This window comes from Schistocerca americana, chromosome 7 (genome assembly GCF_021461395.2).
Source record: "Schistocerca americana isolate TAMUIC-IGC-003095 chromosome 7, iqSchAmer2.1, whole genome shotgun sequence".
NCBI lineage: Eukaryota > Metazoa > Arthropoda > Insecta > Orthoptera > Acrididae > Schistocerca > Schistocerca americana.
The window spans coordinates 120,121,874-120,193,962 of NC_060125.1; the positions used below are offsets into that span (position 1 = coordinate 120,121,874).

Consider the following 72,089-nt stretch of genomic DNA (forward strand, 5'->3'; position numbering starts at 1 on the left):
CAAAGATGTTAAGTCCCATAGTGCTCAGAGCCATTTGAACCATTTTTGTTAACGAAACAGTGTAACGTATCATATTGCTAACTGCAAACGCAAGTGATACGATCTCTTCCTCAAGCTGCAAGAAAGTAGGCAGGGGCACTACGTTAAAGAGACAGTATCGTGAGCTCGTATGTATTGTACGACGCTATTTTGAGGAAGATAGGCGTGAGGGGAGGGGGGGAGGGGGGGGGGGGAGCTACTTACGTCGTTGTAGAAAGTCATCGAACGAATTGCAGCAGTCACAAATTTGGAACATTCTCTGTGGAAAAGATACAGAGAGAGATGAGTGCTGAAGAACTGCAGGAGCCAACTGCTATCGTTTCGATTGCGAGAGAAACCAAAGTGCGTGCTGCCAAAACAAAGGTACTCGATAATTTTCAAAAGGATGCTATTCAGCTTCATATTTGACTATTACCAGCAGAAATTGTCTTCTACACGGGAAAACCTGCTTCTGTTACTGCGGGACAGTGAGTTGCTTTTCGGAGGAGAAACCAGCCTTTCAGTGGTACAAAATGCGATACAGCTTTTTTTGGAAAACGTTTTCTGGGAGACGTGTTCTGCTTGAACTGGGGATATCGTAGCCGGGAGAGATCATTCTTTGAGGGAAGTATCAAAGTGTAAACCTCACGAAATCGTTTGGTTGGACAAAACTTGGGTAAATGTTGGTCATACTAGACCGGCTGCTTGGACAGATGGCGCTACTTCGGTAGGAAAAGGCAATCGGCTCATTCTTTTACGCCCTGGAGCAATCGGCGTGTTTGTTCCAGATGCTTTCAGATGCTCTTTCGTTTTTTCCCGTCAAATAAATCTGAGGAAATGGTGGTAACGAAATTAAAAGCATATTTCGTACTCTCTTTGCTTCCAAACGTAGGAAAGAAGTCCACTATAAATTTCGATGCTGCTCCGTATTACTCCATTCAGTTGAACAAAGCCCCGACAAGTAGCAACGAGAAGGATGACATCGCGGACTGGCTAGAGAAGAACGGCGGAGATTCCTTTTAGAGAGAAGTGCAAGGAAAGAGGCAGAGCTGCTCGAAACCGTGAAAGAGCGTGTCACATAGTATTGTTCACGACACTGAGCAAAATGAAAAAGAAAATGTTTATAGAATGTAGCGCCTTCTAATACACCATTGCCATTCCAATGTAATAGAATTATTGCTACACACACAAATAAAAGTTTGAAACTGAAATGCATTGAATTCCTAGCGTGTGAGTCGTAAGGCTGTATTACTCCCACTAAATGGAAAACTTTTGTCAAACAGGTGTGGAACATCTTGGATGAGGCATGGCAACGAAAACGTCCGCTGGAACAATGGTTGGAAGACTTGACAAGGTGATTAGGGGGTAGCAGCAGCAGCAGCAATGAAGATAGTGTCAGTGACATAGGAGATGAGGCTGCGGAACCAACCCTCTTCCATGGGCGTCTGAAACATTTTTTCCAGGGGGAGGGGCAACGCTCTAAATGTGTTCTTTTTCATATAAACAAGTTGGTAAATTTCGAGACATGTCATGCCGCAAGAGGCATATTTTATAGGTGAGACAAAAAAACTTTTTATATGGCAGAGGATTAATGGTAATCCACTCAGTATATGAATATAATTCCTGCACTGAAGATTGGAATGGTCGGCGTCAGATGCGCTCTCTCGTACCGCTGTTCCCTCTTACCTAAGATACAGATAAGAGACGGATGTACGCATTAAAACATACACTGAAATACTGAAACGCGGTGGCACTGGCAACAAATGTACCCGTAGCTGCGGCAGGCCCGGCTACAAAAGGTGTCAGGAAACTTGTGGCCAGATGGTGTAAGTTCAAAAAAAAAAAAAAAAAAATGGCTCTGAGCACTATGGGACTTAACATCTATGGTCATCAGTCCCCTAGAACTTACAACTACTTAAACCTAAGGACATCACACAAAACCCAGTCATCACGAGGCAGAGAAAATCCCTGACCCCGCCGGGAATCGAAACCGGGAACCCGGGCGTGGGAAGCGAGAACGCTACCGCACGACCACGAGCTGCGGACTGGTGTAAGTTCAAATGGTTCAAATGGCTCTGAGCACTATGGTACTTCTGAGGTAATCAGTCCCCTAGAACTTAGAACTACCTAAACCTAACTAACCTAAGGATATCACACATATCCATGCCCGAGGCAGGATTCGAACCTGCGACCGTAGCGGTCACGCGGTTTCAGACTGTAACGCCTAGAACCGATCGGCCACTCCGGCCGGCGATGGTGTAAGTATATTAATTTAGTAAGCATTCCATTTTGTAGAAGTGTGCTATGCTTTTATATTTAAAATGAAATATTCCTAGTGAAGCAGAATCACTACCTGTAAAACTATTTTTGTGATTCAAAGGAAAGAAGGACACGTTACGATCAATATTGCTGTATGAAATTAGAATACATTGTGATCCTTAACTTCACTGATATTCATTTAATGTAATAATGTTGGTTTTGTGACCATTGTTATGTTTAATTAGCACAAAGTCAAACCAGTAAAAAAAAGTAGAAAAATGCATGCAGTGAGATACACAAAAAACGTTTTAGAAGATATTGTATCAGCAGAAGACTTGCTTACGGCCAATGTTGTATTGCTTTCTTCCATTGATGGGGCATTGGGTTTAGATGAATGATTGTACTGGCAAACGATTTTTAATTTTGCGACGACTTCTTTTTCGCCGTCCACAACGATTAGTTTAATGTTGTCAACAAATGGACATCCGTTGATCTCCAGGTCCGGGTTGTTTCGAATCCGCAGCTCACTCAGATTCGGTAGTTTGCCGCACGAGTATTCCCACAGGTCAGTGAGGCTGCACCTAGAGATGTCAAGAGTGTCCAGCGAACTGGAGACGAGGAACGGCTCCCTGGAAGACAGCGTCAGCGGGTTTCCAGACAGGTTCAGAGAGAGAAGCTTTGGCAGCTCACTGAAGTCGGTTGAAAGAGCACTCAACATATTGTTGGACAGGTCGAGATGTTGAAGCTCCTTCATCCGCCGGAAACTGTCAGGCAGTATCTACGAAAGGAATGAAAAATAAAATTAATTGAATTGAACAAGCAAAATAAAAGTGCAAGGCACTAAAAGAATATTAAGGGAAAAAATTTAGGTGTAATGTTTATAGGGGGGTTTGAAACTGACTGTCAGGGTTTTAAGATCCTTAGCATCTTTCATACAAGTGTTGAATGTGAGCACCATTCGTCGCACAGCATTACGTCGAGTCGACAGGAGAGTTTTTCCGAAATCTTGGTCATCCTGTCTAGAGCACTGTTGCAACAACTGCTTCATTATTGTTTCTTAAGTTCGTCAAATGAGCTGGTAGCGGACGCACACGAACATGATCATTTATGAACCCCCAAAGGTAAAATGCACATGTCGTCAGATCGGTCGAACGTGGAGGTGACGTCTTGCTGCCAAACAAAGTTCTATGGTCAGTTTCTTCCAGCTGAGGAAGATCAGAAACACCAGTTACAGTTGCTCCACCGAAAAAGAACGGCCCATAAACTTTCCGCCGGGATGTTGCACAAAAAACTTTCAATTTAGGGGAATCTTGTTGCACACGTACTATCTCGTGTTTTTCTAAAATGTTTATTACTTTTTCCACACAATATGTTTGTTTCATAATCTGCTTGTTGAACAGAACTTACAACGCGTACAGCCGCTCGGGTACCCTCGCGGTCTGTGGCGCCTTGCCACGGTTCGCGCGGCTCCCTCCGTCGAAGGTTCCAGTCCTCCCTGGGGTGTGCATGTGTGTTGTCCGTAGCGCAAGTTAGTTTAAGTTAGATTAAGTAGTGTGTAAGCCTAGGGACCAATGACCTCAGCAGTTTGGTCCCATAGGAATTTACCACAAATTTCCAAAATTTTAACAACGCGCACATTATGTAGCCTTTGTTGATTCTGATTCTGACACACTTAAATTACATTCAAGCTTTTGGACTAATCTCAGATATTTTTCTGTTTTTGGGAAATGCATCATTGACACCATGTGTTCCACTGTCAGTGTCTCATCCTGTCCCGCAAAACACATTCTCCTTCTAGTCAATATTCATACATTCTAATTAGGGTCACTCGAAGTCCTCAAATCGTATACGTTAAAAGCAGAAAGCTCGAGAATATTATGGAAAAGTAACAAGGGCTACCTAATGGTTTTTTTTTCCTGCTAGATGACCAAATGTGTCTACAGCCCCTTTCGTTGATTTATAACCCAGGATCATTTTTGGCTTATTATCAGGCCGGTCAGTGATTTAACCATCACGGTTGAGGGTGACCACTGGTACAACATTCTTATTTCTCGTAGGAATATAACTGACCGCTGTACTGTCACTTGTGAACTAAAACGAAGAGCTGTATATCTCCTTGTTTGTCAAATTTTGTGGAAGCTTAGACATATTTCTGCTTGTAGTTTCCAGCATCGTTAATACTCTTAAGAAGCAGCTGCCCCAATTTTATGACGTAAAAAAGTTATCACATGTTATATTTTGACCTAGCAAACTCAGAAGTGAGATTAGCAATCTCCCTCATTCTCATATCTTTTAGTGGTGTTACTCCTGACTTGTTTCCTTATAAGTTTGGGCTTTCAGTATATAGAAAGATTTACTGTATTTAGTTAGTTAGTTAGTATTTTGATCCCATACTTGGTCGGTTTACTTAGGACATCAACCTCTAAATTCTCCTAACTCTCCGTCGACGGGAACGTTTTATCGAGGATTACAGAATTTAGGTAGGACTTCTAGCGACTTCTCCCAAATCCTACGAATTATAACAAATTTATAAGTATGTATTCCTGCTTCTCTGGTGGATATCTTAGCAAATTGCAGGACAAACGATAGCCAACAGAAATTTCATACAACGCGGTTGCTCTAAATGTGTTCCGATCAGTATCCTTATGCCAGAAACGTATTTTAGATCGATATACACCCACGAGGAATAAGAGGCCTAAGTACAAATGAAATATAGGATCATCACGTTTGTCCATTCTTGAGAATAAACTCGTCGCCCCTCAAAATTTGGCGTTTCTGTGACTTCATTTTGAAGTGATGTACACAATACTAGTCCAAATGTAGATCTTACGTCGCTTATTCTGCTGGAAGCGTTCTTTCATCTATTGAGGAATTTATTAATCCCTTAGACACATATTCAGTCAGTGAATTTCCATGGTGTCACAACTGAAATTGAGTAGACACAATAAATATGCGAGAAACAATAAAGGTGCGAATAATTGAAAAATCTGAATCAATTTCATGGAAGAATCAAGAAAAGAGCCCATAGATGTAAACACAGAGGCTTTGTTGATTGTTCAAAGTTCGTTGGAACAACAAAAATGGCTATTACCATAAAGTAAAAGAAAAAACTAAAAAATATTTGACATTGGAGTAATAATATTGATATTGGGTCATTATGACCAGAATGTGAAATATATCACTATTACGGTTTATGGCCAAGCCACTTAAATAATTTTAAACGCTTTTAAACACCTACTTCTCATGCAAACATTCATTTTCAAGTTATCTTGTTATTTAAATCCGGAGAAAAGAAATTTAAAGCCTTTTCTGGTCTTACGTTCATAGATCCGAACACAACAGCGGGGTTAAGAAGACTTAAACATTTTCTTTTTTTTTTCATAAACCTATACCTGCAGGTAGTCTATTTTAGTTACTTCTAAGGCGCTGCTTGCGGATTTCTATTACACGTACAAACTGAAAAATTCCAGATAAAAAATATTACAGTGTGCTCCATAGACGTAGAAAGACTAACATACCGTATAACTTCCTCAAATATTTATGATGTTAACCCTTTCCCTATCGTCGTGTCACAGAGGCCCGTCTGCGATGTTTAATATCTTTTGTATTAGTAACTATAGATTTTATATTAATGAAATTTTGTGATTTTTTCCCTAATTTGTCAAGTTAGTCATAATTTTGAAAAAACAATTATAAAAATTTACCTATGGATTTATATTAAATTGTTGGTGCGGGTCAGTGCGATTAGAAGAAATTTTTGAACGAGACATTTGGCCGCGCAGCGTCTGCTACGGCATGTGCCATTGTCGACTCGCGCTGTTATTCTTTCACTGTTCTACTGTCCTCCTTATGATAAGAACTTGTTTATTTTTGTGTATTATTTCATAACAGTTGTCTGTAATACAAACTGAAAATATTACGCAGAAGAATAATTTAGTGCAAATTCTGTTGAGTGTGACTTATTGCTTTGTCGTAATGGAAATAAAATATGGGCTACAGCTCCTCAAGTTGGAATTTGTAGTAGGCGGAGCCAAAAGGATGCATAGAAAGAAGGCCAGGGACCTCCAAGTTATTTGATTAGTAGCCGTGATAATGACGAATCTGGTTTTATGTTGTTCTCTCGTGTACTCCTGATGGACAAAATGTGTATGTGAACCAATAAAGAAGGTCGAACAGTTTATGAGGACTGGGTTGACATAGATACGCATAAAATGAAAAAGTATCTTGCTGCTCTGATCCTGACTGGAGGTTACAAATCCAAAAACGAAGAGATCAGTCAGCTCTGGGGTGTTGAGAATGGCTGACCACTGTTCAATGAAATTATTTCTCGCAAGCGCTTCCATGCTATGCTGAGGGTGATATGCTTTGGTGATGCAGCAGCCCGACGTGAATATAGGTCAGGTGACAAATTGGAACCAATCAGAGAAGTTTTTGAGATGTGGGAAATTACGCTTAAGGATACCTACATTCCAAGATGGTGCATGACCACGGATGAACAGTTGGTCACATGTCGAGGACGCTGTCCATTTCGACAATACATACCTCAAAATCTGGTGGATACGGATTAGAGTTCTGGGCAATTTGCGACCGTGTAACGAGCTATTGCTGGAAGATGAAAGTGTATTTGGGGAAGGAGGAAGGAACCAGAGCCGTGCGATGTGCAGAAAATTTTGTGAAAACCCTGGTTATTGAACTTTAAGGACCTGGACGTAATATCCCTGTGATAATTTTTTTACATCTCACGATTTAGCTCTATTTGCTGTCACAGGGTCTGACAGTAGTTGGTACTATACGAAAAAACAAAAGTTAAATGCCTGCCGATATTATTACACCTAAAAGATATAAAGTTTACTGTTATACCATTTGGTTTTCAACCAGCTATGATGATAGATTCTGTTGTTCCTAAGAAAAACAAAGTTGTTACCGATCATAGCACTCTTCATGTCCATCCAACGGTACCGTCACCACAAGAAAAGAAGCTCGAAGTTATAATGACATACAATGCCACAAAGGACGGCGTTGACAACATGGACCAGAAGACGCGATGTTACAGTGGAAAGAGAAAAACAAGGCGCTGGCCATTGGTGGATTTCTCCAAAGTGATCGATGTAAGTGTAATGAATTCATACATAATTTGGATGATGCTGGGTTGTAATAAAAAGTGTGACGTCAGACTTTCATCAGTTTGGGAAAGCAACTAGCGGGGTAAAGAAGTCAATGAATTCATTAGTAGCAACGGATCCAGGAAGGGCAGTGAAACCACAATCTAAGAAAAGGAGAAAAAGTGCTTGTTGTGTAGAGAAGAAATATAGAAAAAGTCAAACAGCATATTAAAAGTGCACAAAATTTGTATGCTTGGAACATTCTGCTATCGTCTGTAGACAATAAAAATAAAAGCCACCAGCAAAATATAAAACTGTGTTTTTAATGCAAATTTTAAATAAATAAAACTATTTCAGAATTATATATAATTCGAAAGTCTTTCACATCAAAAACAGTCAAAATAGTTTCAATTTATGTCAATTTAAACAACACGGGACTGAGAGGCCCGTGTTGCAGACAACGTGATACGGATTTTCTGGTAAGCACAGGGTTAATAAAAGTGGTGTGTACAGGTGATCTGACACTTCGACTTACCCCTATAATAGTATTTATAATGTCACATGTGTCAATAAAAAGAAAGTGGGTTTAATGAAAGATGCATTATCAGGGGAGATTATTACAGAGGAATGAGAGCAAAACTCTTCGAATCTGAGACACAATGTGTAAACAGAAAGTATAATGTACAGTTTGGAAGGTGTGAAATCATCATCAGCAAAAGAACTAAGCACTGATGGTTACTGAGAGTTTTAAATGATAATGATGAAACGACTGTGCAGCATATAACTCACTCCGAGCTGCATATTCTTTCAACTATGAAGCAATGTAAGCTAGCGCTTTTGGCAAATGATTGTAAGTCTTTCAGACTAGCTGATAAACTGGGCACTGTTGCATGTAGTTATTGTTGTGCAAGTAACAACTGATTTACCAGTTACCGCCTGTAATCGTGATCTATACATTATAGACATAGAAAATATATAAACTGAGAATGTAAGCAATGTGTGTGTGTGTGTGTGTGTGTGTGTGTGTGTGTGTGTGTGTGTGTATAATATGTAAACTGAGAATGTACGCTAAATGATGCTGTCGATATAGAGAAGATGTAAACGAACTGTAACCTAATGTTGTAGATGTCGGTATAGAGTATGTTGTAAATGTATTTGCAAACTGTATGTCGTATGGGTTTTATCTCAATGTAATTTTCCATAATATATTATGAACTACATATCTTTACTTACATATCTTTACTTATAATCTATACCTGTCATGCCTATGTGACACAGATCTTTTGTTGGCTTAGAAGCATGCTTACTGATCCATGTCCAAAAAAGAGACATTGCTTAATATTTGAAAAATCACAAGAAGTGGCTTGTATAAAACTGTATGACAGTTCTGTGGTAGTTACTCATCGGCCGCTTAATTTTAATGCCTGGAAAATACTGGACTGTGTTTGGGAGACCGAAATAGTATTGTGTCTTGGGTAGGAGGCCCACTGACCTATTTCCAAGAACGTACCGTGGCTTAAGAGAGGCAGTGGCATGATGACGTCATCCTGCCGCTGCTAGATCTGCATCCATGGCCTCGCCTCCAAATGCGACTGTCCGAGGAACGGTCAGTGTGGCACTGCTCCAAATCTCTTCATCTCCGAGTATCACTTGCAACCTACGCCCTCAACTATTTGCTGGACGTATTCTACTCGCTGTCTTCCTCTACAGTTTTTGGTTTCTACAGCTCCATCTAGTGCCATGAAAGTCATTCCATCATGTCTTAACATATGTCCTATCATCCTGCCCCTTGTCAATGTTTTCCACATATTCCTTGCCTCTCCAATACTGTGCAGAACCTCCTCATTCCTAACCTTATCAGTGCACCTAATACTCAGCATTCGTCTGTAGCACCACATCTCAAATGCTTCGATTCTCTCCTGTTCGGGGTTTTCCATAGTCCATGTTTCACTACCATACAACGCTGTGCTCCAGACGTAATTCTTCCTCAAAGTAAGGCCTATTTTTGATACTAGTAGACTTCTCCTGTCCCAGAATCCCATTTTTGCCAGTGCTAGTCTACTTTTGATGTCCTCCTTGTTCCATTCGTCATTGGTTACTTTGCTGCCTAGGTAGGAGAATTCCAGAGATTCATCAGCTTCGTAGACGTAAGTCCTGATGATGGGTTCCTCACTGTTCTCATTTCTGATACTCATCGTTACTTTCGCCTTTCTTCTGTTTCCTCTCTTTCTCTATTCTGTACTCATTACACTGTTCATTCCATTCAGCAGATCACGTAATTCTTCTGTACTCTCACTCAGGATAGTAATGTCATCAGCGAGTCATATCATTGATTTCCTTCCACCTTCAATTTTACACCCATTTCTCAAAGTTTCTTTTATTTGATTCTTTGATGTACAGATTGAGCACTAGGGGCGAAGGATTAAATCCCTGTCTTACACCCTTCTTAATCCCAGCACTTCGTTCTTGGTTGTCCACTCTTATTATTCCCTCTTGGCTCTTGTACATATTGCATATTACCCGTCCCTCCCTATAGTTTACTCTTATTTTTTTACAATTTCGAATATCTTGCACCATGTTACATTGTCGAACACATTGTCCAGATCACAAACCCTATAAACGTGTTTTGATTGTCTCTAGTCTTGCTTCCATTACCAACCGCAACGACAGAACCGCCTCTCCGGTGCCTTTACCTTCATAAAGCCAAACTGATCGTCATCTGACAGATCCTCAGTTTTCTTTTCCATTGTTCTGTATATTATTCTCTTCAGCAACATAGAAGCATGAGTTGTTAAGCTGATTGTGCGATAATTCTCGGACTTGTCAGCTCTTGTAGTCTTCGTAATTGTGTGGATGATATTTTTCCGGAAGTCAGATAGTATGTCGCCAGACTCATAAATTCTACACACCAACGTGAATAGTCGTTTTGTTGCCACTAACCCCAATGATTTTAGAAATTCTCTCTCTTTTGCTTTATTTGATCTTAAGTCCTGCAAAGCTCTCTTAAATTATGATTCTAATACTGGCTTCCCTATCTCTTCTAAATCGACCCCTGTTTCTTCTTCTAACACATCAGACAAATCTTCCCCCTGATAGAGGCCTTCAGTGTACTCTTTCCCCTATCCTCTCTCTCCTCTTCACAATGGAATTCCCGTTGCACTCTTCATGTTACCACCCTTGCTTTCAATTTCACAGAAGGTTGTTTTAACTTTCCTGTATGCTGAGTCAGTCCTTCCGGGAAGGATTTCTTTTTCGATTTCCTCACATTTTTCATGCTACCATTTCGTCTTAGCTTCCCTGCTCTTCCTATTGATTTCATTCGTCATCGACTTGTATTTCTGAATTCCTGTATTTCCCGAACATTTTTTTACTTCCTTCTTTCATCAATCAACTCAAGTGTTTCCTGTGTTACCCCTTGTTTCTTCGCATTTACCTTTTTTGAACCTTTATTTGTCTTTCCAGCTTCTGTGATTCAGCATCCTCATATACTTTCGCTTTGTTTTCATCTACAGCTTGCGACGTCGGCATGTGTACCTGAACTATCGTTGTCGGTTCTGGTTTACTGTCGATTGTGATAAGAACAATCCTATCACTGAACTCTTCACAGTAACGTACTCTCTGCCCTACCTTTCTATTCATACCGAATCCTACTCCTGTTATACCATTTTTTGCTGCTGTTCATGTTACCCTACACTCATCTGACCACAAATCCTTGTCTTCTTTCCGTTTCACTAAAATGACCACTACTGTGGGTAGACTGAGCCTTTGCATTTCCATTTTCAAATTTTATAGCTTCCCTATCACGTTCAAGCTTCTGACATTACATGCCCCGACTCGTAGAACGTTATCCTTTCGTTGGTTATTCAGTCTTTCTCTCATTGTCGCCTTCTCCTTGGCAGTCCCCTCCTGGCCATCCGAATGGCGGACTATTCCGGAATCTTTTGCCAATTTTTTCAATTACATGGCTTGTGGGTACACGTTATGTGCCTTTACTGCAGTGGTTTTCATTGCCTTCTGCATCCTCATGCTGTCGATCATTGCTGATCGTTCCGCCTTTAGGGGCAGTTTCCCACCCCAAGACCTCTGTCCGGCCGGTCGGGGTGGCCGAGCGGTTCTAGGCGCTTCAGTCTGGAACCGCGCGACCACTACGGTCGTGGGTTCGAATCCTGCCTCAGGCAGGGATGTGTATGATGTCCTTAGGTTAGTTAGGTTTAAATTGTTCCAACCTCTGTTGTTGAACCTCTGTCCGCTCCTCTGCCCACTTTGAGAAGGCCGTTGGTAGAACGAGGGTGACTCATCCCTATTTACATCAACTAATTGTCTGAACATCCAAATTTTGTTATTCATAAGCAGAAGATCATCTATCGAGGGTATTACAAGCTAAGGAGCAACAGAATTTTATGTAATCTAGAAATGGTGTAAGTTTGGTGATCAACTTCCATGAATATACAGCCCATAACATTGAAAGAGATTCCAGTAACAAAGGGTACTTCTGACGACTACTAGTAGAATTACGACAAGAGAGAGATGCAAAACGAAGAATGGAGATTTTTAATGAATCTAATACTACAACCCAAGTAAAGAAATCACCAATGAGAGATGAATTAATCAGCCTGTTCAAAATTTCAGATAATATGAATAGCTTTCTTCGTGACTTAACAGAAAACATTAGAGAACCTCCTTAATGTGAACTCTAAGAGATCTTGTGAATTTAAATGTAAAATGATATTAAACCCACCTACGTTCGTACTTCTAGCAGGTGTCTTAAACTATGAGCAGCTACCTGTGATATGCGTCCGAATGAGAGGTCCAGAGAGATCAGGTGGGCGAAACGATGAAGCCGAGTACCATTTATAATTCTCCAGCCATTGTGCTGGCAGCGAAGAGTCGTTACATTTTTGCTGATGTACAAAGGGCACCAGCCAATGCAGACAGCCTCACTGCCATCGCGTGAAAAGTCGCAGTTCACTGGAAACGTGAAGCCAGCAGCAGAAGCGACGAGGAAGACTAGCAATGGCAGAGCGGTCCTCTGCGCAGCTAGCATCCTGCAACCACCATGCCCAGCAGCTTTTTGTTATTCAATTCCATTATTTCAGCCATATAAATCCAATTGTAAAAAGAAATAATAAAATAAAAAAACAAAATAAAACTATCATGGTATCTCTCTCATATCATCAAACTATAAGATACTGTCGAAAGCTCTGCAAACTAGGACAGAAGAACAGTCACACCCACAGCCGGAGAGTATCAAGAAGGTTTCAGGAAGGGGCAATCATGCGTCGAATAGATAATTGACCTTAAATTCATCTTTTCGTACCTGAAGCTTGTAATGCCACAATGAAGCATAGCCAACGCACAGCAGTTGAATAAGTGAACGCTCATGCCATCTGTTGGATAGTTGCACAAACAAAAGCACAGGTGCTTCCGCCTGGCGGCACTCAAATGAAATAGCGCTATGAGTAAGACAGTATCTGAATAGTGCTGCGCTCGGATGAAGAAATAAAGAAGCATTAAACTAGGATAACATTATTACGTATAGTAAAATATTAATTTAATATTAGTTTATATATATAATATTAGTTTATATATATAATATTAGTTTATATATATATGCACGTTGGCACGTGAATTTAGCCGTAGAGAGAGATGTGTTCTGTTCAGATGCAGCACAGAGATTACGCGGCGGGAAAGTGACGATTTAAGTACGGTACGGTTATGGAAATAATGACAGGAATGACCAGAGACAGGAATATGGAGTGAGAGCAGTGAGGACTAATAGAGGTAGAAGAGGTGGAAGAGGTTTTGGTGGTAGAGGTAACTACAATGGTAGACCACAGTACCAGTCGGAAAACGAAGAACCGCCACAGTAGAGGGCCGAACTGGAGAGGAATATGGGGGTAGGCCCCAACAACAGTATAATAGGAACCAAAACTTTATCACCAAAATAAGAATTACAATAGTAATAGGCAATATAATAGACAGAAAGTAAACTATTGCAATAAGAGTGAACAGAATGAATACCATGCTTGGTGTGAGAAAGATATGAAGCAATGAGGGAAGAGAGAATGGGACTCTAAATTAAAATGGGTACAAGGTTTAACTGGATTTTGTAGAAAGAAGGAACTAGATACGTATTACAAGCTAAGGAAAGCCTATCAAGTAGACATAGATGATACCTTGCCATCAAATGAACATAATAGCATAACTAATATTAAAGAAGGGATACCCAAAAGGGAAAAGGTTGGTACTTGCAGAAATATAGGAAAGATTATCAATGGTAGTACTGGAAAAGAAGTAGGAAGTGTAGTTATTGAGAGTAAGTCTCTCAATAATACTAGTGGTGAGGAAGGATATGATCACTGGGTAAATGAATTACATGGGTTAGGTACAGGATTAATAGGGTATGACAGGGAGCTAGGAGAGGCTACTCATAGTAGATACGAGAAAGTTGAAGGAAGGGGTAGAATTGAAATAGAGGAGAATATTGAAGATATTCCCGAAATATGTAGTGAAATGGAGGAGGAATCAATAAGTAGTACCAGTGATCGCAGTGATGAGGAAACTAGTAGTGACGAGAGTGATGAGGAGGTAATGGAGAGGGGTGCTACTACTGTGTAGTGTGAGTACACAGATGGAGCATAATTTGCAAGGAGGGTGTTTCAAACGAAATAATTCAAAGAGTGGCCAGGAAGTTAACAGCTTGATAGACATCGGTAATGAAATCATTAGTGTAGAGGGGCAAGTATTTAATGGTAAATGTGATATGGTGATAGTAGGTGAACCTAGACGAGAACATGAGAGGTTATATGGTACCCAAAGAGCAGAACTAAGTGAAAGAGAGTATCCCACCCGTGCTGAAAGGGAAACACAAGTTTACCTTGTCAAAAGAGGCAATTGTAGGGATCATTGCTAAGAGGATGAAAGTGTGATGGGTGATAATGAAAATTCCTCAATAGAAATGCGTCAAAACACAGTAGGAGAGACAAACAGAAAAATACCCCAGAGAGAGTCTGTCACAGAGAGGGAAAAGGAACCACCTGATAAGTATAGTGATAAGTTAGTGCAAGGAATGTTAGCAGATTGGACTAATGAGGCAATTGAACAGGATTTGCTAAGAGAAGAGGAAGATGAGTCATCAATTAGGTTAGGCCAACCCTTAATAAGTGTACAGTTGTATGATGTAAGTGATATGCATTATTAGATACAGGTAGTGAGATAAGTCGTATTTCTGAGTCCTTGTGGAAACATATTAGTAGTAAATATGAGATTCCAGAAATGTCTGTGTCTGGACTCAAGATAGTAGGTGCCACAGGGAAGTAAACCTGCGAAGAAACAAGTGTATTTGTCTTTCAAAATGGGCAATTGTAAGATGGAAATTGTGCTTTTAGTTATTCCTAATTTAAGTATAAATATGATTATAGGTTCAGATTGGATGATGGAAAATCAAGTAATAATTAATTGTGACCAAGGGCTGATGCTGTTTAAATATTTGCGTACAGAATATACAGTGAATTTTGCAGGACAATGGCAGATGAGAGGGAATCATTAGGTTGCCTCAAAATAGTGGAAGGGTCAGTAGTGGAATGTTGTGAAGAGTGGGAGGAAGGAAATGTTGCTGAAAGTGAGAATCTATGGTTAGACAAGAATAGGGTGTTCCATCAGAAAGTGAGTGAAGTGGACGGTGTTGATAGTTTCCCAGTTCTTTGCGGTATTGATAAACAACAAAAGGAGGAGCTGTTTAATCTGTTAGTAGAAAACGAACAGGTGTTTTCTGAGGAACCAGGAAGAGTAATCGATTTTGAATTTTGTATTATATCATCTAAACTGCCTGGCTTGTCACACTCTCTTTCATTTATTGAATTTAGCTACCTGGCATCCAGTACAACTCTAATTCCACCATCCTTTTTCTGTACACACATAATCGGATTATTATAATTGCTATTACTTCTTTCTGTTACTCCCAGATTTTTACCCTCCACACTACCCTACAATACTAAACTGGTGATCCGTTGATGCCTCAGAATATGCCCTACCAACCGATCCCTTCTTCTAGTCAAGATGCGCCACAAATTTCTCTTCTCTGTAATTCTATTCAATACCTCCTCATTAGTTATGTGATCTACCCATCTAATCTTCAGCATTCTTCAGTAGCACCTTGTTTCGAAAGCTTCTATTCTCTTTTTGTCTTAACTATTTATTGTCCACGTTTTACTTCCATACATGGCTACACTCCGTACAAATACTTTCAGAAACGATTTCCTGTCACTTAAATCTATACTCGATGTTAACAAGTTTCTCTTCTTCAGAAACGCTTTCCTTGCCATTGCCAGTCTACATTTTTTAGCTTCTCTACTTCGACCATCGACATTATCTATATTGTTATCAGGAGAAACAAAACTGGCGTTCTACGGATCGGAGCGTGGAATGTCAGATCTCTTAATCGGGCAGGTAGGTTAGAAAATTTAAAAAGAGAAATGGATAGGTTAAAGTTAGATTTAGTGGGAATTAATGAACTTCTGTGGCAGGAGGAACAAGACTTCCTGTCAGATGAATGCAGGGTTGTAAATACAAATTCAAATGCAGGAGTAGGTTTAATAATGAATAGGAAAATAGGAATGCGGGTAAGCTACTACAAACAGCATAGTGAACGCATTATTGTGGCCAAGTTAGATACGAAGCCCACGCCTACCACAGTAGTACAAGTTTATATGCCAACTAGCTCAGCAGATGACGAAGAGATTGATGAAATATATGATGAGCTAAAAGAAATTATTCAGATAGTGAAGGGAGACGAAAATTTAATAGTCATGGGTGACTGAAATTAGGTAGTACGAAAAGGAAGATAAGGAAACGTAGTAGATGAATATGGAATGGGAGGAAGGAATGAAAGGAAGCCGCTTGGTAGAATTTTGCACAGAGCATAACTTAATCATAGTTAACATTTGGTTCAAGAATCATAAAAGGAGGCTCTAAACATGGAACAAACCTGGCGATACTGGAAGGTCTCAGATAGACTATATAATGGTAAGACAGAGATAAGGGAACCAGGTTTTAAATTGTAAGACATTTCCAGGGGCAGATGTGGAATCTGACCACAATCAATTGATTACGAGTTGTAGATTAAAACTGAAGAAACTGCAAAAAGGTAGGACTTTGTGGAGACGGGACCTGGATAAACTGAAAGAACCAGAGGTTGTAGAAAGCTTCAGGGAGAGTATTAGGGAACGATGGACAAGGATGGGGGAAAGAAATACAGTAGAAGAAGAATGGGTAACTTGAGCGATGAAATAATGAAGGTAGCATAGGATCAAGTAGGTAAAAAGACGAGGGCTAATAGAAATCCTTGGGTAATAGAAGAGATATTGAATTTAATTGATGAAAAGTGAAAATACAAAAATGCAGCAAATGAAGCGGGCAAAAAGGAATACAAACGTCTCAAAAAATGAGATCGACAGGAAGTGCAAAATGGCTAAGCAGGGATAGCTAGAGGACACATGTAAGGATGCAGAGGCGCATATCACTAGGGGTAAGATAGATACTGCCTACAGAAAAATTAAAGAGACCTTTGGAGAAAAGTGAACGACTTGCATGAATATCAAGAGCTCAGATGGAAACCCAGTTCTAAGCAAAGGAGGGAAAGCAGAAAGGTGGAAGGAGTATATAGAGGGTCTATACAAGGGCGATGTTCTTGAGGACAATGTTATAGAAATGGAAGAGAATGTAGATGAAGATTAAATAGGAGATATGATACTGCGCGAAGAGTTTGACAGAGCACTGAAAGACCTGAGTCGAAGGCCATGGGAGTAGACAACTTTCCATTAGAACTACCGACAGCCTTGGGAGAGCCAGGCCTAACAAAACTCTACTATCTGGTGAGCAAGATGTATGCAACAGGCGAAATACCCTCAGACTTCAAGAAGAATATAATAATTCCAATCCCAAAGAAAGCAGGTGTCGACAGATGAGAAAATTACCGAACTATCAGTGTAATAAGGCATGGCTGCAAAATACTAACACGGATTCTTTACAGACGAATGGAAAAACTGGTAGAAGCCGACATCGGGGAAGATCAGTTTGGATTCCGTAGAAACGCTGGAACACCTGAGGCAGTACTGACCCTACGACTTATCTTAGAAAATAGATTAATGAAAGGCAAACCTACGTTTCTAGCATTTGTAGACTTAGAGAAAGCTTTTGACAATGTTGACTAGAATACTCTCTTTCAAATTCTGAAAATGGCAGGGCTAAAATACAGGGAGCGAAAGGCTATTTACATTTTGTACAGAAGCCAGATAAGAATCGAGGGGCATGAAAGGGAAGCAGTGGTTGGCAAGGGAGTGAGACAGGGTTGTAGCTTATCCCCGATGTTATTCAATTTGTATATTGAGCAAACAGTAAAGGAAACAAAAGAAAAATTCGGAGTAGAAATTAAAATCCATGGAGAAGAAATAAAAACTTTGAGGTTCGCCGATGACATTGTAATTCTGTCAGAGACACCAAAGGATTTGGAAGAGCAGTTGAATGGAATGGATAGTGTCTTGAAAGGAGGGTATAAGATGAACATCAACAAAATCAAAACGAGGATAATGGAATGTAGTCGTATTAAATTGGGTGATGCTGAGGGAATTAGATTAGGGAATGAGACACTTAAAGTAGTAAAGGAGTTTTGCTATTTGGGGAGCAAAATAACTGAGGATGGTCGAAGCAGAGAGGATATAAAATGTAGACTGGCAATGGCAAGGAAAGCGTTTCTGAAGAAGAGAAATTTGTTAACATCGAGTATTGATTTAAGTGTCAGTAAGTCGTTTCTGAAAATATTTGTATGGAGTGTAGCCATGTATGGAAGTGAAACATGGACATTAAATAGTTTGGACAAGAAGAGAATAGAAGCTTTAGAAATGTGGTGCTACAGAAGAATGCTTAAGATTAGATGGGTAGACCACATAACTACTGAGGAAGTATTGAGTAGGATTGGGGAGAACAGAAGTTTGTGGCACAACTTGACTAGAAGAAGGGATCGGTTGGTAGGACATGTTCTGAGGCATCAAGGGATCACCAGTTTAGTGCTGGAGGGCAGCGTGAAGGGTAAAAATCGTAGAGGGAGACCGAGAGATGAATACACTAAGCACATTCAGAAGGATGTAGGTTGCAGTAGGTACTGGGAGATGAAGAAGCTTGCGCAGGATAGAGTAGCATGGAGAGCTGCATCAAACCAGTGTCTGGACTGAAGACCACAGTAACATCAGAAGCTTTTGAAATAGACATTGGAATAAGGAAAGGTTATATTTTGACTAAAGTTCAGTCTTGATCACGTCATGTATGTTTTAATGATACAGGTGACCGGTTTCGGTTCTTTTTACAAAACCATCATCAGACCCTGGCTCCTTTAGGATGGTAGGCGGAGCTCTCCTCGCTGCTACGCAGCATTCTATACATACGACAGCAATTTCAGTATCAAAAACAGTTATGAACTAGCACAACAAATCCACAATATAGACATTCCAACTAGTGCAAGTTTCGCCTCATTAGATATTAAAAATTTATATACAAATATACCCATTAATGAGACAATTAATATAATTAGGGATAACTTAATACAATACAAAAATATGACTAAAGAAGAAATAATCGAATTTATAGAACTGCTTGAATGCACTTTAGATTACAAGTATTTCTCTTTTAATACTAAAATCTATTGTCAGAAAGATGGCTTAGAAATGGGAAATTCTTTAGCTGGGACAGTTGCAGACATTTTCGTGAACCACATTCAGATGCAATTCCTGAAAAATAACCCTGATTTCGCAAAGAAAATCATATATTACAAGCGATATGTAGATGATACATTATTGCTTTATAATGGTTCAAAAGATGAAATTGAGAAACTTGCTATAAAATTAAACTCTATGCATCCAAAGTTACAATTTACAGTGGAACATGAAAATCGAAAATCTATTAACTACCTAGATCTCACTATAACTAATAACAATGGGAAACATTTATTCACCATATACAGGAAACCTACAACCACTGATGTTATTATTAATGCCACATCATGTCATCCTGACAAGTATAAAAAAGCATTTTTTAAGTCTATGATACACCGAATACTAAAATTACCGCTAGAAGCTAATGAGATCAAAAAGGAAATGACCATCTTAAAACAAATTGCAAAAACCAACTCTTTTGACACACGACAGGTAGATATCATTTTTAATAAAGTACAACAATCACAAAGTACTCCACTAATAGGTAATCCAAAATATACGAAGATGACATATATGGGAAACATATCAGATAGAATTACTAATTTATTCAAAAATTCTGGAATAACAATAGCATTTACAACTAACAATACTTTACAACAAAAATTAAGACATACTGTAAGTAAAGATAATGGAAAATCTACCAGATCAGGAGTGTACAAGATCCAATGTAGAGACTGTGAGAAAATGTATATCGGCCAAACAGGTCGAAATTTTGCAGTAAGGTACAAAGAACATACGTCGGGTACCTCACGAACAAAGTCCGTATTTGGTCATCATATAGCATTCAATAATCATGCTGAGGGGACAGTACAACAGAATTTACAAGTTCTTCATTATGTAAATAAAGGCTTACTTATGAATATCCTAGAAGAAATCGAGATATATGCTCATTTGAAAACCAAATCATCATTGCTGCTCAATGAACAATTAGATTTTCACGAAAAATATTATTACGACCTTTTTGACGAAATTTTATAATAAAAGCATCTACTCTTTTGTTTTTTAAAAATATAAGACTAGTTATACCCATGGCAAAAGAAACGTATGTAAATATGCTGCACAATATAAAAAAAAAAAATATGAAATTGACATTGATTATTATAAAAACTATTAGATCGATGATTTTAAAAAAAAATTAATTAGCAGTTCAGATATACATAATGTGGAACTCACTCTTGGCTGCTACCCTACTGCTATAGAGAATATTGCTATAAAAACTACAGCTAAAATAAGACGATTCTGCAGCATCCAACAAAGATGCAATTGTGATGTAGGCGACTCGGTATAATCGATATATACCACAACGCCAAGGACTTTCAAATCTTTGATGTAACTGGCACTGTAGTAGTATTAAGGTTGCTCATAGAGGGCACAACTGTTACACATCCTAGTTCCCTGTTTTTATCCAAAATATAAATAAGCTATAGACATAGTAACTATCTGTTAATCAGATATTTAAATGAATCAATTTTATGTTATTAGTGTATTTCCTACTTTTATACTTTGACGATGGCGTCATATTATGAACGCTGATTGGTAGTTGTGAAGTAGTGTGACAGGAAGTAGGCGGAGCCTCTGCATATTTAAGCTCATGCTCAGCACTCATAACCATCAGTTGACTGCGTAGCAGTGAGGAGAGCTCCGCCTACCATCGTAAAGGAGCCAGGGTATAATTAATTTTATTTAACTTCTTAAAGTTTGACATCATTAGAAACTTTCATCTTATTTAAAGATTGGTATCTAGTATTTCTTAAAATTTATCCACAGGTCTGATGATGGTTTTGTAAAAAGAACCGAAACCGGTCACCTGTATCATTAAAACATACATGACGTGATCAAGACTGAACTTTAGTCAAAATATAAGGAATTAAAAATGGTGTTAGGCAGGGGGTCAAGGTAAAATTAAACGAGTGGAAAAGTTTAAATATGTCGGAGAATGGATAACAGCCACCTTATCAGAGAAAGAAGCCTTCATATCACGCATGAACAAAATGGAAATGGCATTCCATTTAACCAAAAACATCTACAACAAAAAAATCAGTATCGTTCAATGCGAAGTTAAGGCATTACTACAGTGTTATCCGTCCGGAGGTCTTGTACACTTCTGAATGCCTAGTTGTTGTTGTTGTGGTCTTCAGTCCTGGGACTGGTTTGATGCAGCTCTCCATGCTAGTCTATCCTGTGCAAGCTCCTTTATCTCCCAGTACCTACTGCAACCCACATCCTTCTGAATCTGCTTAGTGTATTCATCTCTTGGTCTCCCTCTATGATTTTTACCCTCCACGCTGCCCTCTAATACTAAATTTGTGATCCCTTGATGCCTCAGGACATGTCCTACCAACCGATCCCTTCTTCTAGTCAAGTTGTGCCACAAACTTCTCTTCTCTCCAATCCTGTTCAATACCGCCTCATTAGTTACGTGATCTACCCACCTAATCTTCAACATTCTTCTGTAGCACCACATTTCGAAAGCTTCTATTCTCTTCTTGTCCAAACTATTTATTGTCTGTGTTTCACTTCCATACAAGGCTACACTCCATACAAATAGTTTCAGAAACGACTTCCTGCCACTTAAATCTATACTTAATGTTAACAAATTTCTCTTCTTCAGAAACGGTTTCCTTGCCATTGCCTAGTAATGAAAAAAAAATCCCTAATCGAAAAACTCTAGGCCAAGGATAGGAAGATTTTGAGAAAAATCTTAGATCCCATCAAAGAAAATGGGGAATATAGATGACGTCATAATCATGAACTGTATTCCCACATAGAGAAGATGAGCCCTGGAAGAGTCACCAATCCTATGATCACCTACTTTCAGGAGAAGAAAACAAAATGGGCCTGGTTCACATAGATGGAGAAAGATCTTGAATAAGTGGGGATTACACCTTGGAGCGTGTCCCATTCAAAGAGGATCTTATGGCGTGGACCCAGGAGAAGAAGGAGCATCACCGACAACGAATGCGGGAGCACTGGGCAAACATCAGAACACGTAAAGCCCCCCACTCATACAGCTATTATTGGTGGAGACTTCAATTTACATTCGATTTGTTGTCGAAAATACATGCTAAAAGCTGGTGGTAGGCAGAAAACATGTTGCGAAATTGTACTAAATGCTTTCTCTGAGAATTACTTTAAATAATTAGTTCATGAGTCCACACGAATTGTAAGTTGTTGCGAAAACGCATTTGACCTCTTAGCCACAGGTAATCCTGATCCAATAGAGTGGGTCATGACGGATATAGGGAGTAGTGAACACAAGGTCATTGTAGCGAGGCTCAAAACCATATCAACCAAAACCACTAAAAACAAATGCAAAAAATATCTGTTTAAAACAGCAGATAAAAGTTCGCTTGATGCCTTCCTAAGAGAGAGTTTCCATTCCTTCCAAGCTAATTATGTAAGTGTAGACCAGATATGGCTCAAATTCAAAGATACATTATCGACAGCAATACATAGATTCATACCGCATAAAGTAAAAAGAGACAGGACTAATCCACCATGGTACGCAAAACACGTCAGAACACTGTTGCAGAAGCAACGAAAAAAGCATGCCAAATTCAGAAGAACGCAAAATCCCCAAGACTGGCTAAGTTTCACGGAAGCTCGAAATTTAGTGCGGATGTCAATGCGAGATGAAACATTGTGTCAAAATATGGTAGCAAACCCAAAGAGATTCTGGTCGTATGTAAAGTACACCAGTGGCAATAAACAGTAAATACCGTCACTGCGCGATAGCGATGGAAATGTTTCCGATGATGGTGCCACTAAAGATGAGTTACTAAATATAGTTTTCCGTATTTCCTTCAGGAAAGAAGAAGTAAATATTCCAAAATTCTAAACCAGAACAGCTGTTAGCACTCGTCCGTCCTCTGCTGCGCGGTGTGGGATTCTTGCCAGGTAGGATTGACGGAGGACACAGAAAAAGTGCAAAGAAGGGCAACTCGTTTCGTGTAATCGCGCAATAGGGGTGAGAGTGTCACTGATACGATACGCCAGTTGGGGTGCCAGTCACTGTAACAAAGGCACTTTTCTTTGCGGCGATATCTATTAACGAAATTTCAATCACCAACTTCCTCTTCCTAATGCGAAAATATTTTGTTGACGCCCACCTAGGTCGGAATAAGGGATCATCATAATAAAATAAGAGAAATCAGAGATCGAACGGAGAGATTTAGGTGTTCCTTTTTCCCACGCGCTATTCGAGAGTGGAATGGTGGAGAAGTAGAATGAAAATGGGTCGATGAACCTTTCGTCAGTCATTTAAGTGTAAATTGCAGAATAACCATGTAGATGTAAATGTAGATGAAAGCAAGATAGTTGAAATAACGTAGTCGAAAGGTGGCCTATACGAAATGAATGAATGAAAATAAAACATTTCCAATACAGACAAACAGAAAAAAAACACTTCCGATGCATACAAATTGATCAATACAGACAAGTTACGTTTACGTAACATGCGAAACTGGGTTCTGAGAGAGGTAAATACCTGTATGTTTCTGGCTGTTGACTGACAGACACGTGATATGCTCTGACGATTCAGGTCCCATAAGATCGATTTTTTTACGCTATTTCATTAAATTTATATTACAAACGACTTTCAAACAGATATCTTGAAATGGACTCCGTGCACCCAAGGAGGAACTGTTGCCTTTATGAGTATTAGCATACTGTGCGGTTAACGGGTAGGCACTGTAACACCAGATCATGGGTGTCAAATGTTGTCTTTTTGGATCCTTTGCCATATAAAATTAATATCGTCGCCAAAATTCTTTGAACCGTCAATTTACCTTCAAAATCTTTTCTTAATGAATTTACTTTATTTACTAGCGATTCATCAAGAACATTAACACATTTAATCACACTAGGTGAGCGTGGAAGTAGATGCCAGGAAGTAACTGATGGAAAATGAAGTCACTTTTAACAAATGTGAATTTTATTTCTAAAAGTTTTTTTCAAAAACAGATTTAAAATTATAAGCAGAAAACCACCCTCGAAATATCAAGTTACAATTTTATTCAGAGGCAGAAAGAACAATATTAACAGTATGAGCCTTCGTGCTGAGAAGCTTGCCTGCTCCCTTTCAACACGGCAGTAGTCATGCCCGCTCACAACAACCTCTGAAAGAGTACGCTGGTGCAAATCTGCAACACACCAGATTACTTTAAACAAAAAAAAATTTAACAACTGACACAAACACCTAAACTATGCACCCCGTAAGAGGGATGGAAATGGTAAAACACTCAAATTACTTGCCACCGAAAGTGCAATTCTTTTTAAAGGACTCTTACGGTCGAAGGGTGGCAACCTTATAACCTAAAATGACTATTTAAATAAAATACTTACATAAAATATACAACATGCTCTATATTACACATGTACCACCTCGGAAGATAAAAACGGAAAGAATGGTGCGACAACTTCAAAACAAAGCGGCTGGTGACCTCACCAAGAAAACGAGTAGAATTTAACAAGTAAATGAAACAACATATCCCCAATCACTTTACTTCTAATAAACTGCGATTTCTGGCGAAGACCTGGTGCAGCACCCGCAACGCTCTCCCGAACCGTCCGCTGCCAGCCGCTTCAACGGACGCAGGATGGCGCGCCGATCTCCCGTCTCAAGGCGTCGCAGCTCGCTCCGGCTAGCCCGATGTCGTGGTTTCACTCCTGTTGCTCTCGTGTGAACCGCGAAGCCACTACCCCTTTCTATACGGCGCTGCCCACTGGACTCACGTGGGGACCTCACATGCTCCGACGCTCAAGACGGACAAGTCATCTCGTGTCTCAGTGCGCGACCAACCAACTGACCGATCCAACAGCCAATGACCGTTGCCCGAGCAACTCGAGCAGACTGGCGGCCTACGCGCAGACTCAGATGCGGGAACTAAGACCCGACCGGGCGACCACTACCTGAGTTCTGTTACTGGCGGAGTGGCAAGACTCTCATTTGCCGGCCTTAAAGTTTGACCCAAACGACAGACATACTAGCACTCCGACGACAGACAGGCACTAACTGCCGCACAAATGCAAACGAGAGACAGACCAATAACTGGTGAGCGAGACTGACCTAGCCTCACTCCGACTGATCCACTGACCGACTGAGACTGACTGGTCCCCAACCGAGCTCATAGCGCCGCTTAAATGCACGTGAGCAGGCAACTTTTCCCCTTTCCCTCCAGAGGGAGACACCAAAACTGCGATTGCCACAGCGGCGCCACCGCCAGAAACGGAAGGTGACTGCTTTACACTACGCGCTGCGGCGCGCTCGTCAAAACAGCTAATTTTACCACGGCTCATTCTTAATACGGTGTGTGTACATATATAATTTATACCGTCGACAAAATTCTTGACAGGGTGTGTGTTGAGTGCATACTCTGTAAATTGCTGGACGTACTGCAATGCGTGTACGCCCCCAAAACATCACACACTCATTCGATGTGATTCAAGTCGCGCGTACGGGCAGGCCAGTCCATTCGCCGAATATCGTCTCGTCCCATAAGCCCCTACTGAAGCAAACCAAGCGCTGAATCATGTGTGAGATACAGAGGCGAGCGAGTGCGCCAGGAATTACCCCAGTTCACTGCTAGTAACGCCACGTCACCTTAACGCGTCTGCATGTAGCGCACAAGTATTGCACCACAATTTAGTATGAAATTAAAAATCAAAATTTATGTTTAAAACTTTGTTAAACTATAGTTCAGTGTAATAATGTTCTGAATACCAAGTCTTGATGCTCTAAAATTAATAGTTTACGGAAAAATGCCGTCTTAAGAGAAAAACCAGAGGCGTTAAATAATAGCGCTAGGAAGCCAGAATTTGGTCAGAAGGTGCAGTTAGAAGTTATAAATAAGTGATGCTGGTTTCCAAAAACATAAAACAAAAATTAACCCCAGAATCCACGTTTTTCGAAAAAATCAGAGGCGCCAAATAATGGACTTAGAAACTTGAAAATTTGTTTTATGCTTCAGTACACCCCAAAAATAATAACAGAGAGTCCGCGTTAATCTACCTCTTATAGTTTTTGAGTAATTAAATAAAAACTAATTTTGTAACTAAAATGTACCTAAGTGTTGTAGATTAAGTACTTGAAATTTTAATGATAGAGGATTTTGGTTAAACCAGATGATCAAACACATCAAATAATAAAGCTACACCATGTTTAAGACTTGTAACATAAATAGCAACTGATATAAGTCTTAGCAAATGTACGGTTCAGGGGTAACAATCTACCTTTAGTTCCACTAAATAAATTCTATTAAGCAAAGTTTTCATTCTAGCGAGCTGAAACATTCTACGTGCTTTCAAACTGCTTATCTGCATACCAGCAAAAATTAAGAAGTTTCTGCAAACAATTGGTAACTATATTATTAGAGATTATGTGCCCGAGATAGCGGTCGTTTGTAGACTGCCGCCGTATGCAAATAGACAGACAACAGATGTTTTCTCGGCAGTCCGCGCCGGCACCTTATAAATACAGCCCCTGAAGCAGTAGGAAGGTTCACTTCGCTCTCAGACACTGACAGGTCCACGCCAGTTAAACGTCTGGTCGCGCTCTGCCTCGGATGACGTCAGAGCCGAGCCGTGATAAGCGCGTATTTGGCAGTGAAAACGGATAGTGAACTCGCGAGGACTGTACACCGTCCTGGATCGTTTAGAATTCGGTAAAATAACTGTTAGTGTGCCGTCCGTGTGAAATTCAATTCCGCGTGGCAAGTCGTGAATTTATTTCCACTTTTATGGCGAGCATTAATTTTTGAACATTTATTGCGTAGTTTCAATTGAGTGATGTTAGTCAGGGCGAACAACAATCTGGTAGGATAAGTTGTGCCAAAGGAAGCGGACGACTGGCCCTCCTGTGTCTACATCTACATCTACATGATTACTCTGCAATTCACATTTAAGTGCTTGGCAGAGGGTTCATCGAACCACAATCATACTATCTCCCTACCATTCCACTCCCGAACAGCGCGCGGGAAAAACGAACACCTAAACCTTTCTGTTCGAGCTCTGATTTCTCTTATTTTATTTTGATAATCATTCCTACCTATGTAGGTTGGGCTCAACACAATATTTTCGCATTCGGAAGAGAAAGTTAGTGACTGAAATTTGTTTGCTTTAATGACTTCCATCCCAACTCGCGTATCATATCTGCCACACTCTATCCTCTATTACGTGATAATACAAAACGAGCTGCCCCTTTTTGCACCCTTTCGATGTCCTCCGTCAATCCCACCTGGTAAGGAACCCACACCGCGCAGAAATATTCTAACAGAGGACGAACGAGTGTGGTGTAAGCTGTCTCTTTAGTGGACTTGTTGCATCTTCTAAGTGTCCTGCCAATGAAACGCAACCTGTGGCTCGCCTTCCCCACAATATTATCTATGTGGTCTTTCCAACTGAAGTTGTTCGTAATTTTAACACCCAGGTACTTAGTTGAATTGACAGCCTTGAGAATTGTACTATTTATCGAGTAATCGAATTCCAACGGATTTCTTTTGGAGCTCATGTGGATCACCCCACACTTTTCGTTATTTAGCGTCAACTGCCACCTGCCACACCATACAGCAATCTTTTCTAAATCGCTTTGCAACTGATACTGGTCTTCGGATGACCTTACTAGACGGTAAATTACAGCAACATCTGGGAACAACCTAAGAGAACTGCTCAGATTGTCACCCAGGTCATTTATATAGATCGGGAACAGCAGAGGTCACAGGACGATTCCCTGGGGAACACCTCATATCACTTCAGTTTTACTCGATGATTTGCCGTCTATTACTACGAACTGCGACCTTCCTGACAGAAAATCACGAATCCAGTCGCACAACTAGGACGATACCCCATAGGCCCGCAGCTTGATTAGAAGTCGCTTGTGAGGAACGGTGTCAAAAGCTTTCCGGAAATCTAGAAATACGGAATCAACTTGAGATCCCCTGCCGATAGCGGCCATTACTTCGTGCGAATAAAGAGCTAGCTGCGTTGCACAAGAACGAGGTTTTCTGAAACCATGCTGATTACGTATCAATAGATCGTTCCCTTCGAGGTGATTCACAATGTTTGAATACAGTGTATGCTCCAAAACCCTACTACAAACCGACGTCAATGATATAGGTCTGTAGTTCGATGGATTACTCCTACTACCCTTCTTAAACACTGGTGCGACCTGCGCAATGTTCCAATCTGTAGGTACAGATCTATCGGTGAGCGAGCGGTTGTATATGATTGCTAAGTCTGCCGAACGTGGCGCAAACTTTTCGTCGCTTTACCGAAGAATTTTTGCTCGGATTTGACTTTCGCTTCCCATACGTACTTCAGCTGGAAGGAAGTATGGATGAACAGCGAGAAATAAGTGCTTGACAATAAATGCAAATCCCACACAAGCCTGCAGATGGCGGTGTTGTATTTTATCCCGCGCGGCACCTGAGCGATGCCCACCACACGTTGAAAGGCAAGTGCCAGACGTGGCGAGAACAGCTCCCTCTGCAGCTGCGGGTGCGCTATGTACGCGCTGATTGAAGTCTAACGTGTGCGAATTGTTGGTGCTGGTGTGTTAGCGAAAATGTTAGGAGTTTCAAGAAGCATTGTATTGAAGATTTATACCGCATACAGCAAAAGTGGAAAAACACCATCCACTAAATCATAACTTGGATCGTAGATCGCATCAGCAAAGTACTCAGAAAACGCAGTGGTTAAACCAATAAGAAAGGTGCGTGAATATTTCTGAGGGTGAAGAGATACTCAATTTCGGCAGCTGCACGATCTTACAGTGTGAGCCCTGTTCCGGGAGCGCATCCATGACATGCGACGCTACTGGCCGTTGTATACCGTTAAGTTAATAGAACATTTTCCTCAGTAATACATCTATATCTACATACATGTCAGACCTGAGTTTCTCCTGCCGTATACAACTTTCAAATAACTTCTGGGAATTCAGCCAGGTAACACTTTCAGCGACCGTGACCATACGGTGCGTGGCGGAGGGTACCTCGTACCACAACTAGCATCTTCTCTCTGTGTTCCACTCCCAAACAGAACAAGGGAAAAATGATTGCCTATATGCCTCTGTACGAGCCCTAATCTCTCTTATCTTATCTTTGTGATCTTTCCGCGAAATATAAGTTGGCGGCAGCAAAATTGCACTGCATTCAGCCTCAAATGCTGCTTCGCTAAATTTCCTCAGCAGCGATCCACGAAAAGAACGCCTCCTTTCCTCCAGAGACTCCCACCCGAGTTCCTGAAGCATTTCCGTAACACTCACGTGATGATCAAACCCACCAGTAACAAATCTAGCAACCTGCCTCTCAATTGCTTCTATGCTCTCCCTGAATCCGACCTGATAGGGATCCAAAACGCTCGAGCAGCACTCACGAATAGGTCGTATTAGTGTTTTATAAGCGGTCTCCTTTACAGAAACAAATCGTGAACGGTGCAGGCTGTGTGAACAGCGGCCCCGTCGTCTTGGAACACAGAATCACCGTCGAGAGAAACATTCTACCAAGAGATAGACCTGATCATCCAAACTGGTCACATAGTCCTTGCCAGTAATGCGACATTGCAGAGAACCCGTGGAGTCCATGCAACACCATGATATAGTGAAATGATAATTAAATAAATACCTAAGCTGTCCAGAGATGTTACTTAACATCAACGGGGACAGCTGAAAATGTGTACCCCGATCGGGACTCGAACCCGGGACCTCCTGCTTACGTGGCAGTCGCTCTATCCATTTGAGCCACCGAGGGCAATAAATTGTGTCACGTTTGGACCAAGACCGATACTTGAACGTCTCGAACCATGGAAGTAGATTTTGCAGTATCAGTTAAGAGACAAAAAAATGGTTCAAATGGCTCTGAGCACTATGGGACTTAACTTCTGAGGTCATCAGTCCCCTAGAACTTAGAACTACTTAAACCTAACTAACCTAAGGACATCACACACATCCATGCCCGAGGCAGGATTTGCGACCGTAGCGGTCGCGCGGTTCGAGACTGTAGCGCCTAGAACCGCTCGACCTCTCTGGCCGGCCAGTTAACAGACAGAAGAACAAATTCGATACATTGCTAAAGGAGAGAGTAGCTTTCCTATCTTCAGATATGAATCATACTCTTAGCCTGACAGAATTTGTCTAAGAATGAAACGGAGTGCATTCCAAAGAAGGAAACTATGTGGTTGCACCTTCTCGAACACGAATGAAAGACATTGTTGCGAACGTCGAAGATGAAATGCATTTATTACCTAAACCAGCTGCAGAAAGCATGCACGCATAGAATCATCCAGGATATTGCTTACGACCAAACCACGTTGTAGTAGTTTGATGGAAGTTGAAATGAAAGATGTCCGAGATTTAAAAGTCTGATAAAGACATTGTTCCAGCAGGTAAAGGGAATTCTGAGTCCGAACTTTTGCGGAGAAAGGTACTGTGAATGCAGGTCGATCAGACAACGCAAGCGTCAAATAGTGCGACATGTAATGCAGTGGTAGTGACATATTTTGCAAATGTAACGACGAATGAAAACTTAATTGGGTAACGTCAGTTTCAAGTTTTCGTGCGTGATAAGGAACCTGTGCAGCCCATTGAATTCACTGAAACTTTTAGAGGACCAATGCCTAATTCACGGACTGAGCCACAAAAAACTGTACTTAGATGCATCCACGGAGAAGGATCAGTAATGACAATGAGTGTTCCTGATTATTATAATAGTTATGATGATTTTGAACGTGTGTTCCTTGTAAAGTACTGGTCAGATGCTCGTCAAGAAAGATTGAGGAAGGAGGTTTTTAACATGGAACCTCTTCTATCAAAAAGGGAAACCTTAGAAAATATTTCGACAAGTACCTGAACACACAAAATATTGGGAGAACGGCATGTCACAGCCAGATGTCATCCGAATATTGAAGGCCAAACTGCCGATGCTTATTAGAGAAAAATTTATGAACACGACAGAATCGAATATTGAGAGAGATGGAGCATGTATACCTGTAGCATTCTGGAATCAGTTATGAACTCAACATTGAGTAAAAGATTGAGATCAAGATTGAGTGAAAGAGTTTTACTAAAGACCAATAGACCGATTTGGTTAGTGTTTTTTTTTTTTTTTTAATTCATAAAAGTTTTTGAATCAAAACTCAGAATGACCAAAGGATGTTCTTGTCATCCAAATGTAATGCCACATGAACCAAATTGTTTGCCGTCGCACCCCATTCCGTGGCCAAAGTGTGCTGCTGTTTCAAAAGCAATTAAGAAGATGCTAGATTTCAGGTTATTGAACCATCGCTGAGCAAAAGCTGGGGCTAATGTACGGTTGGTGGTGGATACCAAAGCAATCAATAAGATTATCATTCCAGTGAAAGAATCAATGACACTTTGGTCAACTCACAATATCTGTATCATCCTGACATGTCATAGGATTGTTCCTTAGCTCGGATGCTTTGTGCATTGACTTGGGGGTTTTCCTTTTTCAGATTAGAAACACAGATGGGGAACCTGCCATTCTCCTTAACAATTTACCACAGTCTGACAACGCTGGTGTAACTTTACTATTCTGCAACTGTAAAAATCCCGAGGTTTTGAGGCAAAGAACTCGTCGAGAAGTGATCGGAGCGCACTTGCACCCGGAATAGAAGTTCCTTGAAGGTTGTTTGATAGGGAGTGGAAAAGGTGAAAAACTGAGGGCGCAAGATCAGGTGAATAAAAAGGGTGCGGAATGACTTCCTAATCCAACTTTCGTACAATGTTTTCTGCTAGTTTAGCAGAATGAGGGTGGGCGTTGCATCACTTTACACAGTTTTCCTGGTGGTTGTTCTCGGATTCCGCCTGCAAGATGTCTCAGTTGTTGACAATGAACGTCAGCAGTCATGGTTACACCTCAGGGAAGCAATTCGTAGTACACCATACCGTCGTTATTCCAGCACATGCATAAAATAATCTTTTGATATTTTGTCTGAGACTGAGGAATATGATAGTCAGAATAATGAATTCGAAGTTAATTAATGAATGATGCTACGTACTGACAGTGTTACCTCCATCTGTGTAGAAACGTGGGATGTCTACAAGATAACTATCCCAGATAGGGGACGTAAGAAAGGTAGTGATAAGCCCGACGGAGATGGTAAGTAATCATTATGTGGCGCATAATGCTGTACTGTTTTATCGCCATAATGCACGGAACAGTGACTGGTGTGTTTTCATTCCAGAAGGAAGCCAAGCACAAGTAATCTGGTGCACCCATAGGATTTGGCTAAAGGCGCCGCAAAAATTATTGAATATTGAATATACGAAGGAGAATGCAGCAATTGGTATGGAAACTTTTGATATGTCAAAAGGAAAAACCTTCAAACCGAGACTCAAAGGGAAAATTAAACCCTATTTTTGTCGAGAAACGTCGACAGGTCGAACGCGACAGGCGTTTGTTAACCCTTTCCAATTGCACGTGCAAACACCCAATACGTCATTACAGTCTATGGGTTGTTTTCGAATATGCCTCGAAGAGGGCAACCGGCACCCAGTAATCCGACGATTATTAGAAACTAAATTCCTCAAGTCAGCAATTCGAATGATAACGCATAAAATTTCACGAGCAGATATGGAAGCAAATTTTGGAGATTCATGATATCAAACAGAGACTCATATCACGCTATCATTCTGAAACGAATCCCATACAGGTATTCTTCGATTTAAATAGGTTCATGCACATTTACTGGTCAAGTAAAGAAACTGCATAGACGCATTATTTGCTGTTGTTCAAGGATGTTTTTCATAACTTAACCCATATCTCGACCCAGTGCACTTTCTACGATCTAATTTTTGACAGGAAGAACAATGAATGTGTTAAGCCATTACCCAGGACTGCAAGAGAAATGACCTCTTTCGCAACAACAGAAAAGAGAAACTTTTACTTTGACACCAGTTCGAAGAGAGTACAAGAGTTTGAGCCAGGGAAAAAAAAACCTTGTACGAAGCCACACTGAGTCTTCTACGTTATATAGAAGCAAAAAGAAGTAGCAGTTGCTACATTCTGGCCCCTGTCTCGTTATTGACGTACCCGACGTGAGCACGCGTCTTTTGTCATATCCTGATACGCAACGCATCAAAGTAAAGTATGCTCAAAAGGAAGTCAAAAAATATTGTTAGCAAATACACTTACGAGAAGTAAAACTGCTTTTGTAAAAATGAACATAAGTTTGTTTGGATGTAATCTGGTATATTTAGGAATTGTCTATTCTTGAAAGAATTTGTTAGGTTTTATCATTGATAAGCCAGTCTTTTCTTTGCATTACTAAGGTCTGTGTAAAAATGGGATCCTTCGTTATCAAATAAACTGAATTTAGCTGTGGGAGCATATTGATTAGTTACAAGCGGGTTGTAGATGCATTTAGTTGCTTGCTCGGTAATGAAGTAAAATTAAAATTAAATTCAATTTCTAAATACATTTGTCATGGATATATGTGGCAAAGTACCACAACTGACATAAATAATTGAGGTATACTGTATTTTTGTGGAAATGATTATTACTAAGCAGTTAATTCACTGCAAATCAATAGATTAACAAATATGGAATCACACTCGATTGTGAGTTATCTATCCTTCATTCGTTCACCGATGACATTTTTCTCTTTCGACTCCTTCAGTACATATTTTTTCCTTTCTATTGTAGTCGGATAGACTTTGCCATCTTGATACAAGGACCGATTTCTCTGGAACGGTACAAATTATTCATATTACTGGAAATACCCTTGACTGAAAACTAGAATACAACTAACGGTTTTAGACAGGGGTGGAGATCATTTACATAAAAGCAAGAGCGTAGAAAGGATGCGTAATCTGATAACGATCTAGTTCAGAAATGTATGAGATGGTGGTCTTTGGAAAACATGTCTTCTATAAAGACAGTTTGTGTGAATTGTAAAGGTTATGCGCAATTAATGCATGCATATGGGCTTAGTGGTAATATAGACAGCCACGTTAATTGTGAGCCGTGGGTGTCAAGGATGAAGTGAAGCACCAATAACGGACACCCGCTGTAGTGTCTATCGTAGAACAATAATATGTCCTGTAAATGGTACGCACTTAACGTCAAATTAGAACTGGACTCCGGTGACGGCTAACAGGCGGCATTGCTACTGACAAGTGCGGGTTATCAGTTTACCGGTCATCCAAGGGGCAACAACAGGACTACCAACCTCAAATGCATGCAAGCTAATTAGTCCATGTAGTGACCGTACAGTTACTGGAATTGAAGGAGCAGTGAAAACTAGCAAAGAAGGACAAAACTGACCCAACTGATCCCGAAGATATGACTAATCTATAACGTACCTGATTTCAGAAATGAGTAAAGGATATTGCATTAAGTCGAGATTCTGAGTCGAAACTCCTCACTGTCAAACGCAATGTATTAATCTGTACCAAGTCTTCTATATTGGTAATAATTAATTAATTACGTTAATTTTGGAATTTTTCATGTTCTCCGGCATCCGGTGAGGAGTGGCGAGGTAGAAGTAGCTTATAATGCAGAGCTACAGTTAGCTACACCTAAACGGCAGCAAGCAACCCCTGCCTAAAACTCAACCACTTGCTCCATCCGATCATCTCTACGAATACTAAAAATGTATCATGATAAACTTTGTAACCAAATGCTTACTACGAAAGATGAATGTTTGTATGTTAAGCGGAAAATGAAATCACCAACTGTGTACCTTACAAAATTTTTGTAGAAATTTAGCTTGGTATATGGATGAATGTAAACTGAAATTTTGCTCTTAAGCTGTATTCTGTGAATCTGAAAAACTGGCACCAACTTGTATTTAAACCTGAACTCTGGCTCATATGTCACTAATAGTAATATTTTATGTAGGTAATCAATTGAACTTCATGAAGGTTTTTAACAAAGAACTGACCAAACAGTCAATTAATATTATCGTTCATTTACGAGAATCAGATTTTCACTCTGCAGTGGAGTGTGAGCTGATATGAATCTTCCTGGCAGATTAAAACTGTCTGCCGGACGGAAACTCGAACTCGGGACCTTTGACTTTCGCCGGCAAGTGCTCTACCATCTGAACTACCCAAGCACGACTGACATCCCGTTAGCCACAGCTTGGGGGATGTTTCCAGAATGAGATTTTCGCTCTGCAGCGGAGTGTGCGCTGGCAGATTAAAACTGTGTCTTAGACCAATACTCGAACTCGGGAGCTTTGCCTTGCGGGGGCAAGTGCTCTACCAACTGAGCTGCCCAAGCACGACTCACAGCTTTGCTTACGCCAGTACCTCGTCTCCTACCATCCAAACTTCACAGAAGCTCTTCTGCGTTCGCGTTCGCTAAAGACAGACATTCACAATACATTATGGCCTGCACCAGACGAGGCGGACGGAATGTTCCACTTAGCCTTTCTGTTCGCATAATAAGTAGTTGCTTAATTTTAGCTCTGGAGCTGTGGATTTTTTTAAATAGAGAAGTAATATAATATAATAAAGTTATGTAATGAAGTTATGTATTGTACTTTTCCAGATAGAAAGTTCTAATATTTGCATTCGGAGAGGATAAAATAGACTCTGAAGAAAAATTACCAACCCAAACACTAGGAAAAAAACAGCGAAAGGTTTTGCTGGCCACAGGACAATAGAAGTATCTGCTCCACCATAGTGTAAACAAATAGTTTTCAATTCACACATCCATTTATCTGTAGTGACAAATAACTCCGAATATTTGAAAATAAAAGAAAACAATAAAATCTGATGATACATCGTTTCATTTAAGGAAGTGCATAAAAGGGGTGAGTTGCTAATCGTTGCCGAGTCACTTAACAGCTGATAACATAATTCACGGAGAGTACGAGACTCCTGAGAAATTACTTGAATTTTCACACTTCATTGCTGGACCCAACGCTGAAAACCAACATTTATAACAGGAGATCGCATTCAATTTGCAATTTGTGGTAAGGTCTTATGGGACCAAACTGCTGAGGTCATCGATCCCTAAGCTTACGCACTACTGAAGCTAACTTAAACTATCTTGCGTTAGGGACAACACACACACACCCATGCCCGAGGGAGGACTCGAACCTCCGAAGGGGGGAGCCGCGAGGACCGTGATAAGGCGCTCTACACCACGCTGCTACCCCGTACGGCGAGATCGCATTCAAAATGACGTCACTGGCAGCGATACTATTTAAGCTGGTACAAAACGTAGATGCAATACTGCGAAGGACTTAACCCCCGGATTAGCTATAAGGTCTTAAACAATTTCTAGGCGATTAATTACGATGCTGAACAGGCATGGGCATACAATAGGACTACTGGCCATTAAAATTGCTACACCACGAAGATGACGTGCTACAGACGCGAAATTTAACCGACAGGAAGAAAATGCTGTGATATGTAAATGATTAGCTTTTCAGAGCTTTCACACAAGGCTGGCGGCCGTGGCGACACCTACAACGTGCTGACATGAGGAAAGTTTCCAACCAATTTCTCATACACAAACAGCAGTTGACCGGCGTTCCCTGGTGAAACGTTGTTGTGATGCCTCGTGTAAGGAGGAGAAATGCGTACTATCACGTTTCCGAATTTGATAAAGGTCGGATTGAAGCCTATCGCGATTGCGATTTATCATATCGCGACACTGCTGCTCGCGTTGGTCGAGATCCAATGAATGTTAGCAGAATACGGAATCGGTGGGTTCGGGAGGGTAATACTGAACGCCGTGCTGGATCCCTACGGCCTCGTATCACTAGCAGTCGAGATGACGGGCATGTTATCAGCATGGCTGTAACGGATCGTGCAACCACGTCTCGATCCCGGAGTCAACAGATGGGGTGGTTTGCAAGACAACAACCATCTGCACGAACAGTTGGACGACGTTTGCAGAAGCATGGACTATCAGCTCGGAGACCATGGCTGCGGTTACCCTTGACGCTACATCACAGACAGGAATGCCTGCGATGGTGAACTCAACGACGAACCTGGGCGCACGAATGGCAAAACGTCATTTTTTCGGATGAATCCAGGTTCTGTTTACAGCATCATGATGGTCGCATCCGTGTTTGGCGACATCGCGGTGGACGCACATTGGAAGCGTGTATTCGTCGTCGCCATACTGGCGTATCACCCGGCGTGATGGTATGGGGTGCCATTGGTTACACGTCTCGGTCACCTCTTGTTCGCATTGACGGCACTTTGAACAGTGGACGTTATATTTCAGATGTGTTACGACCAGTGGCTCTACCTTTCATTCGATCCCTGCGAAACCCTACATTTCAGCAGGATAATGCGCGACCGCACGTTACAGGTCCTGTACGGGCCTTTCTGGATACAGAAAATGTTCGACTGCTGCCCTGGCTAGCACATTCTCCAGATCTCACCAACTGAAAACGTCTGGTCAATGGTGGCCTAGCAACTGGCTCGTCACAATACGCCAGTCACTACTCCTGACGAACTGTGGTATCGTGTTGAAGCTGCATGGGCAGCTGTACCTGTACATGCCATCCAAGCTCTGTTTGACTCAATGCCCAGGCGTATCAAGGCAGTTATTATGGCCAGAGGTTGTTGCTGTGGGTAGTGATTTCTCAGGATCTATGCACCCAAATTGCGTGAAAATGTAATCACATGTCAGTTCTAGTATAATATATTTGTCCAATGACTACCCGTTTATCATCTGCATGTCTTCTTTGTGTAGCAATTTTAATGGTCAGTAGTGTAATTTAGTTGAAGGCTTGGCAAAAGCTACGCAGCAGCCACAGATAACAAGACATTATCAGGTGGTTACAGATATGGGCACACAACTCACATAGCGTTTGATAATTTTGATTGCATTGATAAAATTTCAGGAAAAAGTACACTGTGCACGGAGCAGTTGGAATAGCCTGTTAATTTAGCGATATAGGAAGTGAGGACCTTGAAATATTCACTTCTTCAGGTATTGAAATGATACTACATGGTTCCAGAGACCTTTGTGAGACATATGTAATCTATATTTGTAGACTGAAGTCACAAATGAAAATTTGTACCATGGTTGGGACACGAACCCAGGTTTTCTGCTTACTAGGCAGATGTGCAACCCACTACGCCATCCTGGTATAGTGGCTTTATACAACTGCATGGACGACCTTAGCATGCCTCTGTTCTCAAGTGGACTCAGGTGTGAACCAGAATTTGGATTGATGAAGGAGGCGTGTGAGGTTAGTCCGTGCAGGTGAACAAAGCCGCTGTGCCACAGTGACGCACATTGCGTGTCTGCCTTGCGAGCAGAAGACCTGGGTTCGAATCCCAGCCTTGGTACAAATTTGAATTCTTCGCTTCAGTCTGCGTATACAAACTTCTTCAGTTCTTCCACTTGATAGCAACGAGGAAAGATATCGCCATTCTTTCTGGAGAGATGACGTTTTAATGAAATTTTCCGAGGTGTTGGCCAAATTACTATAAACCAACAGCAAGTATGACGATTCTTATCGTTGATTCTTCTAATAGTGTAGTCGACCTACATAAAAGAGCCCAAGAGGTAAACCGAGCAAGGTGGCGCAGTGGTTAGCACACTGGACTCGCATTCGGGAGGACGACGGTTCAATCCCGTCTCCGGCCATCCTGATTTAGGTTTTCCGTGATTTCCCTAAATCGTTTCAGGCAAATGCCGGGATGGTTCCTTTGAAAGGGCACGGCCGATTTCCTTCCCAATCCTTCCCTAACCCGAGCTTGCGCTCCGTCTCTAATGACCTCGTTGTCGACGGGACGTTAAACACTAACCACCCCCCCCCCCCCCCAAGAGGTAACAATTGATAAAGATTTGTTATGGGTAATGCCTTCGTCAGATTTGATTGCGTTCCTTTGTGGTTGGAGTTCAAGCGCGTAATATTGACAGATCATAGTGAAAATCCAAAAGTTGACTACTTCCTCCAACAGACTCTTTTCGATATCCTTAAGCTACTGTAAATGAAACACCTGTCATGGCCCAAAAAACAGCTGAGAAATGTGGAGAAAAGCGTTTTTCGTTTAATACAATTTGGCTAGAGATTCAAGAGAATGAAAAGCCAACACTTGATAATATTTTCGTAATGAGTCACCATTTTTCAGAGCAATCAGGAAAATGACAGATTCCAGTGGATAATGGGAAGTATTGGTTCAAGCAGAATTATTAGCAGGAGGTTCAGTGAAGCGCTTTTAAGACAGCAGGCGCTAATCGTTGTAAGCGACTCCATCAGTGTCACAGACACCACGCTTCGAAGAGTATTTATCCACAACTCAAGTTCCATCCGAGATGCTGAATGTACCCTTAAAAGTAGTTATCGATACTACATCTACTGAACCTGCTTCTTACGACAACGAGAGAATTGAATTACCTGATTTATTGAACCACATTTTTAACGGTTGTAAAGAGGTCTGCACACGTACAGTGATGGGTAAACACGGAAAAAAGGTTCAATACTACTGAAAGTATGGTGAGTTTATGTACTTGTTTGTTTGGTTGACGAGAAGCACCTGTACCAGTTACTTTGGACTATACTTGGAAGCAAATTACAACGTGACTGATTCATTTTTTCCATTAAACCAGTCTATTAATGTTAGATGGTTCCTAATGTACCTAACTAACTTAATTCGGTTGCACCGAGAAAATTGACCACTGGTTACCGAATTGCGACGTGGCGTGTTTGGAGTCAGTCATACAAACGACAATATGGTTTGTTACTAAACGATGATACATTGGATTCTTTCCAAAGGCCCAATAAAAGATATACGAGGTGCATTCAAGTTCTAAGGTCTCCGATTTTTTTTCTCCGGACTGGAAAGAGATAGAAACATACGCATTGTTTTAAAATGAGGCCGCGTTCATTGTCAATACGTCCCAGAGATGGAAGCACCATACGGCAGATGGAATTTTACCGCCAGCGGCGAGAATGAGAACTGTTTTAAATACTTAAAATGGCGACGTTTTCCTTACTTGAACAGCATGCAATCATTCGTTTTCTGAATTTGCGTGGTTTGAAAAAAATTGAAATTCATCGACAGTTGAAAGAGACATGTGGTGATGGAGTTATGCATGTGTCGAAAGTGCGTTCGTGGGTGCGACAGTTTAATGAAGGCAGAACATCGTGTGACAAAAAACCAAAACAACCTCGGGCTCGCACAAGCTGGTCTGACGACATGATCGAGAAAGTGGAGAGAATTGTTTTGGGGGATCGCCGAATGACTGTTGAACAGATCGCCTCCAGAGTTGGCATTTCTGTGGGTTCTGTGCACACAATCCTGCATGACGACCTGAAAATGCGAAAAGTGTCATCCAGCTGGGTGCCACGAATGCTGACAGACGACCACATGGCTGCCCGTGTGGCATGTTGCCAAGCAATGTTGATGCTCAACGACAGCATGAATGGGACTTTCTTTTCGTCGGTTGTGACAATGGATGAGACGTGGATGCCATTTTTCAATCCAGAAACAAAGCGTCAGTCAGCTCAATGGAAGCACACAGATTCACCACCACCAAAAATATTTCGGGTAACTGCCAGTGCTGAAAAAAGGATGGTGTCCATGTTCTGGGACAGCGAGGGCGTAATCCTTACCCATTGCATTCCAAAGGGCACTACGGTAACAGGTGCATTCTACGAAAATGTTTTGAAGAACAAATTCCTTCCGGCACTGCAACAAAAACGTCCGGGAAGGGCTGCGCGTGTGCTGTTTGACCAAGACAACGCACCTGCACATCGAGCTAACGTTACGCAACAGTTTCTCCGTGATAACAACTTTGATGTGATTCCTCATGCTGCCTACTCACCTGACCTGGCTCCTAGTGACTTTTGGCTTTTTCCAACTATGAAAGACATTTTCCGTGGCCGCACATTCACCAACCGTGCTGCTATTGCCTCAGCGATTTTCCAGTCGTCAAAATAGACTCCTAAAGAAGCCTTCGCCACTGTCATGGAATCATGGCGTCAGCGTTGTGAAAAATGTGTACGTCTGCAGGGCGATTACGTCAAGAAGTAACGCCAGTTTCATCGATTTCGGGTGAGTAGTTAATCAGAAAAAAAATCGGAGGCCTTAGAACTTGAATGCACCTCGTAAAGCAAGTCATCACAATTTATGAAAACGATTAAAAGTACGGTAAATCAGTTTGATTATTGTTTCGCTAAATTTATTTTTTGTAAATTTATTCTGGTAAAGCAGGATATTTAAATGTTCCTGATTTCCAGTTTACTATTAAGTCAATGGACAATACACACCAATTAATTTTTATTTCCGAATGCATTTCTGTTATTCGAGGACTTGAGAAACGATATTACGAAAGAAAATTGTTAATTTCGCATCACAGTGCGCCTTCAAAGTTCGCGTGAATAAAGACATACAGGTAGTACTAAAAACGGAACGAGAAATCTTTGGTCGGCTACTCGCAATTAGCCTTGAAGAAGGAAGGAAAGGAGGATGATTGGGTTTTACGTCCCGTCGATATTGAGGTCATTAGAGATGGAGCACAAGCTTGGATTGTGTCAAGCATGGGGAAAGAAACCATCCCGGAATCAAGGAAAATCACGGGAAACCTAAATCTGGATGGCTGGACGCTGGTCTGAACCGCCGTCCTCCCGAATAAGATCCACTGCGCTACCTCACTACGTAACTAGCCTTGAAACAAAAAGAAAAAAAAAGGGAGAACACCGACATTTCCACTAGCAACAATGCCACCTGCTCTTTTCTCGTGTACCGGGTAAATGTTAAAAACCTACGTGAACACGTTAGAAAAGACATTTAAGTCTCCAGTCCACATGCTTCAGCCTACACGAATCGACGCCGAAATAATATGGTTTTTAGTTCTTGCGTCTGATCGATTTCTCCTGCCCACAAACGTTTGATAAAGAGACTAAGTGTATTCTCATACAGCTTTAATCAAATAATGCTGCAGAGATACATATTATACTTGATCAATCAAAGGCTCCAACTAGAAAATCTACAAAGATGCGATACATCATGCAGAATTCCAGGCCCTTTACAACCCAGGTTAATCAGTTTTTTGGGAAGTCTTATGTTTTTTCCCTTTAAAGAGGCTTCAGCACAGTTCTTCGCCAATTATTTGGAGAACGACACTTCGGCATCAGTAATGCAAATGAAGAAAATCTTTATAGCGTTTCAGACTTCATGCAACTCCTATTATACGAGAGTGTGCTGAAAAGTTATACCTCCGAATTTTTTATTCTGTTCTCATTATCCGTTGAGGTATTGCATATCATACGTATTACTGGGTCGACATTCACACTTCGCCGACGCAACGTGCAACCCTCTGCCGCTAGAGGGCTCTGAATTATATCGTGTAACATGGCGGTATGTACCGTAACTATGTCGCTGGGGGAGAAACTGAAAGCCAGGAGTTCGTCCACACATAAAACAGCCTGTCTTTCAGCATGAGAACACCAGACCACACACGAACATTGCGACATCTGCAACGTTCCGACACTTTATGTCCCCTGTCATCGACCCTGCTCCATACTGTCCCGAATTGGCCCATTCGATTTTCACCTGTTTCGAAAACTTAAGCAACATGTTCGAAGACTTCTCTTTGATAGTGATGAAGCTTCGTAGTCGGAGGTGCGGCTGCAGCTCTGTCAAGATTCATTACTATTAAGTCAATGGGCAATCAACAGATGTTAATATTTATTTCTGAGTGCAATTAAACATTCTATAGTAACGGTAGCAACAAAGCGATCTTCCGTTGGGATAAAATTGTTCGTCACCAAGGTGCCTGTCTTGAAAAATAATGAAGAATGAAGATGTAGACAGTTAATAAAGTTTGTTTTATTTAAAAATCTTTAAGAATTTTCACATAAAAATTCGGAGGCATTAGTTTTCAACACGCCATAGTGTAAACAAAAACCACGTCGTAAAAACTGACCAAAATTGATTATGAACATCAACGTAAAGAAGCAGATAGGCGAATTACGATTCTTATTAACACAATGCCACCAACTCCAGAAACTGTAACAACAGGCCGTGAGATTGTTGTTTTAGTAATTCTCTGGACAACATGCATAAAATCTAGTAATGGTAAATTTGGTTAGCATGTTCAGCAACTAAGACAAAAGACAATAAAGACGTCCACTGCAGCGATCGCACAGAATTAGCATCGAAGTTGGGATGCTAATTATGTCTACGTCTGCCAGCATTCAAGGTATTTACAGGCCGCGATTGTAGCACTGCCGTCTATAATAGAGGAAATGTTAGAAGTTTTATAATTTTTTTGTACGAGACCAACAAACAAGTTTTTCGTCATCAACAGATGATACAGTCATTTTCATCAACGAAAAAACTGACGTTATTCAATAGTTTACTCCTCTGAAGCGCCAGAATAACTTATATAGGCATGAATATTCAAATATAGAGATGTATAAACAGAATACGGTGCTGCGGTTGGCAACGCCTATACAACAAGTGTCTGGCGCAGTTCTTAGATCGGTTGCTGCTGTTGCAATGACAGGCTATCAAGATTTCAGTTAGTATAAACGTGATATTATAGACTGCGCACGAGCAATGGGACACAGCAGGTCCGAGGTAGCGATGAAGTGGGGATTTTCCCGTAAGACCGTTTCACGAGTGTACCGTGAATATCAGGAATCAGGTAAAACATCAAATCTCCGACATCGCTGTGGCCGGAAAAATATCCTGCAAGAACGAGACCAACGTCGACTGTAGAGAATCGTTCACAGTGACGCAGGTGCAACCTCTCCACAAATTGCTGCAGATTTCAACGCTGGGCCAGCAACAAATGTCAGCGTGCGAAGCAGTCAACGAAACGTCATAGATATGGGCGTTCGGAGCCGGCGGCCCACTCGTGGATCCTTGATGACTGCAGGACACGAAGCTTTACGCCTCGCCTGGGTCCGTCACCACCGGCATTGGGCTGTCGACGACTGGAAACGTGTTGTCTGGTCGAACGAGTCTCGTTGCAAATTGTATCGAGCGGATAGAAGTGTACGGATATGTTGACAGCCTAATGATTTCATGGATCCTGCATGTCAGCAGGGGACTCTTGAAACTGGTGAAGGCTGTGTAATAGTGCGGGGCGCGTGCAATTGGAGCGATATGGAGCCCCTGATACGTCTAGATAAGACTCTGACAGGTGACACGTAGGTAAGCATCCAGTATGATGAATTCCAGCAGGACAATGCGACACCCCACACGTCCAGAATTGCTACAGAGTGGCTCCAGGTTCAAAAATGGTGCAAATGGCTCTGAGCGCTATGGGACTTAACTTCTAAGGTCATCAGTCCCCTAGAACTTAGAACTACTTAAACCTAACTTACCTAAGGACATCACACACATCGATGCCCGAGGCAGGATTCGAACCTGCGACCGTAGCGGTCGCGCGGTTCCAGACTGTAGCGCCTAGAACCGCTCGGCCGCGACGGCCGGCTGTGGCTCCAGGAACACTCTTCTGAGTTTAAACGCTTCCACTAGGCTCCAGAGACATGAACCTTATTGAGCATATCTGGGATGCCTTGCAAAGTGCTGTCCGGATTCTTACGGACATATGGACAGCCCTGGAGGATTCATTCATTTGCCTCCAGCACTTCTTCAGACATTAGTCGAGTCAATGCCACGTCGTGTTGCGGCATTTCTATGTGCTCGTCGGCGGTCCTACACGATATTAGGCAGGTGTACCAGTTTGTTTGGCTCTTCAGTGTAATATGACTTACAGCAGCGCAGAATTGTTGATGAGGCGAGTTTCGATATTCATATATATTCAAACGAATTATTCAGTCAAGAAAGATAATGAGTAGTTCATGAAAAAATAAAAGCTCCAATTCAAACATTATTTCACCATGCTGGAACTCGTAGCATTAAGTCGCATAGAATTTACACACATTAGGAAATTTATTCACTGGCAGCGAATTTCTTGATGTGATTTACTAAAATATCACACAAGAAGAGTTGGTACCAGAAGTACCGTGGACGTCCGTCCGCAGCAGGATTATCGCCGTCGAGAAACCAATCAAGCGGTCCACGAGGGTGACAACCTCTGGAGCTCCAGCACCACCAGGAAGAGAGACGCGCGCTTAAGGAACCGTGCACGAGCAGAAGTTGTCATTTGCAAGTTGTAAGTCAGCCCGAGTGTTGCTAGGGAGTTCCTGCAGAACGTTCGTCACGTCTTCAAGTCTTCATGTCGTCTCGTGAGATAGAAACAGTGGCCAACAGATGGACAGTCTCCAGGTAGAAACAGAATAGTGAATACAGAGTCCTCCATAAAAATGTATACACAATTTAAGGAACAAAAAGAATTACTTATGTGTTCATTTTACATTTAATAATTGACCGCACATGTTGTACAACCTTCAGTTTAGCACATGGTTACTTTAAATGTTCAAAACGTTCACCATTGGCGGCTATACACATAATAGAACGATGAGCGGTCGCCGCAAGTACGTCAGTCAATGTTATAGAGCAGATCTCTGCACATGTCGCCACCTCCTAGCGACGTTCCTCCTGCGTGCGTGGCTTACGTCGACAGACGTCATCATTCACAGTTCCCCACAAGTAAAAGCCCACAGGTGTTAGATCTGGCGACCGTGGCGGGAACTCAATGGGCCCTCTTTGTCCAATCCATGGCCCCAGAAAACTGTCATCGAGGAAAGCTCGTACAGCTGGGTGGTAGTGTGATGGCGCCCCGTCCTGTTGGTAGACCTCTTTATCATAAAGCGCACGTATACCTATCAAAATTGATGTTCGTAACATTTCTAGGTACACTCCTCCAGTGACAGTAACACCCCCCCCCCCCAAAAAAAAAGGGTCCTATTAAGCTTCTAGATGATAGTCCACACCACACATGAACCCCTGGTAGATTGACTGCTTTATACAAATAAAAATGCAGATTTTCCGGCGCTCAGTACACACTGTTATCCCAATTCACGTTTCCATCAAGTTTAAATTGCGCCTCGTCGCTCCGGACTACCTTCGTCATAAACTGTTCGTCATCAGTTACCATTTGCTGATACCATTCGAAAAATTGCATTCGGCGATCAGGATCTTCATCATTAATCGCGTGCAGTAATCGTGTAAAGTTAAGTTTCCGCTTTGCAGCATTCAGAATTCTTCGTTCACTTGTACTGACAACCCCCACTTCACGGGCACACTGCGTAGGAGACTTCTGTGGAGAATTAACAAAGGTATCTAACACGAGCGGCAACGGAGCAGGACTTGTAGCTGTACGCTGTCTTCCTGATCTTCCTCTGTAAATATCACAAATCATTCCACGCAATTCAAACTTGTCAATGATGCGTTTAATTGTTAGATGGTTTGGCAGTTTTGTGTCAAACTCCCGTCTCCACTGATGTTGCACTTCAATGGCATTATCAAACTTGAAAAACCACTTCACAATACATTTTCGTTGCCCGAATGTCAAACGTGCTCCAGCGACCTTGTTTTCTCAATAGCGAGATGAAAGTACTAATATCCGTTGAGCCAAAGACCATACTACAACACATTCGTAACTCAAATCGAACGACAATATCTTTATCTCGATAAAGAGTGACAAAGAGTGTATACATTTTTCCGGTAGACTCTGTAGAATAATCGTGTACGGACAGAGACCGCCTGCCAAGAGATTTAACTGTTAGTTTGGGACCGTTTTCCGAATTGTACATCAAGATAGAAGATTAGTTTCCATCCGAATTTAGTTCAGAGAACATTATTTTGTTTGTGTTCGTAGAACTACAGTCAACGCGCAACAGATAGGCTAAACAGGCATTCTATAAGTGCGGTAAGGACCGTTACCAAAGTTGAGTAATATATTTTACTAGTCACTATTCTGTGTTACTTTCATGGTGCGTGTCTGCTGCCCTACAACCAACGCACCCGTCCTACAGGGGCACCTGTGTTAGTCTTTTTCAGCGGCAACGAGACTTTCATGAAAGCGGACGCCCCCAGTACACAACACTTGACATCAGCTGTGCCAAGAGTCTTAACGCCGACAAGTGTATATCGGTACAGCCTGCCGATAAGGGAAATGCGACAGTCGTAATGAAGACCGAATATTATGGGCAGCACCTGGCTCACCGACGCATAAATTGGCCTCTCTGCTCAAGCCGCACGTGGAAAAGACTGACACGTATATAAAGGTTCAGGACTTTTCACTGAGAAGCTCAAGTAACTAAAACATGAACCAAACGACGTCCTGATAGCTTTCATGTTTCTTTGCTTACTAAAGTGCCACTCAATCATTCTCTATGGCATATTGGTTCCATAACTCCGCAATACATCACCAAGTTCTTTCATGCATGTCCACCACGAGCTATATCGTGTGGAATATCAACAGCTGGAAGGCGTCGCCATGCTTAGTCCAGTGGTGGCCGACTTCTTCATGGAGCATTTCGAAGCACAATCCAACTTTGGCACAGATAACAGCGGCGATGTGTAGGGGCATGGAAGCAGTGAAGCCTTGGTAGGTCTCTGGAGGGAGTTAGCACCGCATCTGCACACACAAGTCACCTGATTCCCATAAATTACGGGGAGGGGGGGCGATGAGCTCTGACGCCACATCCCACATGTGTGCTACCGGGTTCAGATCTGGCGAGTTGGCGGGACCACGACATAAATTGGAACTTGCTACTGTGTTCCTCGAATCACTCCGTCGTTCTCTTGGCCTTGTGACATGGCGCATTATCTTGTTGAAAACTGGCACTGCCATCGTGAAACATAACACAGAACAACGATGAAAAACCTTTTTTGCTGAAAGTACCTTATTCTTATGTTCTTTTAGGGTGGGAAATCCAAATATGATACTTAAAAAACTGTATCACCCACCATTTCTTCACATTTTACTGTGAAATTTATTAAATTATGCGATTGTTTGAAGAATTTGGCAGCTTTTATATAGCTGAAATAATGTAAAAAGGAGGTATAATGAATGTAGATGCCATTGGTAACACTGCTGAAAAACATTTGCTATCAAAGAAAGGTCGATTCTATTTTTGTGTTAGTAGATGGTGTTTTGTGTACTGTCAACCTAACCTCATTTTCCCGTTTCCTGTACATGTGCTCACTACAATGTCTAATCGTGATTGTTAAAAACTCTGCTGACAGTTTTTGTTATATTTGTGGTGAATTTGTTACTAAAAACCACCAAAGAAAGATTACAGACTTTGTGAAAAAGGTTTATCTATCATACTTTGGTTCTAGGTGATCAAGATAAATCTTGGGCGTCGCATAAGGTATGTTGTGTGTGTGTTGAAGATTTGAGAAAATGGTCCCAAAAGGAGAAAAAAGCCTTTAGATTTGCTGTTCCTATGATATGGAGGGAGCCAAGAAACCATTCTGATGATTGCCACTTTGGCAGTGTTGATATTACTGATCATAATTCGAAAAAAAGGAAGGTAATAAGCTACCTTAACCTTCTGTCCGCCATCCGACCAGTAGGGCATGGTGTAGATTTGCCGGTTCCTGAACCACCAGATCATTTAATTCTATTCCAACAGAAGTATTTTCTGATGTACAATGTGATTTAGATGAACCAGATGATGAAGAATTCCATTGTAATACATATAGTCTGGAGCCCAAATTGTTTACTAATACCGAGCTTACCGATTTGGTTACTGATTTGGGCTTAACGAAAGAAAAAGCTGAATTGCTCGGCTGTAGATTAATAGAAAAGGACTTATTGGCAGTTGGGACCAGCATATACATGTATATAACGAGAGAGCAGCAATTTTCCAAGTTTTTTCAACAAGAAGGTGATTTAGTGCACTGCTCAGACATTCCCGGTCTGATGAATGAATTTGTAATTCAATACAAAACGTAAGACTGGAGGCTGTTTATTCATCCAAAACTAGTGATGGAAAAACGCTACTAAGTCCGCTGGAACACCAACATGATGGGTGTTGGTCACTTTACTGACGAGTTCAGCAATTGACTCATCGCCGAAAAAGCTACACAAGAAGCTTCAAAGAAAAAAGAGAAAGAAAATACAAGCCAATTCCAGCTGAAAAGTGATACCTCTATTAACACATATCATAGTTTTAAGTAGCTTACTGTAAATACAAACCATGCTTATGTTGTAACAAGGCGTTTCATTAATTTCTCCGTTTACCATATAGCATAGGATTTTTATACTATATAATAAAAAGCATAATGCTCGAAACCTGTAGGTGATACAAAAAAACTAAGGTTATATTTGGATTCAGCTCATGTTGTTGTTGTTGTCTTCAGTCCTGAGACTGGTTTGATGCAGCTCTCCATGCTACTCTATCCTGTGCAAGCTTCTTCATCTCCCAGTTCCTACTGCAACCTACATCCTTCTGAATCTGCTTAGTGTATTCATCTCTTGGTCTCCCTCTACGATTTTTACCCTCCACGCTGCCCTCCAATGCTAAATTTGTGATCCCTTGATGCTTCAGAACATGTCCTACCAACCGATCCCTTCTTCTTGTCAAGTTGTGCCACAAACTCCTCTTCTCCCCAATTCTATTCAATACCTCCTCATTAGTTACGTCATCTACCCATGTAATCTTCAGCATTCTTCTGTAGCACCACATTTCGAAAGCTTCTATTCTCTTCTTGCCCAAACTGTTTATCGTCCATGTTTCACTTCCATACATGGCTACACTCCATACAAATACTTTCAGAAACGACTTCCTGCCACTTAAATCTATACTCGATGTTAACAAATTACTCTTCTTCAGAAACGCTTTCCTTGCCATTGCCAGTCTACATTTTATATCCTCTCTACTTCGACCATCATCAGTTATTTTGCTCCCCAAATAGCAAAACTCCTTTACTACGTTAAGCGTCTCATTTCCTAATCTAATTCCCTCAGCATCACCCGACTTAATTCGACTACATTCCATTATCCTCGTTTTGATTTTGTTGATGTTCATCTTACATCCTCCTTTAAAGACACTATCCATTCCGTTCAACTGCTCTTCCAAGTCCTTTGCTGCCTCTGACGGAATTACAATGTCACCGGCGAACCTCAACATTTTTATTTCTTCTCCATGGATTTTAATACCTTCTCCGAATTTTTCTTTCGTTTCCTTTACTGCTTGCTCAATATACAGATTGAATAACATCGGGAACAGGCTTCAACCCTGTCTCACTCCCTTCCCAACCGCTGCTTCCCTTTCATGCCCCTCGACTCTTATAACTGTCATCTGGTTTCTGTACAAATTGTAAATAGCCTTTCGCTCCCTGTATTTTACCCCTGCCATCTTTAGAATTTGAAAGAGAGAATTCCAGTATTTCAGCTCATAAAAATCTATAAAGATCAGCTATCAAAGTAAAAAATGTTTTCAAAAAAAAAAAATTTTTTCGTTGGCCTGTGTAATCGTCACGAAGAGGTGCACGTGGTATTCAACCAGTGTACGATAGACTTCGGCCGTCATGACTTGCACGAGCTCCACTGGCCCTCTGGAAGCCCACGTGAATATTTCCCAGAGCACGACGGAGCCGCCACCAGCTTGTTTCCTTCCTGCGGTACAGGTGTCTAGGAGCTGTTGCCCTAGAAGACGATGGATTCGCAACCTCCCTTTGGCATGATGAAGGCATCGGACTATGTGGTGGTGTTAACATTGACACATACATGGATCATGCGTAGGCCCATCGTTAGGAGACACGCATGTACTCTGCCCAGCATTAACTATGATGTTAATTCCACCACTGTTCGCCGCCTATCGTGTTTTACCAGACTGCTCAGTCTATGACGCCTGACATCTCTGATGAGAGGTGGCTGGCCAACACCACGATGTCTGGACGTGGTTTCCACCTTGGTTTCATCACTTGTCGAAGACACTCACCCCAGCACTCCTCCAATACTCGACAAGTCGTACAGTCTCCGAAATGCCGACTCTCCGGGCCATCACAATCTGCGGTCGGTTAAACTCAGGTAGAAAGCGCGCGTTCTCCAGTCTAGACACGGACAGTACGCTCCCTGATACTGCGTGCACCGTCATTCCTCGCCAGGTGACGCTGCTATCGCATGGACGGGTTTGTATCGATAGTAGGTCAGTGGTCGTAATGTCCTCGCTAATCAATGTATATTATCACCTTATTCGAATGGAAAGATGCAGGAAGTAGAACTAAAATATATAAGAAAAATAATTACCTGCTGTAAAATAAATTCGTCGTTGTATGTTGCACATTCCTCTGGTCTTCAGCAAGTGAATCGTTGAAGTAAACTAATGTTGGCGCCCACTATCTGCGGTATATATAGACAAGTGTGGGACGGGAGGGGAGGCAGAGAAGTAGAGGCGAGGAGATGAGCGTCAGAGATATTGTGGGTGAGATAAGATGACAGTCACGAGACAAGAGAAATTTTTTATCAGCCATTGTTTATTGGCTGCTGACTCCTGAAAAGTGACAGGTGTTCATTTTTGCGTTGAATTTTATCACTTTTTACACTGGGTTAACTTGCGTGAACAGCTGCGCTGCGCAAATCCTTAGGTGGTAATTAGCTCTACGTTATTTCTGTAGCCAAAGTACGATTACGTCGACACTGCAGAAAGATATAAAGACAGAGTTAGATCGGTTAAATCTGTAAGCGTAACATGTTTTTCTTCCTCTCAGTAGGCAAGACATTTATAATTTTCGTGCATCCCTCCTCAACCTCAGATGGATAGTGGGACACGAACAGCACGCTCTCTGCGTACACCGTTATTCCTCGCCAGGTGATGCTACCATCTCAGGTTGAGGAGGGATGTGCGAAAATTATAAATGTCTTACCTACTGTGTGGAAGAAAAACATGTTACAGTTACAGATGTAACGGATCTAACTCTGTCTTTATATCTTTCTACACATGAATATAAGAGAAGTAATTATTACACCGTCAGCCGTGTGTCTATACGTACATTGACGGAAAAAAATTACAAAAAAAATAATAATTAATCTAGAGTAGTGGTATTTAGAGAATAAATTTATCTGGGTAAAATAATTAAGTGATTAACATTGCACTTTCACAGGTTAATGTAAACGCGAAATAAGCCATTACAAATGTGTAGTACAGGTACATTGATAAGAGGTGCATCCGCCAGAATGTTGAATGCAAGCATGCAAACGTTCACGCATTCTGATGTACAGTAGCCGGTTCTCAGTGAGATTGAGTTCCATGCCTGTTGCGCCTGGACTGTCAATATAGCGACGGTTAATGCTGGCTGTGGATCATGCTATAGTCACCGTCCCATGACGTCCCTCATGTGCTCTATTGGAAACAGAGATAACCATAATAAATTCTGTTTTGTAATAAAATATTTATCGTTGAACTCAAATGGCTACAACAATTGGTTCGTTGCTCAGTAATAGTAGACAGTCGTACATGCTGAATAATGTATTGTTCGTTCTCCACTTGTCACGTAGATGGCTACCTACAGGTTTACTGTCGACTTTGTATCATCTGGTTGATAATAGTATCCTACTTAGTGTGCTAACACGTGGGATCGGGTATTGATCCGTTTGTACAGGGTATTTAACACTTGTAGATGATGATCGGCCTGATCTTAATACTGCTGTTAGGCGTGTTGACATGGGGATGGAGAAGCCACTGATTCGGAGGGCATGGGTCACATTTCAGTGGTGTCAGTCGAGTCTATCAGAAGATGTGAATTCACTAGGCATGACCTGCACCTCAATAGGTGTGGCAAGGGGAGGTTGGCAAAACTTATAGATGACAGTGCAGTGGGTGGTGGCACGATCACTCATGGAAAAATTCCTGTAGTAGTTGGCGTTAGAGGTGCACCTTTTTCACATTCAAGTCAGCTGATACGTATACCTGCTTAGAGGAAGTCCCTCTAACAAAGGAATCACCTTCAAAGGAGGTCAGGTATCCAAGCAGTGAAGGAATTAGCATATTTCATCAAAATGTAGAAGGTATTAGAGATGAAGTTTGTGAACTTTTTATTAATGTTGACTCTGACGTTACTGGTATATCGGAGCACAACTTAAATAATTTGGCAATTCAGAGGCTTCCTTTATCGGGATAGAGATTAGCTGGCTGTTTGTTAAGGAGCCCATTGCGGAGTGGGGGGGGGGGGGGGGGAGTGGCCATGTATGTAAAAAACAGTTTTCCATCTGAGTCCGTAGAGGCATCACGGCACTGTACTGAACAGGTAGGTATTTGAATGCTGTGCAGGGGCAGTTAAATTTAGTGAAACTTAGCTTTTAATTTGTGTTATTTATAGATTCCAGCTCTGACTTCAGAACATTTCTGCTCACGCTAGCGAGGGTGCTTGGTTCACATAATAGAAAGTACCAAAAATTAGTTCTATGTGGTGACGTATGTGATTGTGCAAGAAAGAGGATGTTTGAAGTTCTCTGAAATTCACATCATTTGACGCAGACTGTTTTTTCCAACCATGGTACAGGGGAGCAGTAGCACAACCATAGATAATACTTTTATTCATTCTTCATTACTAGATGAGCATTCTGTTATTAAAAGCGTGAATGGTCTTTCGGACCATGTCGCACAAATCTTAACACCAAAAAGTTGTTGTACTCAAACAAATGTCACACGTAATTACAAACTATGTCGAAAAGTAATCCAATGGGAACAGAGAGCTTTTTAAACGTCGTTAAGGAACAATAATGACAGGATGTTTATAGTGCCGATAACATAGATGACAAATATAATCCTTTCCTTAACATATTTATCACGAACTTTGAAAGCTGCTTTCCATTATAATTTCTAAACGGTGTATTAGCAGTGAACGGCAGCTTGGGTGACTGGCTAGTGGAATAACAATATCATGTAGAACAAAGTGGGAACTATATAAAAATGTTAGAAGAACACACAACCGAGCTACAGTAGAGTATTAGAAACAGTACTGTAAGGTGCATAAAAATATTATTAGGAAGACAAGATTATGTGGTACGCAAGTAGAATAGTTAATTCACAGGATAAAATTAAAACCATATGGTCAGTTGTGAAGGAAGTGTCTGGTCAGTAGCACAGGGTCGACGATATAAAGTAGGTTCTTAGTAAAAATGTAACTGTTACTGATAAGTCAGATATATGTACAGTTTTTAACAATCAATTTCTGAGCATTGCTGGTGAATTACATAAAAACTTAGTTTCTACAGGCAATCAGATAATTCTCGTGGAAAATGACTTTCTGTGAATGATGTCTGCAATACTCCTATGTGATAATGTCGAGGGGGAGATTGAGTCAATAAATAAATCAATGAAGACTAAGAACTCTCATCGGTATGAACGAGTACCTAACAGAATATTAAAGTACTGTGCTGCACATGTTACTCCTGTACTTCAATTTTTTCTTTAAGAATGGTCAGCTTTCTAAACGATTAAAGTACCCAGTACTAAAGTCACTTTATAAAAAGGGAGGATGGAATAATGTAGACAATTTTAGACCTATTTCTATGACATCAGTGCTTGCTAAAGTTATTGAAAAGCCTGTATATGTAAGGATAATTGATTAATTTATTTTACATAATTTGCTATCAAATGTACAGTTTGGTTTTAGAAGTGGTTTAACAACTGAAATTGCTATAGTCTCTCTTTTCCGTGAGGTGCTGGATGGATTAAACAAAAGGTTTCGAACTCTAGGCATCTTTTTTTTATTTAACGAACGTGTTTGAATGTGTTGATCACAAAATATTGATCCAATAGTGTGACCATTGTGAAATACGGGGAGTAGCTGACAATTGGTTCACCTCTTACTTTACTAACAAAACAGAAAAGGTCATTATTCACTTTGTTGAGAATGGATATAATGTGAGACCTGAGAGGAGCACGGTCAAATGGGGGTGCCACAGGGATCAGTGATGGGGCCATTCCTGGTTCTTATTTATATAAATGACATGCCCCCTGGTATTATATGTGAATCTAAAATATTCCTGTTTGCTGATGGCACTAGCTTGGTAGCAAAGGATTATTATGTGCAACGTTGGCACTGTTTCAGATAGTACAGTTCATGGCTTGTAGAAAATGAAATAACGCTAATTGACAGTAAGACTCAGTTTTTGCAGTTTGTAACAAACAATTCAACAAAACCCGACGTTTTAATTTCACAGAATGGGCATATGTTCAGTGAATTGAACAGTTCAGATTTCTAGGTGTTCAGAGAGATAGTAAATTGTTGTTTGAAGCCCAAGTTCAGGATCTTGGTATTATATTTTGGGGATAACTCTTCCCATTCTCAAAGGATATTTTTTCACAGAAACGGGAGGTTCGGACAGTAATTGGTGTAGATTCGTGAACCACTCGTCGCCCCCGTTCATTAGTCTGGATATTCAGACATTGGCCTCTCAATATACATATTCTTTACTGTCGTTTCTTGTTAAAAATATCGGCTTGTTCCCAAGGATTAGCTGTTTTCACTCAGTTAATACTAGGCAGAAATCCAATTTGCATTTCGATCGCACTTGTTTGAATCTTGTGTAGAAAGGTGTGTAATATGCAGCTGCATAAATTTTCAGTAAGCTAGGACAAGAGTTCAAAAATCTTAGTAATTATCCACACTGTTGCAAATCGAAATTAAAGAGTTTTCTCACTGGCAACTTCTTCTGTTCTGTCGAGGAGTTCCTTGAAAAATTAAGATGACTGCTGTGTTATATTGTCGATTGCATTTCCATAAAGTTAAGCCTTGTTTCTTTGGGTTCCTAAACAATTTATTTCATCTGTTATTATTTTCATGTTGTAATTTCATGTACTGGAGATTTGCTCGTCAATTTTATCCTACGGAACTAGACATGTAAAATGTAAAAAAATTTAAATTCAGTAGCGGGGATTCAGTAGACGAAGTTTTACATAGGAACTCGCGTCTGGAAACGTCATGCGACGACGCTGCAGAGCGTCAAACTTATAGGCACCAGCGTGTGTAAGTGTATGTACATAGGCAGTGTGATTCCGTGTTGATGTCACAAACTTTCAAGGATGATGGAGAAGGATAAATGTATCACTTATGAAGTAAGGGTCCCTGTAGCGGAAACGAATGAGTCGACAGTTAAAGGTGAAACCATTATGACACCCCTGAATACGCTTACCGATGCTTTTGTTGCTAATAATGTAGGGTAGACAACTTTCAGAGGTGCTAATAAGGACCAAACCAAGAAAAGTGTCTCGTAAACATGGGCTCTAAAATGCATAGCTTATGAGTACCTGTTGAATAGAGGAGATGTGTTTCACACTAGCGAAGATGAAAAAGTGGTCATAGCTCCTCAGGTATGCATTTTAGCGTCCGTGTTTACTATAATTTTTTTCGTCTTGGTCCATACTACCACCTCTGGAAGTTGCCTGCCCTACATTCCTAGCAACAGCTGTGTCGGTAGATGTATTCCACTGTCAGAATGATTTTCGATTTTAATTTTCAACTCGTTCGTTTCTGAACCAGGGATCCTTATCGCAAAGGGATACATTTACCCTTCTCCATCATCCTTGAAAGTTCGTAACTTCATCACGGAATCACGCTGTATATAAACACATTTACAGACGCCAGCACCGATAACTTTGACGCTCTGTAGCGTCGTTGCGTGTCGTTTCCGGACACGGGATCCTATGCAAAACTTGAGCTACTAAGTCTCCTCTGCACCCCCTAGAACAGTTTACCGTGTATTGTGAAATACGAGGTAAAATTCTAGTTCCACCTCAAATCGCCTCGCAAGGTTATATCCAGATATTTAAGCCACTTGACTGCATCAAACAGGACACTAGTAATACCTTATCCGAACGTTACAGATCTGATCCTCCTACTCATCCGCATTAACTGACATTTTTCCACATTCAAGGCTATCTACCATTCATCATACCAACACGAAATTTCGTCTAAGCCGCCTTGTATCTTAGTCACTCTTAGTCACTGAACTTCGACACCCTACCGTACAACACAGGATCATCAGGAAACGACCGCAGATAGCTGCCCATCCTGTCCACCAAATCATTTATATTTATAGAGAACAACAAGGGACCAGTGCTGTAGAGTACTCTTCGTAAAATCAAACTGGATTTCTACCCGACCCTAGTGATTTATTTGCTTTCAAATCCTTCAGTTATTTTTCTACGCCAGGTATGCTTATTACTATGTCGTCCATTCGGAGTCTGACCAATAGTCAAATGACGGCATATTTGCACATTTCTCCTGTTTGAACGATTTCTTGAACGTGAAATTTAAAACTTCAGATTTCGTTTTGCTGTCTGCAACTGCCACTGGAGACTGGTCAACAAGGGACTGAATAGAAGCCTTATAGTTGCTTAGTGATTTTATGTAGGACTAAAATTTTCTCGGGATCTCTGGTCGTTATTTTATGCTTCGCATGTACATCTTTTCACAGACGCACAAATCTCTCCTATTCTTCGTTTATCGTCATTTATGCGTTCCCTCTTGAATCGCCGAATTTCGTTATTAAACCATGATGGGTTCAAAAAATGGTTCAAATAGCTCTAAGCACTATGGGACTCAACATCTGAAGTCATCAGTCCTCTAGACTTAGAACTATTGAAACCTAACACACGCATCCATGCCCGAGGCAGCCTCGTGGTTCCGGACTGAAGCGCCTATAACCGCTCGGCCACAGCTGCTGGCTACCATGGTGAGTCTTTTCCATCCTTTATCCTCTTACTAGGAACGTAATCCTCCAGATCACGATTTACGATCTGCTTAAACTTTGCCCATAATTCCTCTACACCCATCTTACTGGAACTAATTTATGCCAATTCACTGTCTTACGTGAGATGTTAGTAACTGCTTATCTCCTCTGTCTAGCAGAAACAATCTCCTAGCCTTCTTGACCGACTTACTAACTTTCGTAATCATAGCTGTTATACTGACATCATGTCCACTAACCCCGTGTCTATACTGACTTTGTACAAAGCTTCAACTCCCGCTTCCATGGCCTCTAATCTCTCCTTCCCATATACGTTCGACAACTCGCTAAACATCTCAGAGATTTCCGGTCGGGCATCAGCCAGCTCTCGGTCCCAAGAACAATTTGAAAACGAGAACATTCCTGGAGGGCAGTAAATTCGTGAACTTTGTTGCGAATACTTCGACAGTTTACTGATTAAAATGTGGCAGTCGGCGTGTCTTTATTCTGAACGCCGTTTGACTTCCCTTGCTGCTTACCAACTGACGAGTGTTCATCAGAGCACCTCAGGCTACTGCTGAGCCTAAAAGAAAACCCTCATCTGCACTCCGCATGTACTGTGCCACCTGAGTAGCTGCTTCTTTTGTGTAGTGTACCACTGTTCCCTCGAGGGAAGTCCTACAAATCCCCACACGATAACGCAGGTCTAGAAATCTGCAGCCAAGACCGTCACAGAGTCGCCGGAGCCTTTGATGGAGACCTTCCACTCGTCTCCAATCCAAAGCACCCCGTTCAACTCTGGGAACGTTAATGCAGATTGCTAGTTCTGCTTGCACGCCGCGCGTGGGGCCATTAATCTTCACCACCTCCGCCAGCCGCCTGTACGAACTGAGGATCGCCTGCGACAGCGGCCGGTTGTGCCGACGTTCGCCACAACATGTAGACCACTGCACCCTGCACTCTCGATAGCAACAGACAGGGCCGTCTCCACGTCTAGGAGTAGCCCCTCCCCCCCCCCCCCCCCCCCCGTCTACCTCACCGGCAGACATACCGAGTGCACACTGGCTTTCTTCTTTCTTTCCCGACGTGAACGGTATCTGCCTGAGCTCAATAGCGCGCCTAACATTGGAGCTCCCAGTAATTTGTAAACCCCCTCTCCCCGTGTGCCTGTTCGGACCTTGCTGCTCCTCTTGCTGTCAGGTGACCTTAACAGAGGACTGACGCGAGTACATCGCCTTTATTTTTGGGGGGACGTCACACCAGTTTAAAGTATTGTCCTTTTGTCTGAATGTGAAATCTGGGATCTTGAAAACGGCCCTAGATACCGTCCTAGGACCGGAACTGTGTGATGGTCGGCGGAATCGAATGGGGCTGCAGATACTTCTGCTCGCTGACTCTCATTGTCTGTCTCCGGACGCGTGTGATAAACACCTGTTAAAGAGCATAAATAAAATACTCTAGATACTGCTGACCGAAAAGCACGAATGTTAATCAGGGTACAGTCTAGGAGGCTGAAGTCAAATGACGAATGAAATGAGTGTGTTAAATTCTTTAAATTCACAAGTTATTATTCATAACTAAATACAGTTCACCAGTGGTCGCGTCTATTTTAGTTATTGCTCGAGCCCCCAGTAGCGATACTCAACACGGTACAAATGTTAATAAAGGTTGTTGAATGCTGGAGAACCTCGACTGATGTCTAGGAAATGATCAGTTCGCTAAAAAATGTCCTAATCCCGATTATCTACTCGACGCTAGCGTGAATTCCTATGTGACGAATGTCACAAAATATTCAAAGTCCCTACTGGTTTAATCACAGTTAAGTCCAATGGCACCGTTTCAGAACCAATCACCTAACGTGGTGAAAATAATTACAGTCCAACCTGACCATATCAGAAGCTCCGTTTGTACCCCAAAACACAGTTCATAATGCTCAAAAATAAACCGGGTCCCACAGTAGCCCCTAAGGGCTCCCACATCTGCAATTTTGCAGCAAAGTCCCGTTTGCCTGCAAAAACAATCACCAAAAGACGAAACACGTACAAAACGCAAGTCTCTACTGTATTCCACATCACTAATATCCTCTGTCCGGTTTCGTCTTGAAAAATTCTTTTGCGGGCATTTGCGGGATTCGGCTTAGTTAAACTGTTCTGGAACCGCAAAAAACTATCACCGAAATGTCGCATCGGGCAACACAGGTCTGGCGTCAGCAAAGGCGCGCAGAACTCTGTCCTAAGCTCTATGTCAGCTCCGCTTAAATACCCTCGAACCGAAATGCCCAGCTATGTCACGTAACTGCTTTCCATTGATCACCACTTTTGTGCGTAATTTCTTACATGGAAGATCAATGTTAATTCAGTTTGCGCCGCTATATGCGCTCTCAAATTCTCATCAAAAAACGTCTATTAACCAGGTTCGTAGCTGAGGTGTTTCTCCAGAATTAATGTTCCAATATTTTGCAATTATCCTTGGAGAGTGCGAAAATAGTTTTGGCTATTTGTACCACTAAATAACTTTATAGTTCTTTATAAGGTACCAATTTCCATACAGATTTGAAGCGCTCTTTCTGATACACTGATCAGAATTTGCGTATATTCAAAGGTTAAACAGAGATGGGCAAAACTACACAAAACTTATTACTAAACATAGACAAAACATCGTAATAACTACAAATATCACCAACAGATTATGTTGAAATGTGCACAACGACACCCCTATCATACACTGCCTTGCTGTTCGTGTATGGGTCTTCTATTATTAGTTTTAATTAATTATTATCAACAAATTAATAAAATTGGTCTGTTGCCAGTGAAATATTATTGCTGCAAATCATTCGAGTATGTCGGTCGCTGTGTTTCGACGAGACCTTCGAAATGAACACTCACTTATTCTGTATCTGCATTGGTTCAAATGTTATAAATTATTCAGTGAATTGCACATACTGCAGATTTGTTTATTTGACATCTTTTGATATAAAATTTGTATAAATCGTACCAGCGTTTCGGCTGGTTAGTCTCAACTCCTCTCTCATTTGCAGTATTGTACTCTGTCGTACTAATTTGCGTTTACGTGTAATCAACGCAAACGTGGATAAATCATTGTCTTAAAGCCGTGAGCTGGAACGGGGTAAAAGGGACCATGCACCTGACGCCATCCGTTGGAAACCGACGCCCCGGCGCGTTATAGTGACGTCAGCATTTCAGATGGATTTCTTGTGTGTCTCGTGTTAGCTGTTGAGTGTGGCTGTTTGTGAGTTTTATGTGAGCAAAGTTGTATAGTGTAAGCTATTTTCGTTCAAATTTTTGTAATGTGAAATCATTCAACGCGTATTGTACAATTTTTAATAATGAAACAGTTGTATGTGAAAGTATAATATTCAGAAGTGTGCATAACTTCAACTACGTTGAGTTTGCTTAACCGTCTTATTTCTTTCAGTGAGGGTTTTATAATAAGTACATCGTTTTGTGCAAGCCACTAATATAGTGACTGTTCAAGTGTGCACGTGGGTCAACAGGTTTTCTTGATTTTATACTGAAGTGTTTGGAAGTAAATACTTTTATCAAGAAGATGTGTAACACCAAAGTTTAGGTTAGAGTGCTCCATTTACAGTGTATTGATAAACTGTAGCACTACAAATTAATTGTGACAGGTACTTCGAAATTCATTTCATTTTGTTTATAGATTTTGTGGAACACCGATATGCAGATCGAATTACAAATCAGAGACTGAGAAGACAATAATATTTTCACTGCCATCCGTTGAAAATCGCCGTAATGCATGGCTTCGTCACGTCCCAAGCGACTTCTCTAAACTCAAACAGACAGGTGTATACGTGAAACATTTCAAAGAATCACACGTAAATCGAGTAGACAGAATTATGGACAAAGCCGTACTAAGAGTGTATCCACGAATAATCCCGAAGGGAACAGAAGATGCCGTGGCAACTATATTTCCAAACACGCCATCCTATTGTTCTAAAACCGTCACAAAAGCAAAACCACTTGTTGATGTAGAAGAAGACAACCTGCGAAAACCCATTCAGGATAGTATTGAATCCAATAAGAACCACCTTGTACAGGACGCACTAAATCACATACTATCACGCTTAAAGACAAGAAAAATTGTAGTAATAAGTGGTTAGTGATTAATGACAGCGATAAACTGCGAATTTGTCTGTTGGGAGTTTATAGGAGAGTGCCTCGTGTCACTTCCTTCAGCACAATAAATTGTAATTTGAGTTACAGTTTAAATGTTAATACAACCAGTAATCTCTTTGTTCATGCTCCTTCAAGCAACTAAAAGAGACTCAATTCTGTAAACACTTTAGACAGCGTTATGTTGCAAATGGAAGAAAAGAAGGTAGTGTCAGATATCAGAAGTTGGTTAGACTGTGCCATCCAATGTCTGCAAAATACACCTAACTGTGATGTCATTGAATATATAAATTTTGTTGTTGACTAACTTGCACTGTAACAGATATCAAAAAACAATAGGCAGTATGATAACAAAACCTTGATCTTAGCATGTTGTTTGTATGTGCATCCACTCTCTGCTTACAATACCCAGAGAAAATGCATTTTATGTTTCTGCCACAACCTCATTCCTTACAGAAGTTTATTTGTAATTGCCACTGAGACAGTTACTCACTTGAAAGTAGGAAGTATATGAAAACTAGGATACAGTATTTAATACTACATGAACTGTTAGTGTCTCTTTTAATGGATGAGATTTATGAGCAGTCACAGCTTTCATTTAAGTGTGGTTTGATATATGGATGTAATATTTTTGATGCTGAGACATTTGTAATACAGCCCAGACTGTTGTAATTTCTTCTGTTCTATTCAAATATGTTGATCTAGTGGATATTATTCCTGTTGCAGGTATGTCAGCTGAACAGTTAAAATCTTTAATCAATAATGTTCTGTATATGGAAGAAGAGATTTTCAAAGTTGCCAGACTTATTGCTGATAATAAGAGTGTGAACAGAAAGGCTTTTGAACTCTTCAGTCCAAATAAAATCCAACAGCCCAGTGTTGTACACTGTACAGTGTTGTACATCTGGATTCTCCTAAAAAATCGTTTTTCATGTTTGATGCATTCCATATATTAAAATCTATGAGGAGTAACTGGGAGTCAAAGAGAAATGTAAATAAGACACTGCATTTTTCTGACATTGATAACAATTCAGTCATTTTGTCAGTACAATATACTCATCTAGAACTACTATTTTAAAAAGAGAAAACTCATTAATTAAGTATGATCATACACTTTCATTCAAAGTTTTGTACTCATCTTCCATACAAAAGCAGAATGTCAAATTAGCTTCAAGACTTTTCAATGAAACTTAATTTAGTTGCATTAAAACATGCACCAATATATATTCCTGACACATCTAGAGAGATAAATCAAACTAGTGTTTTCTTCAGATTATAGTGCAATGTTGGAAAGTTGTTAATGTTGAAAGTGTGTTTGAAGGCCAGAGGTCCATACAGACAAGCTGTTAGAACTACCTCTGGTAATCAGATTTTTTAAGTGACATACTTCACTGGCTAAAAATTTGGAGACTGTCTGTCCCATCAAATATTGCTCTTCCACCACAGACATTTCAATCTTTGATTTTAACCATATAATGGTTTCTGGAAGTAATTCAATATTTATTTGAAAAATATGGAGTGGATAACATTCTGCTAGGGAAATTTCAATCTGATAATTTGGAAAGTCAATTTGGATCATACCATCAACTGAGTGATACCAATTATTACATAAGTTACATTCCACAATGACACTAAACAGCTGAAATTTTTTTATTTCCTGTGCAGCAGAGCGATGATCAGAATATTGATATAGTACATATGTTTGCAGATATATTAAGTAAGAGTTTCAAAGTAGAGGACATTCCAAATGATATGTTACCATCACTGATTTACATAGGAGGTTATGCAGTTAGGAAAGTTTTACAGAAGCCAAAATGTTAAATATGCACTGTGGGTTTGCAGTTGGATGAAGGAATTGAAGTAGATTCTTAACAAAGACTTGAACAGAGGCAGACTATTTTTGCCTTCTGAGGAAAGAGTATTCACTGTGGCTCTGACATGGACATGGTACCTTCACTTCTGAAAAATCATCTGCAACAGTTGATGACATATGGGAAACAGCTTCCAGTTGCTCATAAGTTAGAGAAGATTAGAGGACACTAATGTCATGGATGTTAGGCGCAAACGTGTGTTGCATAACTCCCCGTCAAACGAATTAAAGAATATCTTTCTGTGTACAGACAAGATTCTTCTTAATAATGATGAGAAGCTTATAATAAAAGAACAGATTTCACTAATAGTTCCAGAAAAATTAAGGAATTTAAGTCTGTTCTACAACATAGACACAAAATTGTGTAACACACAATTGTACATCACCTCATCTCAAATAAATGAAATCATTTATTTTATTATTTGTTATTTTGTTACATATTTATAGTTAAATTTAACCCAGACTGTGACTTTCCAGTTACTGATGATTTATTTTAAAGATGTGAGTGTCAGTGTGTGTGTTTTGAAACTGAGTTCCAGCTGTGCAGGAAATACAGTCATTTTCAATTCCAGCTGTGCAACAAATATGGACATTTAGGTTTTCATGAGTAGTTCTGCCCCTGAGTGTTGCAGAGAATGTAGAACCCTCAACCCCTATGAACTCCTTTACTGATGAGTAAATTAATTATAAATGTAGCACACTGGAATAATCTCTGATACAACTTATTACTCTAAAAAAGTTCAGTACAATGTGACTTAAAACATTTTATCATTTCCTGCAAGTTACAATTAACAATATAAATAAATATATAAATATAAAAAATAAAAAATATAACAACTGGTTAATATTCCTGCTGTTAGTTTGTAAAGTTTGTTCATTACTTACAGTTTCACCTTCATTCAGGTGTACATGTCAGTGGCTACAGTAAGTGGTTTTTGTCTTTTTTTGTCTTAGCGGTTTACATGAATACACAACATCGGTCTTCAAGTGGTTTCTACATCAAGATGAGTGAATATCCTGAAGTGATAGTATGTTTACTGCATTTCTCCTCTCTAATTTGTCAATAAGCAGTAACTTTGTCAGAGATTTCCGCCAGTTAATTATTTAAAGGGAGTTAACTATCAACCTCAGCCACAATTTGACATTTTTTACACAGGGCTGAATTGTTAAAGAAATGGAGGGTACTACAGAATTTTAGTTGCCTGTTACTTATTTTTGTAAATCGAGAAAGTAAGCTGAAGCTCCAGATTTACATAAGAAATTATATAATCTCTGTAAGACAGTTTATTATCAAATTAATCAGCTCTGAATAACAAATATGGCCTCAGAGTCATGATCCCCATCAGCTCCACCTCATGTAACTTTATTAGAGTACTGACTTATTTCTTTGATGATTGGTATAATATTACCTTTAAAAGAATTGGTGACTCCTCCCTTGTTGGTTTATAAATTCCGGCTTACAGTGAACAATCTTTTCTGTATTTGTTGTATTTACAGTTAAAAGACAAATAAAGTTCATACACCTGATGAGAGATGTAATTTGGTTCATGCTTACGTGAGGCAGCTAATCTTCAGTGTAAAATAGGCGAATAACGTTCTCTGTGAGAATCCTTTCAATAATGTGCATAAGTTTTAATTTACCTCACACTTTTACGCAGGGAAAATTTAGAATTCCAGAGACCAATTAGTAATTAAAACAAAACAAAATTGCATAAGGCACTGCATATAGTATGAAATAAGGACTGTTCAGCAGAAGAGACTGAAAAGTAAGAGCATGCGATTATATCACATATGTTGAGTGTATACTTTAAATTACACTATGGTGCAAAGCTGTGTTCCGTTGTGGTGAAAGGGTACAGTAACACTCAATATTGAAAATAGGTACAACATTCTTCGTTATTCTTGTCAGATCAACATATCTTTTGTAATAATAACTCAATTTCACTTAATACACCATAGCCGGATACCAGTGTAGGAAAGAAGGACAATTTATTTATTTAATTGACCACATGTGCACTCCTACAAAATAAATCCCTACATCCAGTTTGGTGAGATCTGTGAAATGAATGAATGTACGGTCATCTGCTAACAGTAGATAGTGAATGTGCAATATATGGTCATCTTCGAGACGGTCCTTTGGTCACCTTTGGTGGACCCAAAGAAATGAAATTTACCTGAGCTTTGAGCGCCTGAAATGTGGCTGACCAATATGGTAGCATGGTGCGCCCCCACCTTGGTGGAGGTGCGAGATGACCTGAAGAACAGCCATGTTTCAGCACTCTGGCGCTGGATCTAGTGTTGGTAAGATCTGTCTTAGGTGTGCTCCATAAAGACAAAAGAGTGGAGAGATGTTATGCATGTGAAATACTTAAGAGTAGTTTGGAATAATTATTTCTCTATTTTAGGAACTTTTGGGGGGAGAATTACATGACAGGCAGGTAATATTAAGGGGATCGTAGTAATCTTGGGAAGTGACCAATGGTCACAATGAAACCACGTTTAGCAATAAGTTGAAATACTTCCGAGTGCGAAAGTTAAGCTGAATTACTGGCGTGTGTACTATAAGTTGGAAATATATTTAAGAAATGGCGTGTGCAGGACTTGAAATTAGAGACGAGCACTTCCACGTGGTGAGTACTGTGTGAGTCTCAATCTGTGTATGAGACAAAGGTTAAAGGACCAGCACGTGTGACGAATATGATCTTAATATTACTTTGCGTGTTATGTTTCCGTGCGATGCTTGATTCAAACTCTAATACTCTGAGAGAGAAGTAAGGTGAGTCAGCCGTCTATCCAGCAACGCCACTTGGCTTGCATTGCACAAGAAGACGTGTATATATCCTCCGGAATTCGTAGCAGGAAAGAAAAGTTACGAAGTGGGGCAGTGTCGTGTGAAACTGGGATGAATACTAATTGAAGTGGGAAAGCTGAAAGTGAAGTGATTCTAACGTTGAGACTATTCTTTGTGATGTATTGTATGTTGCCAGCGTGATGTATTTCATGTATTTTAAGTATGTGTGGTTTGCATGGGAGAGTAGCAACATAGGTTCAGAGGCAGTGGGTTATGAATGTTCCTTTTTGAACCGCTCGGTCTGGAGGAAATTTACGTGATGATGGGTTTGAGAGTCGAAGTGTGAGACATAGCAAAAGATCCACCTCCTATCCAGAAAGTGCACTGTAGCGTTAGATAATTACGAGACCATAAGACAGAGAACCACCAACGTAAAGCCATGCCCACTGGGCGGAGTTTCTCATGTGTAATTGTTGTATAAAATGTAATGGTGTGTTTAGGTTATCTTTGAATGATAATAGAATTTATCGGAATAAAAAAAAATAGTGAAAAGAACAAGATTGGTGGCCTTGTTCTTCGAATAGTGTGAAGTAATGATATCCAGAATTTATAATGTGTGCGCCATTCATATTCAGTGCGATGGCCACGTGTTGGACAAAGCCGATGGATAAGAAAGAAAATGTGGTATTGCCAGTGCGTAGTGAACAATCAGAGTTGTGTAAATTACTAATAGTCAGATGTGCGTTGTACGTTTCCGTTGCGTAATATTCAAACAGGAAAATAATTTTTAGCTTAATTGTGAGTACTAGAGCTCATAATCAGTCATTGATGTTACTCGATAAATGAGAATAAATCCACTCGCTTGGCAGACCACTCATCTTGCAGGCCTGACTGCTTGATGCCACACTATGAGCAAGGCATGTGGGTGCCTCTCAGTTGTACTGATAATGAGGAGGAATAAAAAATAGCGGAATATGGCAGAAGACGCCTTCATCGTTTGTACTTAAACAGCCAGTTACGAGTCAAAAGATTTAGAAGTCATTCGTCTGCGGAGCTGAGCCAGCGGGCTCAAGCCTACCGTGGTCACGTGACAGTGAGCTTCTGACGTCTGCGCCGGGGCCTGCCCTTCTCGTCGGCCAAATTGGCAGGCCACTGGCAGGTCCACGTAGAGTGAGTGACCTGCCGCCGACAAATCGTTCGCCGCTCTCGCCCGCTGCCTGCCTGAGCCTATTCCACCGGCCGCCGAGTACGCGACCCGCGATCAAACTTCTCTCTACAAATGACAACAAATGACTGTTGTGTCACAACTGTTAAACAGAGTTACAGTGTATGTAGATGACCTGCTAATCCCAAGTGCGACTTGGCAGGGACAGATTAAAACACTAGAACAAGTGTTAAAGAAATTGTCGAATAGTGGAGTAACTGTCCACTTGAAGATATCGAAAGTTGCAAAGGATTAGGACTTTACCATATCTCGAAAAGATCAAAATAGCTGACAATTTTCCTCCTCTCACCGTGAAAAAAACAACTGAAGTCTTTTCTAGGGCTTGCCTCCTTTTTTAGGAAGTTCGTACCTCACCAAGTAAGGAACAGTACTCAATTGCTAAATCCCTAGCTTAAGAACATAGCTAGGTACTACACTCAGAATTTTCAGGAATATTTAAACAAGATAAAACGAGCTTTAGTCACGCCAGAGATATTGCACCAACCTGATATGCAGGAACATGCCTCTGACGCATCTTACTCTGCTTTGGGCGTCTATCTATTTAAGATAACAGAGAGAGATGCAGAAGCTGAAGTATGAATCATCAGTTTCACCAGCAAAGTCCTCAGAAAATGTGGAGGGCTGTGTTCTGCAACGGCGGTTTGGTCGTCTAAAAAGTCCAGTCTCTACATAGATAACAAGCATCAAGCATTGTGATCATCAAACTCTAAAGTTTTTGCTCACATTTGTATTGCTTCACCAGAAACTTGCTCAATGGTCATTCTCTTTAGAAGAATATGACTACAAGATTGCATCCAACACAACGATAATGTGGTCGCAGATGCCTTATCCAGAGTTTTGTAAGGGTTATCTGACCACTGAAATTCGATGGAGCAGTTGCATGATTTTAAGGAGCTATTAATAAAAAGTCCTTTTCCCTGATGGTATTACCTGGAGATGTGCATGGAAGTGAGAGTTTTAGAAGACACTAATCTGAGATGGCACAAAGTTAAACAACTAATAGCACAAAATCCATAGGCCATGACACAAAATAACTCAGTGCTATAACATACATTATAAAGATATTTTCCAACTGCTAAAACCTGATTCAGATGTGTGGTGTGTAAGTATTCCTACTGGAGACCAGGACCATCTTACTATTGAACATTCATCTGACATGGGGGATATCAGAGTAGAGAAATATAAGAGAAAGATTGCACTGCACTGCTACTTTTAAAATCTACATCGGTGGGTTCACCAATTGCTACTCACCTGTGTTGTCTGTCAGAAGGCCAAACGAATGAATGTATCTAACAATATATCCTTCCATCCAATTTTGACCTCTAAACCAGGGGTAAGCACGTGCTTTGACAAATATCTTGTAGCTGAATATCGTTTATTCTTTAAATGTTTTAGACTGCATGTTACTAAAGCTGTACAGCAGCCCCTATAGTCAAAAGAATTGGGGAAGACAATACTCCTAGAGTTGAGAAACCACAGACCACACTTTCTAATAATTCCCTGAATTTTACCTGTAAGGCATGGGAGACCATTCTAGAAGAGGAACACATAAGGCAAAATTTGATCTCGAAATATTGTCCTGAACCCAATCCCACTGAAGATTTTTAGAGAGGTCAACCATTTTATAAGATCATACATTCCTCATCAATAAACTACATCGTTTGAGTTCATGAACCGTTTTGAGCAAATGGTAAACAAATTGCTCAATGCATCCACATTCCACAGGTCTGCTGAAGTCATGCTTGAAGCGGAGAATTAGTGGGTTAACCCTCTCACATACATATTAGAATGTACCATATCAAAAGGAGATAGAATACACCAGACATCCATGTTCATTACAGCCTCTGCACAATTAATTAAGTCAACTTATGATAAAAAAATTCAGGTAAGCTAAGATATTACAGACTGGTGAGAAAATATTGTTGAGAATGCACTGCAATCCCTCACTTCTACAAAATACGAACAAGGGATGATACTTTTTATATGCTGACCTGTATAAGATTATCAAAATATCACATGAAGGATTCTGTCTCATTGCCTAACTTGATTCCAAGATTATAGGAGTATACTATCAGACTATCAGAGATTCAAACCATAGTACGTGATGTCTTATTTATCGAATATTGCTCATTGCAGGGTGACAATCATTAAATGTTCATAATATTTTCTTTTACTGTACATATCTATTTGTACTACTAGCTGATAAGCAATAAAGTTAACCAGAATGCGGATAACTCATAATCGGTTAGGGAGAATCATGATTTACTTGGTACATTTAGAATTTTCGAAGGAATAGACAGTTCCTTTCAAGTTAACAGGTGATTTGTTAATATTTTGCTTAAGTGCTAAATGGGAAAATACTTTTTTTTAAGATTACTCTTAAAAATAGTTTTCCTCCACGAACAGTGATTGTGGAAACGAAAAATGTTAAATTCACATGTTAAGGTGAGCCATTCTCCATGTTAATTTTGGCAAATAGAAGGAACATTTTTTTTAAAACTATTAAACATATTGCTCTGAAATTAGGACTACATGTTCAATGAATATTTCTCTACAAAGTTGTAATGCCATGTTAAGAAATATTTATTGATTTTTGTTTTACAATTTTTTCAGACAGATGCTCAATTTTTCTCTAAAATTTTGTACTTTTACTCCTATAACGCTTGAATTATACAATATTCTTTTTACAATTTGTTACAAAAAAAAAGGGAAAGAAGTAAACAATATTGTGTATAAATTTCATTGATATGAGGTGCGGCTAGAAAAAAACCGGACTGATGCTGGAAAAAACATTTATTTACAATTATTTACAATTTCATGTTATCTCCTTCAATGAACTCTCCTCCTCGGTCTCTACACCGCTCCATACGAATTTTCCACTGTTCATAGCAATGCTGCAGATCATTTTCGGTAAGTCCATACATTACTTCCGTCGCTTTTTCTTTTACTGCTTCAACAGTCTCAAATCTAGTTCCTTTCAAAGCTGACTTGACTGTAGGGAAAAGAAAAAAGTCACAGGGGGCCAAATCAGGTGAGTAGGGTGGATGATCTAAGATGGGAATGTTGTGTTTTGCCAAAAACGTCTTCACTGACAACGCACTGTGAGCTGGGGCATTGTCTTGGTGAAGGATCCATGACTTTTTTCTCCACAGATCGTTCCGTTTTCTCCGTACTCGCTCACGTAGGGTAGCCAGGACGCTAATGTAGTAATGCTGATCCACTGTTTGTCCCTCTGGTACCCAATCAATGTGCACAATCCCTTTGATTTTAAAAAAAAAACAATCATCATTGCCTTGAATTTCGATTTTGACATTCGTGCTTTTATTTGTCGTGGAGAACCAGGAGTTTTCCAATGCATCGATTGGCATTTAGTTTCAGGATCGTAAGTAAAAAAAACCACGATTCATCGCAAGTAATAACATTTTGTAAGAAGGTGGGATCACTTTCAATGTTTTCCAGGATGTCCGAACAAATCATTCTTCGGCGTTCCTTCTGTTCAATTGTGAGACACTTTGGAACCATTTTTGAACACACTTTGTTCATGTTGAAACTTTCATGAAGAATCTGCCTAACACTTTCCTTGTCAACTCCTGTTAACTCAGACACTGCTCTGATTGTTAAACGGCGATCTTGTCGAACAAGTTTACCGATTTTTTCAATATTTGCATCAGTTTTTGCTGACAATGGTCTGCCAGTGCGAGTGTCATCACTGGTGTCTTCGCGGCCATCTTTAAATCGTTTAAACCACTCAAACACTTGTGTTCGCGATAAACAATCATCGCCGTACACTTGTTGTAACATTACAAACGTTTCACTTGCAGATTTTCCTAGTTTGAAACAAAATTTGATGTTAACGCGCTGCTCTTTCTGTACACTCAACATTTTCCGACGCACAGACAAAACGTCAACTACTTAAAACAGACGCCACGGGCAGACTGAGTGCAGGAGGCAGATGAAACTCGAGCAGTAGGCGGAGCGAGAGTCACGTGACAGCCCACGCGACTTTCAGCCTTATTGCATTCGTTTTATTGTTTCACCAGTACTAGTCCGTTTTTTTTCTAGCCACACCTCGTATACTGTTAGCAGTTTTTGAGAAAATGGTTCTCAAAGATGAAAACTTTAAAGTTATGGGAAATGGCTTCCAAAGGTTTTTAATACATTCCTGCCCCATATGGTGGATTATCAGCATCATTTTCATTTTCAAGTGTTAGTTTCCTTTTCATTGGTCTTTCCTTCCCTTTTGCTGCATTTTGTAGGCTTTTGTCTCTTGGTTCTTGCACCTCTTAGTCTATCTTCATCAATTAGGCACATTGTAGAAATGGTGTTGTGTCCTGGTCGGAAACCTAAACGTTTCAGCACATCACATTTGATAATGTTTCCTTCACCGTATGTTGCCACTGCATCATACACTCAAAAATGCAA

At 40.7% G+C, this 72,089-nt stretch overlaps 1 protein-coding gene across 1 annotated transcript; it reads right to left on the reverse strand.

Annotated features, from left to right (window-relative positions):
* Nucleotides 1-2,456: 2,456 nt before the first annotated feature.
* On the reverse strand, nucleotides 2,457-51,280 carry LOC124622608 (leucine-rich repeat-containing protein 57-like). The gene is made up of 3 exons (XM_047148369.1): nucleotides 51,202-51,280; nucleotides 12,163-12,424; nucleotides 2,457-3,055 (listed from the first exon to the last, which is right to left on the reverse strand). Exons 2-3 carry the CDS (start codon nucleotides 12,421-12,423, stop codon nucleotides 2,519-2,521), a joined length of 798 nt encoding a protein of 265 aa, XP_047004325.1. The 5' UTR covers nucleotide 12,424; nucleotides 51,202-51,280; the 3' UTR covers nucleotides 2,457-2,518.
* Between the last annotated feature and the right edge of the window lie 20,809 nt (nucleotides 51,281-72,089).

Bases quoted from the DNA above. Each gene is read 5' to 3' on its own strand.
- LOC124622608 (XM_047148369.1), bottom strand. From the start codon at position 12,423: ATGCTAGCTGCGCAGAGGACCGCTCTGCCATTGCTAGTCTTCCTCGTC. The intron at 3,056-12,162 runs GTAGCTGCTCAT...TTCCTTTCGTAG, and splicing joins CATTCGGACGCATATCACAG to ATACTGCCTGACAGTTTCCG.